The 72,089-nt window shown below is 35.4% G+C and overlaps 2 protein-coding genes across 2 annotated transcripts in view; one reads left to right on the plus strand and one right to left on the minus strand.

Moving 5' to 3' along the window:
- TTC14 (tetratricopeptide repeat domain 14) overlaps positions 1-112 on the plus strand; it is a 10,058-nt gene extending 9,946 nt beyond the window's left edge. Inside the window, exon 12 of the mRNA XM_032875421.1 lies at positions 1-112. This exon is cut by the window's left edge and continues 1,152 nt beyond it. The gene's annotated coding sequence lies outside the window, so the exon portion shown is untranslated.
- Positions 113-2,292: 2,180 nt separating this feature from the next.
- On the minus strand, positions 2,293-54,702 carry CCDC39 (coiled-coil domain containing 39). The gene is made up of 20 exons (XM_032875420.1): positions 54,548-54,702; positions 47,519-47,638; positions 45,813-45,959; positions 44,157-44,315; positions 43,302-43,394; positions 43,049-43,177; positions 39,793-39,984; positions 30,137-30,240; positions 29,464-29,596; positions 26,868-27,062; positions 25,756-25,920; positions 23,020-23,157; positions 20,658-20,866; positions 11,283-11,406; positions 6,822-6,981; positions 6,302-6,408; positions 5,437-5,577; positions 5,121-5,300; positions 4,891-4,976; positions 2,293-3,485 (listed from the first exon to the last, which is right to left on the minus strand). Exons 1-20 carry the CDS (start codon positions 54,635-54,637, stop codon positions 3,332-3,334), a joined length of 2,826 nt encoding a protein of 941 aa, XP_032731311.1. The 5' UTR covers positions 54,638-54,702; the 3' UTR covers positions 2,293-3,331.
- Between the last annotated feature and the right edge of the window lie 17,387 nt (positions 54,703-72,089).

Consider the following 72,089-nt stretch of genomic DNA (forward strand, 5'->3'; position numbering starts at 1 on the left):
AATAATTCTCAAAGTATTGCTTCCTCTCTGTATTATAGTGTATGAGAATTCCTTGGGTCTACCTTATCCTGCTGCTTGAGAAAAAATTAAATTTGTTCATTGAACACTTGGATTGTTTTCTTCAAAAATTATTTCATTGTCTTTTCTGTTAAATTTTCTTTTCCCTCAGCTTTTGAAAGAGATACGCAGTATTTGATTGTTCCTTAAGTACCATTTTATTATTGATCATTTATTTAAATATCAAACTTTTTGTATAACTTCCAAGATTCTATACAGATTACCTGCTTGCCTAATTGACCTCTAAAGCTTGATTTAATTAAAAATGATTTTTGTGCCAGCTTAACAAGTACTTTAGGAATAAAGCCATGAAAGTTGAATAGGGGCTCATTTTGCTTTTCTCTCTCTTTTTAAACCTTATTGTTAGCAGTATAGCCCTAAGAAATTTCTTAACTTTAAATATTGGCAAGACTTAGGGACTGTATACCAGGCAAGATTAGATCAGAATAAAAAAAGAATCCTTTCATCAAAAACAGCAGTGGCAAGAGAAACACTATAAATCTGGTTTTCCCCTAAGGGAAAGAAAATTGGGAAACTGTCCTAGTATTGCATATGTCCAGTTGGGAAGGCACTGGGCATGTTTATAATTAGCCTACAGCTGGCTTGCATTTCCTCTTTTCTTAATACCTCTTTCCTGACACTTCCCTTGATACCTCCTTTTTTAGGGTCTGGATAAAATGACAAGGCCAAAAAAGCCTGGTTTTACTCAAATTCCAGCAACTAGAGCTGAAAAAGAGTATGAAAAATCCTCCCAAATTTGAAAACAGAGATTTAGAGATAGAGATAGGAGTCATGGTTGTTGATTTATAATGGCCTTTAGAATCTTTCCAATTTCAAATTCTAGTATAATTGACAAGAGGCCTTTAATGCTACCTCTTTAAGTCATGCTGACCAGTTGTGTCCTGTTTGTGGACTTCAGACTTAAGCATTGGCAGCCTAATGGAAAACTAAAGTTTGTTTTACAGTGGAACAGAGAAACTGGTCAAAAACTATGGGTAATAGCAGTAGAAAAGTCACTCACTCATCTTTGTACAAGAAACTCATCTTAAAAGAGTCCCTGGTTCTTTCTGTATTAATAGCTCCTGTATCATTCCTACATAGTCCTACATATAGATAGTGGTTTTTGTAAAGAGTGAACAGTATCTCAACATGGTCTTTGACCTTTAGGAATTGCTAGTACATCTTCAGTATTTTATGTACACATTTACTAAAATCTCTGAGCATCACTATCAATCAGCACTACAGTTTTCTAAGGTGTCTTTGTGGCTTAATGTTACATTCATATACCAGACAACTAGAATAGTACCTAATACAGGCCTGCCCGAATTTAGGAATTCCATCTTCCCCAGAGTTTCTTTCCTGAAACATAACTAAACTTCAGAGTATACAAGCCAGTTTCTAAGGATGTGTTCAGGAAACCCATACAGCAAAAGAATATGGAGGACTGACTTACCAAGAATTGTTAGTAATTATCTTTAGCGGTTTTTTTCTTATCATTATGTCTATAGTTTGTACACACCCAGACTGTGTCTGGACTCCCACAAATAATTTTCTAACATAATAGGTGAATGTTAAGATAACTCCACATTTGGAGAAAATGGGTTTGATGCCTGTGTCACCAAGTTTAGCATTATTACACATACAAGATTGGAACTGTTTGTTTAAGAGTGTTAAATAGATTTGTATGCTGGCCCAGAACCAAAAGAACCATTTCACAAATACTGTGCTAGCCTTTGGGTGGTGACTCAGTAATAGAAGTTACTGCGCAGTTCTTATGCCAGGACCTATACATTTTGTATGTATTTGATCATTTCAGTAAACTTGTGTAGGTAATTCTTACTGTCTCAGTATGACAAATAAGGAAAAAAGCATAGAGAAGCAACTTTGCCAAGGTCATAGAGCTAGTAAGACAATCCCTGCCTCCGTAAAACACAGTGTTTAATATTGAATTGCAAGTTCCAAGTAATTTACAAAGTAATACAGGGCAGAGAGAATAAGAACTTGAGCAAACACACAAAATGACCATAAAATTAATCAGTTTTTCGATCTTCTAAATCTTACGTATTTAGAACCATATTTTACAAAAATATTATTTATCTTGTTGGATTTGGCTATAGCATTTGCTGGCTATTTCTAAAAACAATAAGATACTTAAATAATCAGGAAAAACAGGTTTATTGCAACTTCTGCCTTTCAGAAAGAACTGTAAATGACACTTCTAAATAACAATTGTGACAAATTCTTTCGAGGGTTGAAGGAGAAATAGTTAAGTATATATTTTCTAAGTATATATAGCTAAGGATTTATTTAAAAGCCAGTTTTATAATCATACTCCACACTCTCCAAGAGTTGAAAATATTGGGCTCATGTTTTATAGTATATTAAATGAAGTAACATTCTAACTCTAGTGGTCTACCTCCACTGTAAATTTATGGGATTCCTGTTGCAAATCAAATTACACCCAGTTCTTTGTCTACTACAAGAACGTCTTGGGGAAGGAAGGTTGAAAGTACATTCTTACTCTTTATGCTTGGCTGTATCTTAACAAAATAATATGTTTGACTTCTTTCAAGATCAGAGTTAAGTAATTCCTAGAAATTTAAGCTGCATTTTTATTAATATGCAGTGCTCTTTCCTATTGTTTTTTGGGGGGAGGGAATAAATGCTATTTTTGGGTTAAAAACTTTAGAATCCTACCAAAAGAAGAAACAAAAAGACTTCTCCCCCAAAAGCCCAAGAAACATGTTTCTCTGACTAAAGCAAACCTAATTTTAGGATTTTCTAGGGTAAATGAGAATTTTAGTATTACAAACTATTCACAGGACAGCAAATCTTCAGAAATTTCCAGAAACACTGTGTCACATTAGAACTGAAGTTGTTTCATGGCTAGCGTGAAATAACTGAAGCAAAGTGTTTTCTAATCTAACAAACATCAAAATAACAGTGAAAAACATCATTTTCTCTGCTTATAAAACGTAGCCTTGTTAAAGAATCTGCGATTACTGCTTTCCTTTTCTGTAAAGAAAACAGTATGGCAAAGGCTAAGGAAATTAAGCATTTCTTTGTCTTATATGAACCTAAATTGCTTGACTTTTTTAACTGTTTCACATTTTCCACTAAGTAAACTTTCATCTAGTTATTGCATATTTCTAACACGATCTCCGTGGGCGCCTCATCACTACACAGCACCCAAAAGTGTAGGGTGGAATTCACTATCTTAAAAGTAAGATTTTTGCTTTTGTGTTTACAACTTATACAAAAGAGGTTGAAATGTTTATTTGCTGCCCTTTTTGTTTTTATCATTATTGGAGCTACTGGTTGCACTTGGTGGCCTAGAAATGTTGCCAGTCACTGAAGAGGCAGGGAAGTTCAGCTCTAATACTTTAATTGAAGTCTGAGAGGCAGTACTTGTGGTACTTCTCGATGACCTACAGGAAAAGAAAAACAGCACTATTTTAAATTTAATGCAAAATCTGTATTACTAAAGACCCCCTCACTAATGGCAAAAGATACCATAATCCCACAAGGAATTAGATCAAAAAATATATACTAGTAATACTACTAAATTTTGAAAGCATAACCATTAATGTCAAAAAATTAGTTCAAAAGAAAAAGTAATGGACATAGCTTCAAACTAGCTCAACAAATGTCTATGAAAAAATATTTTCAGCTATAATCAATTTAGAGGTGGAATCATTAAACATTAAAAAGGTTTTGTAAAAATCATTAAGCATAAAAAGGCCATGGGAATTTGGGTGCTGGCAAGAGTGACTATAATAATAGGTTATGTAATCTAAGCTAAAGATAAGAAAATGAGGCCTATTGACAGGATAAAGTCATGGGGTCATTTGAAAAACATAACTAGCTATACAATTCTGAAATGCTAAGATTTAAAAATATGGAAATACAGTGATGATCAGGTGATTGCTTACCATGTTTATATAGAGAGAGTTTGTTCTACTTTAATACTATCTTTTAGGGATATCCCTTTTATATTCTGAAAGCTCTCTGTGGACAAGTGAAAAGTAAATAGCTACTAAACATAGGAGGTTGGGAATTTTAAACATAGGAGGTTGGGAATTTTAAAATTAGGATCATAATTAATAATTTTTATTTTGTCAGCAAAGCACAAGAGTTGATTAGACATCAATCTACCTGATAGAATTCTGGGTAAATAAATATAAACTGTAGAAGTAAAGAATAATTTCCTTTCTAGCCAAGCAGCAAAAATGAAATAAAATTCTGACTACTTAAAAACTTCATAATGTGGTTTTAATCATAAAAATCATACTCCATATGTCTGTACATCTAAGTTGCCTTTTTATGGTTTAAAAAATTCTCTCCAGAGGTGCCTGGGTGGCTCAGTCAGTTAAGCAGCTGCCTTCAGCTTGGGTCATGATCCTGGAGTCCCTAGATTGAGCCCCACATCCCACATAGGGCTCCCCACTCAGCAGGAAGTCTGCTTGTCCCTCTCTGTCTGCCCCTCACCCTGCTCATGCTCCCCCCCCCCCGTTTTCAAATAAATAAAAAAAATCTTAAAAAAAAAATTCTCCCCATACTCAGGGTTAATCATGCAAGATGTAACCTCCAAAATTTTAACCTGCTGTACCCTACTGAAATAGCTAGAAGTCACAAAACACTCCATGTTCTCACAGAAAGTGTGACATCAGACAGAAACCAGAAGGAAAGAGTCTTGCTCTGCTGGCTGTTATCTGCATACATGATACTAACAGAAAGGTGGGTAAGGGTAAGAAGAACACTGACAGATCCAGTGGCTGTGGTGGTATTTGCATAGGACAGAGTTAATGAGATGATTTTTAAACTTAGACTTACCTTGTTGATAACAGTGAAGTCTGTGAAGGAGATCTAGAACTCTGGCGACTGCCTTTTGGACCAGCTGTAGGTAGTTCTAAACCATTCTGGAATAATATTCAATAGCGATCATTAGTACCACTGCATTTTCGAAAGAATTATTTTTAATTAGACTTCACTTTATGATAAGTGCCAATATTTATTTCATTAAATGTTTAGAAAATATTTTAGCTAGAAAGTACTATTATTACCTGTTGAAAGTATGTTTGAAGGATAATACGGATCTCAGCATTTTCTTCCATGACATCAACTAGCATTTCATCAATGATCTTGTGGAAATGTTTTACTTCACGAAGTCTGATGTCTTGTTCTTCTAGTGTTTCATCTTTTGTGTCTTTCAGAAGTCGGATTTCCTTGGTGAGTTTTGCACACTGTTGTTAGTCGATAGTAGTCAATTATTATTTAAAACTATTTCCCAGAACTTAATATTTTTTAATGGATGAAGGAGGATTTGGAACTCCAAAATATATAAATATGACAGGTTAGTTTTTAAAAAGACAGCAATACCTGTTTAGTTACTCTCTCTAATTTTGGCTTCTGTTCCTCAGTTTCTCTATTTAGTTGAGATGAATAAGCCTGCTTCTCTGATAATTTTTCTTTGACACTATTTGTTAAATGTTCTATAACTTCTAAAGTATTTTCCATGCTCTGGAGAAAATAAAGTGTTAACATACTTATTGGTTAGAATCAATAACATACAACTTGCCATTTTTCAAGTATTCATTTAATTTTAATTCATTTGCTTTTGTATATAAATACATTATGTTGGTAGATAATAAGTATAGTGGTCTTTGGATTAAGTTTTATATAGAATTCCACTAGAAAGTACTTTTTCGGTACTTGGGGAAAATAAGTCAAACAATGGCTATTAAAAGTATGCAATTTTCAAAGATTCAAAATTCATACCATTGGTTCCTTCACATATTAGGGAAAAAAATTTTAATTTTTATATAGAGCTTGCTTACCAAGCACATTGTTTTCTCTTTCAATGATGTAGTTTAGTAACTACTTTCTACTAGACTATTTTTATCTTTCAAATTTTATTATAAGGGGGAATCTTTAAGATAATCTTTAAGGAATTAAATGAAATAAAAGTTCATTAAATAAGTTAGTAGATATATCATAATTAGCTGGCTATGATTCATCATCTAATTAGTCATTATCTGCTGTCCATCCTATGCTTAATACTGTGATTTTGTGATTTTAACTATTTAATAGTTTGGTCACTTATTTTTTTTTCTCATTTTAATTAAAATGAAACTTTTACTATCTACTTTTAAAAATTATCTTCTTTGTACATGATAACAAGACAGTGGACATAATGATAGTTAACTTTTACTAAGAGCTTATTTCTAAAGCCCATAGAATTTACCTGGATATCTTCCTGTAGTTCCCTGATTTGTCTTTGTTTATATCTGTATTTTTCATCAATAGCTCTTTTTTGTTCTTCTAGTTGGATTTTTTGTTCATACTCATCACCTAAAATTAGAGAATTCTTTAAATTTTTAACATGTTATGTAGAAAGCAAGCTTCAAGTCTTACATATATTAAACTTACAACATCTTTGTTATAGGTTAAAATCCTCATACCTCCTTGTTGAAAAACAGTGTGAGCATGTAATGTAATAGCCATTCTTTTGTCAACACACAGCAGCCAATAGGCCGCCATATTCTTCACATTTGAAATTAATTCCCAGAGAAGGGATATGCAATACTGCTAAACTAATAATGGAAATAACTTAGCCCTTGTTTTAAAGGGAGGGGGGAGGGGATTTTTCTGACTCAATCAAACATGGTACATTTTTGTTTCCCATGTCTCACAATGTTCCTCTTTAAAAATAATTATCCTTTAATTGCCACATTCATAAAAAAATTTTAAAAACTCCTACATACTGGATGGAGTGACTTTTTTAAAAGATTGTTTGTAATTGTTGTTGCAGTTTCTCAGCACTTGCAAGGTGTTTTCTAAAGCATAGATTTCTTTTTCAGCTTTGTTGATCTTAGCGTCCAAACTGTCACCTTCCCTTTGAAGTTCTTCTTTTTCTTGAGCGGCCTGTGAAATACAGAATAGAAGTGACTGCACAAAATTATCATGGGAGAGAATATCTGCTTCCAGGGCAGGAAATAGTTTACTCCCAACAATACCAATTTACCTTGGGGCCTACATGCAGCCTTAAGCATTCATTTCTTGCACTTGATTGAGAGTAGAAGACTAAATCCCCAAGATCTTCAAAACCGAGTACACAGGATATAAACTGATAGAAGTGTAGCAGCTAACCAAAGCTTACATTGAAACTTTCCAACAAAAATTACCAGAAAGCTAAGCAGATCTAAACTTTACTGGAAAGAGATAGGGTTAACTGGGACGTGGCTTCAAACTAGATCTATTTAGTAAGGAGAATGCATGTTTCTGGCCTGAAAGAGGCTTAGAACACTTTCTCATTTTAAGTCTTAGGAATATAAGAAGTGAGCAAGGTTCATGTAGAAAAGTAAATGCATATTATTTCCAACACAGTTAAATTGTTATTAGAACTAGGATTTCAACATTTTTGAACAGTTAAATAATATTAAAATTGGAGTACTCAACTTCAGTTGCACATACTAAAGTTGGAAAAAATAAAATTAGTGTGACACCTGCACAATAATAACATGCAAATTTGTGAAGCACTCTATATTTTCAAAGGAGAACACTGCATGATTCCACTCACATGAGGTGCCTATAATAGTCAAATTCACAGACGGAAAGTAGCATGATGGTTGCCTGGGGTTGAGGAGAGGGGAAAATGGGGTCTCTGTTTAATGGGTAGAGTGTTTCAGTTTTGGAAGATGAAAAAGTTCTGGAGATGGAGGTTGGTATTAGTTGCACAACAGTGGAGATGTACTTCATACCACAGAACTGTACACTTAAAAATTGATAAATGGCCAATTTTATGTGTATTTTGCCATATTTTAAAATGTTTAAAAATTAGAGAAAAATAATTGATAAATGTGGCTGGGAAAAAATGCAGTCTAAAAATTGTTGAAAACCAAAAATTCTCAGTAGTGGGCATACTCAGTGACTTTTTTCAGCTTAAATGTCACTGGGCTAAACTCTCTAGAGTTGTATCAAAAAAGTTCCAAAGGACTTCCACAATTAAATGTTGACAGGGATAACATGCCAAAAGTGCCAAAACCCATTTTTAATCAAAATTAAATAATTTCATTTGTTAATTTACCCAATCCCAAGAATGTATATTTAATACACATCAGAATGTGGCCATTTGGACAGTTTTTTGGTAATTCTTTATCTCTTAACATTTTCACTGGTATTTATTATACTTCAAAATATATTAACATATTTTTACAGTAAATAGTACATAATAAAAAAAGAGTTAACAAAAAAATTTCTTAGATAAATTATAATCTAATTCCAGTAAGTTTAGTCTAAAATTGGCAACCTTTTCATTCAAAAATATACTGTAGTGGAAGAGACCTAGTATGAATCAAAACAACTAGATTTTAGTTGTGGATTTCTTATGAATGAGGTGAGTAACATTAAATTAATACATCCTCCTCCAAGTTCAGTTTCTTTATTTGCCAAACAAAGGGGCTGACGTTGTATATTTATATATATTTCTTGATCTAATTCCATATATACCTTAAACTTCTAAAAACTCTTATGATTCTATCTGGTTTTAAATCAGATTATAAAATGTACACCTTTTATCCTAGATTTGAAAGCTTATATTAGAAACAAATTTTTATACTTTTCTGTCAGCATTTTAAAACATTTTCTAGTAATTTCATTTTCTAATAGTTTCACTAAATTGTGGTCAGAATTGGACTGTATCCTTATGAAGACCACATAAGACACATTGAGTCTAGCTACAAATAAAGTTTCATTTTCACAAATCTGGCACATGTGAAGTATTAAGAGTAAAACATTTAAATATGCTGTATATTGGGGCGCCTGGGTGGTTCAGTTGTTAGGCGTCTGCCATTGGCTCAGGTCATGATCCCAGAGTCCTGGGATGGAGCACTGCATCAGGCTCTCTGCTCAACAGGGAGTCTGCTTTTCCCTCTCCCACTCCCCAGCTTATGTTCCCTCTCTCACTGTGTCTCTGTCAGATAAATAAAATCTTAATAAATAAATAAATATATAAAGCTGTATAAAAATAAATTAAATAAATATGCTGTATAATGTGAAATGGAATAATGTGGCAAGCTGCAGACCCTAGAAAGGATGGAAAGTGAAGAGTGGCATTAGGAAATTGGGAAGGTAACTGATTGCCTTGGTTCATCTTACATATGCCTTATGCTGACTTTTATCCAGCAACTTTGCTGTGAACAGAAGAAACACACACTTCGTCATAAAATTTGCCTGTTTTCCTGAGAAGTGGATGCATCATCATCAATCATCATCATCCCAGCAATAACAATAATGACAGCTAACATTTACTGAGGGCTCATATCATTCCAGACACGGCTTAAGGGTTTATGTGTATTTCTTCACATATTCACTTCTCACAACAAAAGTAATAATATCCTCATTTTGCAAGTGAGGAAATTAAGCCCCCAAAATGATTAAATAACTTAATCAAAGTAACCTACTTGGTCAGTGATAGAACCAAGATATGGACAAAGGCACTCTAACACCAGAGCTTTTAGGTAACATCACAGACCTTGTTGAAAGAGAAACTTAAGTGGAATTGTAATATATATATTCTTCCCAACACTGAACAAGCTAGAACCCACCCTTCACCCCTCAACCTTTAAAATCTGAGAGGAGGAAATTCTTGTTAGTATCAGGTCGAAGCCTGAGGTACTACAGACCGATGAGTTACAAGAACGGTTTGAGAACTGGGATTCATTTCTCATGTAAGTTAGGTGGAATTTCCTGAGGCAAAGTGGCAGGCATATCACACTCAGTGTGTGTGTTGGGGCACACTCAAAGAAGGGCTAAGAAGGAAACTTGGAAGACTCAGTACAAGTCAAAGGAAAGGGAACATCTCTCTAAAAGGGCCATCCCCCTAAGGGTGTGAATTGGGAGATCTTTCTACTCCCATCAGTGTATGATAGAGGAAAAATGAATTAAAATTAAAATTTCCACTCCTTTCTGGTGTTTTAAGTTCCCAGAACTCTGTGTAAAGGAAATTACACCTGTTCAGTTTCTACATGGGAAAAATGAGTATGGCAGTACTCAGGAAGGGAAATGCATCCAGTTCTTGATCACTTCTCTATTTCCCCTTATGGGTTACTAGGTAAAGATAACCATGAAATGGCAGACAAATCTCAAACACCAGAAGACAGCACATTCACCACCTGACCTGTCTCTTTCCCATCTAATATAAAGACAAAGAACAGGTCTCTTCCTCTCTGGACATCTGCCATACCAGAGCTGCACTGGTAAATTAGAGAATAAGATTACAAAGGTGGTACAGCTCCAGGTGATGATATGGTCTAGGATGTAGCCATATGAGTGGATGGCTATAGTGACATAAGGCCTTGACCCTGAGATGTTAAACAGGTTAACACATGAATAAACACATGAATAGTAAAGATATGAAAGTGACAGCAGGTTGCAGGGCAAAACAGATTATGAATCTTGAATAAATGGGGGGAAATGACATGACACAAATGATAGCCCTCCCCCCCAAAAAAAAGATTAAAGAGCAGTCCAGTCCAGACCTCTTTATGATGTCATGGACTTGAGGTATATAAAAATAATAACTTCAGGGTACCTGGGTGGCACAGGCAGTAAAGCATCCAACTCTTGGTTTTGGCTCAGGTCATGATCTCAGGATTATGAGATTGAGCCCCATGTCAGGCTCTGCACCGAGCATGGAGTCTGCTTGAGATTCTCTATCCCTCCCCCTCTGCCCACCCCTCTAAAGCAAATAAATAAATCATATATATGATTTATTTATATATTTATAAATTTATATTTATTTATATTTATAAATTATATGTATAATATATAATAGGCTTCAGGGAGCGCCTGAGTGGTTCAGTCAGTTAAGCCTCTGACTCTTGGTTTTGGATCAGGTCATGACCTCAGGGCTGTGAGATCAAGCCAGTGTCAGCTCTGCACTCAGTAGAGTCTGCCTGAGATTCTCTCCCTCTCCCTCTGCCCCTCCCCCTACTCATGCACTGTTGAGCACACCTGCACTCTCATTCAAATAAATAAATCTTTAAAAAATAATAGCTTCAGTACCTCCATTTAACAACTAATGTTTTATGGCCCTAATCAAGTGCAATAGCTACAAAACTGCTATGAAATTTAAAGTTGCAAGGCAAAACAACAACAACAGCAAGCCATTTGGTTTACAGACTACAGACAAAGATACTTCACAATTATGAAATCATTAAGATTACCTTTATCACATAATAGGCCTGTGTTTTCTCCTCTTCTCCTTCAGGAGGCAGCATAACAACAGTAAGAATTTCATATCTGTTCTTCAGCTTATCAATTTTACTTAGCCTCTCATGAAACTCAGCACTAACATGGAAAGAAAAAGAAAACACTGAAAAACAAATAACATACTCTCTTTTAAAGGGCTATTTTCTTATATAAGATATTTTCATTAATACTGAAGTTAGACGCGCCTGGGTGACTCAGTGGGTTAAAGCCTCTGACTTCGGCTCAGGTCACGATCCCAGAAACTTGGGATCAAGCCCTGCATCGAGCCCTGCATTGGGTTCTCTGCTGGGCAGGAAGCCTGCTTCTCCTCCTCTCTCTCTGCCTGTCTCTCTGCCTACTTGTAATCTCTGTCAAATAAATAAATAAAATCTCTAAAATAAAATAACGAAGTCAAACAGGTTAAATATGTTCTCACTTTTCAATTTTTTAATTAGTGGGAAGCATCTCAGGTTTCACCCTATTTGAAAGCTAAGAAGTTAGGCTGCCATAGTTTCATGGATGTTGGCAGAAGACACAAGATTCCTAGGTCAGAGAAAAAGGACTTTGCCATTCATGGTACACCAAGTAGCATGCACCTCCTGCTTGCAGAGCTCAAAGTCCCATGCAAGTGAGGAGGAGCTCAAGTGGATGTTATATACACTGAAGGTTTATACCAGAGCTGAGGAACCTCAAGCTTACATAGTCCAAATATCTTGTAATAGGAACTAAGCTAATACATCCAATCTTTACTCCAGCAAGAGGATACCACCTTTAACTTCTAAGGCTATTTACTATCTAAACATCTTTTAAAAGATAGTTTGATGCAAATTAAAACCACAATACATTATTACCTCACAGTCTTTGGGTAGCTAAGGAAAAAAAAAGAAAACAAAAAGAAGAGAAAAAAAGGAAAGTATTGGCATGGTGCCTCGGTGGCTCAGTTGGTTAAGCTGCCCATTCTTGATTTCAACTCAGGTCATGATCTCAGAGTCCTGGGGGCTCTCAGTGGGGAGTCTGCTTGAGATTCTCTCCCTCCTCCTCTGCCCCTCCCACTACTAGTGTACTCTCTTGATCTCTAAAATAAAAATATAAGTAAATCTTAAAAAGAAAAGTACTGACAATAATGTGGAGAAATTTGAAATCTTGTGCACTATTGGTGGAACTATAAAACGATGCAACCACTATGGAAAACAGTATTGCAGTTCCTCAAAAAATTCCAAATAAAACTACATATGATACAGCAATCACACTTCCAGTTACAAAGCCAAAAAAATCAGAAGTAGGTACTTGAAGAAATCTCTGCACCACAGTGTTCATAGCAGCATTATTTATAAGAGCCAAGAGGTGAAGCAACCCAAATATTCATGGACAGATGAATGATACACTAAATGTGGTATATACATGCAATGGAATATTATTCAGCCTTAAAAGGAAATTGCATCACCTGCTGCATGGACGAACCTGAGGACATTATGCTAAGTGGAATAAATCAGTCACAAAAGACAAATACTGCATGATTCCATTTACATGAAGTATCTAAAGCAGTCAAATTCATACAGACAGAGAAAAAATGGTAGTAACCAAAAGCTAGGGGAAGGAGGAAATGATTAATGTTTAGAAGGTATGGAGTTTCAGTTTCAGAAAATGAAAGAGTTCTGGAGATCTATTGCACTACAATGTGAATATACTTAGTAACATTACTGAACTGTACACTTAATAATGTTTAGTATATTTTATGTTTTGTGTTTTTTTTGCAAAAATTTTTAACAAGATAGTCCAGAACAGGAATGTTAGTACATTTCCTTGCAAGACACACAGAAGTATGAGAAACTATAAAGAAGTGCCTCCCAAGATTTAGACTTTTTTTACTCTGCTGATTATTTTTTTCCTTTTATTCTGGCAGATTCATATTTTATGAACTTTTAAAAAATTCATTTGCCTACTACAATCTTGTGAAAGTGTACTACCCAAGTATGGTGAGAAGAAATCTTCAACCTACCAGTTTTCCTACTCCTAAAGAAAATTTGGTGGTAAAACACATTAAGAAACAGAAGTTATGGCTTTGCTTATTTTTAAGTATTACTGTTGTATCATCACAAAATATTTAGTCAACTTTTATATGATTGTAAAAGACAAGACCTGTTGGCTTCCAGCCTAAGATGGTGAACTGAGCACTAGTACATCTCTTCTCCTTCCAAAAATGGAAAAGAATAAAGGGAGGAAAAAAAAAACTGCCACAGTTCTGGGAAAGAGAAAGACACAATTTTGTCATGAACTCATGAAAAAAATGGGAAACAAATGGGATTTGATTGATGGAGGGAGAGGGAGGATAGAGATAAAAACAGAAAATTATTAATGCAGAAATAAGAGCCACGTTTCATCAAAGAAGTCTGGAGAAAATTCAAATCCAAAAATAAGAAATAAAAAGATGAAGAGTGATCTCTTAGGCTATTATTAAGGTAAGTAATGAAAGGATTGTCGACAGAAAATCTAGGCCTCTCTCCTCAACCCCTCAAAGTTTATAGAAATGTTGGCAGGAATTATTTATGCTCCAATGATAAGCCCCCAAATTAGCAGAGTTCCTAGCATTGTTTGTCGGCACTGAAGAAAAAAGTAAAAAAGAGCATGATGTAATTCCAGGCCCCCACAACAGTGGAGATTAATAAAAACCAAAGTTCCACCCATGAAGTAAATAGTCTTTATCACCCAAAATAAACTCCTTAAGGGACAAACTACTTTGGTCATTAAGGGCAAAATTAGCCCAGTGCCCATAAGCAGCCCTCCCATTTAGAGGAGAGACCAACTGGGGAAAAAGATCTATCTAACTGCAGAAGAAACCTATACCAGCTGCTATATCAATCACCATGATTATTAATTAAACATTTGTTATTAAATATAACAGAAAGCCAAGGACTATCAGACATTTTGGAAAGTTAACAGCATGAACGAAAAGAACAAAATCAGCAAACATAGGACATACACTAAGAGAAACAAAAATAATGCATGGGATAGAAGAGAACTTCCAAAGTATTCCAGTATCTCTAAAAGATGAGAGGATATTGATTCGAAACTATCCATAAACAAGAATGGACTGCTTTAAAAAGAAATGACCAGTGAAGGAACAAGAATCCTTGCAAATAGTTCCCCCGTCTCAACTTAACAGTAGTAAGAAAGATTAATCAATGATCTAGAGAAAGAGAGAAAGGGGGACAGAGAATGGAGAGTAGGCCGAAAGAAAGAGACTAGGGAGGGAAAGAATGAGAATATCTTAAAAAGGGGAATAAAAAGAACAGAAATTTTAAAATGAGAGTAAAGTTAAGAAATCCAGAAGACAGACCAACAACCACTAAAAATAAGCAACAAATGCAGAACACAGAGAGTGGTGTGAGAAAAAAAATTAAAGAACTAATAGAAAAATATTTCCCTGACCTAAAGAAAAACTTGATGAAATAATTGAGAGTTCACCAAGGTTCAAACAATAAAAATGAAAGCCAAAAAAAAAAAAAAACAAACTCACCCGACACATAGAGAAATTCTGAAACCCGAAGGATGAGAAAAGTGTTCCAAAGCTTTTCAGACAGAAAAAAAAAAAAACCAAGTTCCTTACAAAACAAAATGAATTAGTCTGAGTAAGACCTCTCATAAAAACACTGTCATCTAAAAGAATATGAAACAATGCTTTCAAAGTCCAACTGTAATTCAAATATGAACAGAGTAAGTATGCTTTAAACATGCAAGAACTCAAAAATTTCAGAAAACATCAATTCTGGAAAAAAAATTCAAAACATACTCCAGAGAAATGACATGGGAATCCAAGAAAATAAGATGACAAAGGATACACAAAACAGTATTAAACCAAAAACATGTAAAACATATAGCTAGGTGGAATTATTGCTGGAAATTGACTGTATAGTTTATGCAAGTTATAAGAAAGGAGTTCTTTAAAAATAGAAACATAATATTAAAAACAAAAAATAACAACCTGAAACTATAATTGGTGGTTTCAACAACACAGGAAAGAAGGAGAGAGGAAATGCAGCAGTAAAAGATGCTAGAAGTCTTATCTCTTTTATGAAGGAAAAAAAATCGTAAGCTAATTAATCCTCAGTATTCAGAGAGAAATAGGAAGGTTGAAGTTTCTCTTGAATTTAAGAATAACCAACAAGGGGTGCCTGGGTGGTTCAGTGGGTTAAGCCGCTGCCTTCAGCTGAGGTCATGATCTCAGGGTCCTGGGATCGAGTCCTGCATTGGGCTCTCTGCTCAGCAGGGAGCCTGCTTCCCCCTCTCTCTTTGCCTACTTCTCTGCCTACTTGTGATCGCTATCAAATAAATAAATAAAATCTTAAAATAAAAAAGAATAACCAACAAAATAATAAAAATTACAATGCATATATTCCAAACAAAAAAGAGGAAAGAAGGGAAAAACAAAATTAGTAAAACCAATGAAAGACAGAAAAGACAAAAACAATACCTATCATATAATAGGTATTTATCCAAGAGAAAAGAAAGCATATGCTCATACCAAGCACATATATGTTCAGAACAACTTTATCTGTAATAGTTAAAACCCAGAAACAATAAATGTATACACAAATTGGGGTAGATGTATGCAATGCAATATTACTACTCAGTGATACAAATCTGGAGTCAACAAATCATCCTGCCTGTTACCTGTTTTTGTACAGCCCATGAGGAAAAAAATGCCATTTACATTTTTTAAATGTATAATTAAAGAAAAAATCAAGAGGAACATTATATTTAATGAAAAATAAAAATTCTATGAAATTCAAATTTCAGTGTCTGTAAAGTTTTATTGGAATACAGGCATGCTCATTTATTTCCATACTATCTATGGCTGCTTCTGCTCTACAATGGCAGAGTTGGGTTGTTGCAACAGAAACCACATGACCCACAAAACCTGTAATACTTACTATTTAGCCCTTATAGAAAATTGTGTAAGACACTGCTAAACTAATGTTTAACCTTCGAAGTTGAAATTTAACTCTCACTCTCTGCAGATGATATGATACTTTCTGTGGAAAACCCAAAACACTCCACTCCAAAACTGCTAAAACTTTTACAGGAATTCAGTAAAGTGTCAGGATATAAAATCAATCCACAGAAATCAGTTGCATTTCTGTACACCAACAGCAAGACAGAAGAAAGACAAATTAAGGAGTTGATTCCATTTACAATTGCCCCAAAACCATAAGATACCTAGGAATAAACCTAGCCAAAGAAACAAAGAATCTGTACTCCGAAAACGATAAAGTACTTATGAAAGAAATTGAGGAAGACACAAAGAAATGGAAAAGCATTCCATGCTCATGGAAGAACAAATATTATGAAAATATCTATGCTACCTAAAGCAATCTACATATTGATTGCAATCACTATCAAAATACCATCAACTTTTTCAAAGAAATGGAACAAATAATCCTAAAATTTATATGGAACCAGAAAAGACCCTAAATAACCAGAGGAATGTTGAAAAAGAAAACCAAAGTTGGTGGCATCACAATTCCAGACTTCAAGCTCTATTACAAAGCTGTGATCATCAAGACAATATGGTACTGGCACAAAAACAGACACATAGATCAGTGGAACAGAATAGAGAGCCCAGAAATCGACCCTCAACTCTATGGTCAACTAATCTTTGACAAAGCAGGAAGGAAATATCCAATGGATAAGAGTCTCTTCAACAAATGGTGTTGGGAAAATTGGACAGCCACATGCAGAAGAATGAAACTGGACCATTTCCTTACACCACACACGAAAATATACTCAAATGGATGAAAGACCTCAATGTGAGACAGGAATCCATCAAAATCCTTGAGGAGAATACAGGCAACAGCCTCTTTGCCTCCGCTGCAGCAACTTTTTCTTCCTAGAAACATTGCCAAAAGCAAGAGAAGCAAGGGCAAAAATGAACTACTGGGATTCATCAAGATCAAAAGCTTTTGCACAGCAAAGGAAACAGCCAACAAAACCAAAAGACAACTGACAGAATGGGAGAAGATATATGCAAACAGCATATCAGATAAAGGGCTAGTATCCAAAATCTATAAAGGACTTACCAAACTCAACACCCAAAGGACATATAATCCAATCAAGAAATGGGCAGAGGACATGAAAAGACATTTCTGCAAAGAAGACATCCAGATGGGTCAATAGACACATGAAAAAAATGCTCCGCATCACTCGGCATCAGGGAAATACAAATTAAAACCACAATGAGATACCACCTCGCACCAGTCAGAATGGCTAAAGTTAACAAGTCAGGAAACAACAGATGTTGGCGAGGATGCGGGAAAAAGGGAAGCCTCCTACACTGTTGGTGGGAATGCAAGCTGGTGCAGCCTTTCTGGAAAACAGTATGGAGATTCCTCAAAAAGTTGAAAATAGAGCTACCCTACAATGCAGCAATTGAACTACTGGGTATTTACCCTAAAGATACAAATGTAGTGATCCGAAGGGGCATGTGCACCCAAATGTTTCTAGCAGGAATGTCCACAATAGCCAAACTATGGAAAGAATCTCTATGGAAAGATGTCCATTAACAGATGAATGGATAAAGAAGTGGCATATATATATACAATGGAATACTATACATCAAAAGAAATGAAATCTTGCCATTTGCAATGATGTGGATGGAACTAGAGAGTATTATGCTGAACAAAATAAGTCCATCAGAAAAAGACAATTATCATATGATCTCTCTGATATGAGGAATTTGAGAGGCAGAGTCGGGGGTTGCGGGGTGGGGAAGGAAAAAATGAAACAAGATGGGATCAGGAAGGAGACAAACCATAAGAGACTCTTAATCTCACAAAACAAAGAGGGTTGCTGGGGGAAGGGGGTGTATGGAGAGGGTGGTTGGGTTATGGACATTGGGGAGGGTATATGTTATGGTGAGTGCTGTGAAGTGTGTAAACCTGACAATTCACAGACCTGTACCCTTGGGGCAAATAATACATTATATGTTAATAAAAATAATTAATAAAAATTTCACAAAGTTGAAATTTATAATTAGCTAAGCATCTATCTCAAAAAGTTAAGCACATCAAAATAAACCCACAAAAATAGAAGGAAAAAATAGTAAATGTGAGAGCAGCAATTAATAAAATAGAAAAGTGGTGACCTGGGTGGCTCAGTCAGTTAAGCATCCAACTCTTGGTTTCAGTTTAGGTCAGGATCTCAGGGCCATGAGATCAAGCCCTGCATGAGGCTCTGGGCTTGACTTGGGGCCTACTTGAGATTCTTTCTTCATCCCTCTCCCTCCCTTTCTGCTCCTCCCTGACTCATGCTTTCTTTCTCTCTCTCTAAAATAAATAAATAGAATCTTTAAAAAATAATAATAATAATAAAATAGAAAATGGATTCACAATAGAAAAAAATGAACAAGCATTGTTTCTTTTCAAGGAATAATAAAATTCATTAACCACTGCAAGACTTGTCCCACCTAAAAAAGAGAAGTCACAAATAATATCAGGAATGAAAGGCTACAAACACTGAAGCTATTAAACAAAAAATAAAATGGTATCATAAACAATTTTATGGCAATAACTCAAAATTTAGATGAAATGGAAATTTTTTCCTAGGGAAAAATATAATTTACTAAAACTTACTGAAGAAGAAATACAAAATCTATGTTGTTCTATAACCAATCAATAAATTGAACCAGTAGTTGAAAAACTTCAAAAAAGTCCAGGCATCCAATGGCTTTACTAGTAAGATCTTTGAAAATTCAAGAAAGATATAATTCTACTCTTTTACAAACTTACCCAGACTACAGAAAAATAAAAAACACACAGAATCATTCTATGAAAGCTGACATAACCTTAATTACCTGATAACTTGACAACGACAACACAGAAAGGAGAATTATAACCACAGATGTGACAACTATATACAAATATCATCAAACAAAATCTAGAATTATAGAAAATGTAATATGTGACAGAGAAGTTTTGTTTATTCCTGGATTGTAATGTTATTTTAACCTTGAAAAATCAATCACTATATTTAACTATATTAACAGACGGAAGGAGCTACATCATATCAATGAATACAGAAAAAGCAAATAACAAAAGTCAACATCCATTCCTGATGAAATGAACTAAAACAACCTCTTAGCAAAGAATGAAAATAGATGGGCACTCCCTTGATATTTAAAAATTATCTCAAAAAAGTCTATAATTCATATTAATGATAAAATGATTCCCTTCCAGATCAGGTCCAAGACTAGGGGACCTACAATCATCATTGCCAGTTGGCACTGACCTGGAGGTCAGACAACAAGGACAGTGAAGCAAAAGAAAGAAAAGTTATAAAGATTGAAAAGAGAGACACAAAACTGTTATTTGCAATGAATGTGAATGAAATACCTAGAAATTAGAATCTACAGATCAACTGTCAGAATTAATAACAGTTTAAGCAAAGTTGCTGGATTCTTAATACATAGAAATCAACCGTATTTCTATAATGCTAGCAACAAACCAAAAATGAAACGATTTAAAAGGAAATAACATTTACAGAAACATTTTAAAAAGTAGCATGTAGCAGTGCCTGCATGGCTCAGGTGATTGAGCATCTGATTCTTGATTTTGGCTCAGGCCATTATCTCAGGGCCCTGAGATAGAACCCCACATCATGCTCCACGTTGAGCATGGAGCCTGTTTAAGATTCTCTCTCTCTCTGCCCCCTGTCCTCCCCCTACTCATGCTTTCTCTCTGTCAAATAAATAATAAATTAATTACTTAATTAATTTAATCATATAAAAAGTAGCATGCAGTCAGGAATAAATCTTTTTTATAAAAGATATGCAAAACCTCTAGGGAAAAATTGTTTTAATAAATGCAGCCATAAGGAAAAGCATGTTATTGAACTCTCACCACAAAACATACTTGAAAATCAAACAAGGGAATTAGTGATCTCATTGCAAAAGGGATAATCTAGAGAATTAGAAGTTACCCAAAGGAAAGAGTGAGGAAAAAACAGGTTTTTTATTAAAATGTGTCCAATATATTAAAAGGCTTTTCAGGGCGCCTGGGTGGCTCAGTGGGTTAGGCCTCTGCCTTCAGCTCAGGTCATGATCTCAGGGTCCTAGGATCCAGCCCTGAGTCAGGCTCTCTGCTTGGCAGGGAGCCTGCTTCCTCCTCTCTCTCTGCCTGCCTCTCTGCCTGCTGGTGATCTCTGTCTGTCAAATAAATAAATAAAATCTTTAAAAAATAATAATAAAATAAAATAAAAGCCTTTCCAAATAAGAAAAAGATGATCATCCAGTCAGTTCTTCTGACACCACTTACATTTTCAAAAAAATTTTAGCAGTATTTTAAAGCACAAATTACCTTATGTTCTGCCGTTCTTGATCAACATATCTTATTTGTGATGCAAGCATTGTTTTGTGAACCTTAATTTCTTCGATTCGTTCTTCCATAGCCGTGTGTAACTGCTGTTTTCTTTTTTCCAGAGAAAGTACTTCTTCTGCCTTACTGTGAAGCATTTCTCGAGTACGTTTAACCTCAAGTTTTAAAAGATTATCTTCTATCATCAAATCCTATCAACATAACAAAATTGTCAGATACTTAAATTATTACTGTTATACACAGACCAAAATGCTTTATTTTATTGCCACAAAAGTCAAACTTGAAAATACAACTTTTTCTAATTTGACCACTGACCAAGATAACTAGGATTAAATTTAGATTGCTCTCAGTGATAACTCTTGGTTTTTCTTCATTTTTAAGAAAAGGATTTATTCCAAGTCTTATTATAATTCAATCTGAAATTTAAGTTTTACTAAAAAAAAATAAAAGGAAGATTCCCAAAATCTTACAATCCAGGAAATATATATATATTCCTATGGATGAAAATTTTTATATTCTAAACTAAATCTCACAAAATAACATGTAAATAAATTTCTATTCTAAACAATTCAGTCATGGATAGAGTACTGACAGAAGAGTACACAAATAAATCACTTTTCAGAATAGAAAGCCCAGAAACAAACACTACAGAACATAAGACTTTATTATTTCAAAACACAGCTTTTTAGTTGGAGAAAAGATTAGATCCCTACATCTCAAATGTACTAAAAAGAAATTCCAGATTAATGAAAAATTTACTGTAAGAGATAATACCAATGCAGTTACTGAAATATTAAACATTTGTTTGATTTTTAGTATGACAAAGAAGTTTCTAAGTATAAAAATTATTTAGGGAAAAAGTAATTGATGTTAAAAAAGGTTTTTAATGTCAAAAATCTGAATAAAAATTTAAAGATAAATGGAAAAAATATTGATAATATGACAGTTAATATTTTTACATATGAAGGTCTTTTGCAAAGCAATTAAAAAATATAAACCTTCTAATAGAAATATGGGCCAAGATAATAAACTAGAAATCCAAAAAAGAAAGATCATGGAATATAACATACATTTTTTTTGAGAGGAAGAGAGCACACAGAAGTGGGGGTGGGGGGGAAGGGGGACACAGAGGGAGAGGGAGAGAGAGAATCCCAAGTAGGCTCCATGCTCAGTACAGAGTCCACATCCCACAACTCTGAGATCATGACCTGAGCTGAAACCAAAAGTTAACACTTAACCCACTAAGTTAACACTTAACCCACTAAGCCACCCAGCCACACCTAAACATTTTTATTTAAACATAAATATTTTAAATTTTATGTTTAAACATCACGTTGTCACCAACTTAAAAAATATAGACTAATACAATGAAATGCCATGTTTGCTCATCAAATTGACAACACTTTTATGAATTATAATATCCACACTTACTGATGGTGAGTAAAATAGAATGCTCACACACTGCTGTGGGACTATTAGATGAACCCTCTAGAAGACAGTTTGGCTTAAAAATTAGTCTGGGGGCACCTGGGTGGCTCAATCAGTTGAGTGCCCAACTCTTAGTTTCGGCTTGGGTCATGATTTCAGGGTCATGAGATCAAGCCCTGTGTGGAGCTTCCTACTCAGTGGAGAGTCGGCTTGGGAATCTCTCTCTCTCCCTCTGCCCCTCCCCTTGTTCATGCGTGCACTCTCTCGTTCTAAAATAAAATGAAATCTTTTTTTAAAAAAATAGTTTTAAGACACTGAAAATATTCATTCTTTTTGAACTGTAATTACACAGTTAGAAATTTCTCCTAACTCATTGAACAATTATACAACAACATATATGCATACTATATGGTAGTACTATATTTTAAGTGGGCTCCATACCCAAAGTGGGGCTCAAACTCATGACCCTGAGAACAAGTTGCATTCCACTGACTGAACCAGCCAGGTCCACCTGATAGTACCACTTAGAATAACCACACATTGGAAATAAACACATATCCAAAAACTCATATCCAAAAAACAAGATACAGTTAAATAAGTTATGGAAATTCTCATGCAATAAACTGTAGGAGGACTTTAAAAATAATTTTTAAAGAATACTTAATGTTTAATATTTAACGTTTGCTGACATACATGGAAATAGATAATATATTTAAAAATTTTTTAAATAATATATATAAAGTCAATTTTCTTCAAAAGACTAGAAGGAAATACTATAACTTTAACACTTTTATCTTGTATACAGTGATTATAGTGAGTTATTTTCATCTTTATAGTTTGGTATATTTTTAAAATTTTCTATAATTAGCATTAAAATGTGTTTTTTAATATTACATACACATACTATTTACTGCACCTGTTTCAAAGCTCTGGTTTTATTAAGTTCTTTCTCTGATCTGTCATTGAAAAGGTTTAGTTCATTTATTTTGGTCATGAGGAACTGTTTTTCATCACAATTTTTACTATTTGACTTCTTGATAAAGTAAAGATCATTCTATAAAAAGGGAAAAGAGGTACATAAATATATATTTTAAAATAACATTAAATAAACATATCTTACATTAAATTATGTTCCATTGAATATTTATAATAATTGGATTTTTAAATCTCACACTTCATGCTCTAATGTTTCTAATATAACACACGTGGATATTCACATAGAAACATATTCCTTTTTATCACCTATTGATTTTTTGGATTTGGTTTTGGTTCAATAATTCTGCAAAATATTATGTATAGTTCAACCTGAATTACTGGGTGATTGCCATTTATGGAGAGAAATATGAAGAGGAAGCCAAGCATCAGTTCAGTATACAGCTCACCTTTTGAAGTTCCTTATTTGATTGAACCCAAGTCACAGAAGGCAAAAACCTTCAGTCTAAAAAAGCATAGGGTTTTGGTTCCCAGTACAAGTTCTAGAATCAGATGGCCTTAATTACACATTAGTTATCTGACCATGGTGGGCAATCTACTCTTCCTTAGTTTCCTCATTTCTAAAATGGAGATGACAGTACCTACCTGCCTGGGCTGCTGTGAGGGTTAGAGATGTTACTGTCAAAGAGTATCGACAACAGTGTTTGACACACAGAAGTGCCATGAATTTTTATTATTACTTGATTACATGTATAGTTATATATTGCTAGAGAGAAAAATGCTAGAAAAGTTCTAATTCCATCCGATGTGTAAGTGTGTCAAACATATCCATCAGATATCGGGTTCTTAGCTTTATAACAGCCTACATCTCCCTACTCACCCAGACCTCGGAACAAGGTTTATGCTCATAATCCCCTCTGGGTACCTAAAGCAAAAACTTTCTAGTTTCAAGACGTAGTTCTGTTCCTCTCTCTCCCTCTGTCTTTTACTCTCTCTTTCTCTCTGCCTCCCGCCTATTCCTCTCTCATTGCCTGTATTTCTCTTAGGTATGAAGAGAATTGCATTGCAGCAAGACTGTAAGAAGAGGAATTTTTTGTGTGTATGATTTCATAAAATCACACATAAAAAATGATTTCATAAAATTGACTTTTAGAATGAACAAAATTTTAACTTAAGGTGATTTTCAACCAGAAGGAATTAGTTTCTATTATTCAACATATGAGATGGAATAGCATGGAAGAGGTAATGCAGAATGACTTCACAATCTCATGGTACTACTGAGAAGAGCAGACCTTCATTAGAAGGTTAACTAGCTTTAATATCTTAAAAACTTCACTTGCATTTCTTGTAATTTATTTATCTCTCTATTAAAACTGAGTTGGGAGAGGCAGTAAGTACTATACAGCTGTATAATGGACAGAGCCTGAGTAGTTAAAAGGCAGAACACTAGAACTATTCCTACACAGCAAAACAGATACCATTCACACCAGAGTCAAGAAATGTGCTTGCATGCAAATGTCACCCTCCTATCATTCAGCAGCATTCATATTCTTATCATATTCTATGTAATTAAAACAATACCATTTATCAAATACCTCCTAAAAGCACTGTGTTAAGATACACATTGCTTCTAATTCTCCCAAATACCCTAAAATAATACCAAATATTTTCTTTCATTTAATAGATGAGTTAACTAGGGCTCAGTTAACTGGGGCTCAGAAAAGTTGAAATAGAAGTACAAAATAAACTTTATATTCACAATCACTTGTTTTTGATTCCAAAATACATGTTCTTTTCCACGAAGTTAAGGAAACAGTTTTTAAACATTTCATCAGGCCACAAACTACTCCAAACCAAAATTTTATCATCTTAAAATTTAAAAAAAAAATTATTTTAAAAAGTAAGAACTTCCTTTCACCTTTGCAGTCCTGAAGGAATTCAGGGCAATCCTTCTTATAACCACTAGAGGACACCGATCACAAGCCTTTCAAACTGTAAATGACACTCCTATCTTTTGGGGTTATTCCATTCAGGTCCGTGAGCAACTTTACTTACTCTCAGTTAAACTTTAAAATACGATTTATATTACATAGGCTCCCCTAACATAGGCTTTATATGACTATAAACAGTAATATACCGGAAGATGAAGAACATTTTTATCTTATTAACAAAATAGAACCATTCAAAAAATTGTAACCAAGTAAAAATATGAATAACAATAGATGACCCATAAAGGTCATTTCAAAGATAAAGGGCAATCAAGATATTCTGGCAAAAACATAATAGAAAAATGAAATTCATCAATGTTTTAAACCATGTACTATTTAAGAGTATTTTGAAGTCCAGTGGGCTAAGCATCAAATCCTAGCACTCCATGTACTAGCTGTGTACAGCTTGGTTACATGTGTAACCATGGACAAGTTACTTAATTTGTGACATGAGTATTAATATCTCTCTTATAAGACACTGATAAAGATTAAATGAGATAAAATACTAAAAGCATGTAATATATTTAACATATAGTAAATGCATAATCAATGGTAATGTTATATTCTCGTAGTCAGTATAGAAACATGAACATTAGTTCATACATTTGTTATATATGCAAGTAGCTTGGCAATCATCCTATCCAAACATGGTCTTAGGACCATGTTGACTTAAAACAGAATAACTAATGACTGGGATATTTGAAGCATCAAAAGTATTTTGGCTAAGTTACATGAAGTTTCTTGATCTGTGTTTCCAAAAGGCCAAATGTAGATTTTTTCTCTTCCAACATCTTTTTAAGCTCAACAATTTTTGTTTCAAGGGCTTGTTTTTCTTCTGAATTAATTTCTCCTTTTAACCGTGACATTCGGCGTTCCACTTGTTGAATGTAAAAATCCTGTTGCATTTTTTAAAAAACAGATAATGAGAAATAAACAGTTAAAACCATTTCTATAAATGTAAAAACACAATAAACACTTTCTTAAAGTTTAGTCCTAAGTATCTTCATTTACTAAAGTCACTTTAATTCATCAGTAATTTATAGTATAAAATCCTTCTTAGCTCTAAGCAAAGAAATAGCAAACCATTCCTCAATGATCTAGTGCATGATAATGACATAAAAGTAAGTAATCTTCTGAAAATATAAGAAGTCAGCTAGGAGGATATTCACCATACTACTAGGATGAAACCTCAGTAAAACCACTGGATTTATACGGACATGGATTTTTGAGGGCCCATTTTCTAAGGGATACAAAAAAAAGTCATAAATTGTTAGCTGTGGATGGCTCAAATATGGTGAACTTCCAGTGAATTATTTTTAAAAGAATACTTCAGCATCCGTAATTTTGAGAAACTAAGACTACATTAGATAAGGAAATTGAGATGTAGAGAGGGATGATATTAAAGAATTAACATGAGACAGAATATATAAATGGAACATATAAGTGAAAACGTCCAAAGTGCTTTTAAACTATTAGTTTATGGGTAGGGGTAGGGAAGCCCATGTTTGCATGACTAAGACTCAACATACAGTTTTTCCAGGTTTCAGATATCCCACTCCTTGTTTTGTTTTACTCCAGGCCCAATTGCCCCAGGTTCCTCTAAGGCGTGATTGTCTCTCACTAGAGTAGTCTATCCTCTCACCAGTTCATTTCAGATCAAGAAAAAAAATAGCTTTTAAGGCTCCCTTACCTTACTACTGACCAAACGTGATATCCCATTTCAACATTTGTCTATCCTCCAAGAATGCTTTAAAAATCTTTGCTTTTTCAGGACACTGTGGTATCTTAACCTTCACAACTATAACAAATCAATAAGGAAGACATTCATAAGATTAACATCTACCTGACTGTACATAATTTCTTGCTGCTTCAAGGTTTCAAAATCCAGTTTATGTAACTGATGGTTGAGGTGCTTTAGAGAGGACCGAGTTCCTTCGATTTCTGATACAACAGCTTTTTCTTTCATTGTCTCAGTCTGTAATTCCTGAACTTTCTTAAATAGTACCTCTTTCACTATGTTCAGCTGAACTTCCACTTCCTGGTGATAAGAATAATAGTGATCAATGAAATTATAGTAGCTTAAAATGTTTTATTTTATGAACATTATAATTTCGGGGGTCATAAATTAACCACCCCCAACATTTTAGCCTTTAAGAATATAAGAATGCCCTTCCCACAATTTCAACAAATCTTCAACATTTCTTATAGTCTACTCTATTCCAGTACCTTGATCTGTCATCTCAATTCTGTACCATGTCACCCTGATCTTAGAACTTTGCCATTCCACTGGTTTCCTTAGAAAATAAAATATACCAGAGACACACAACTTTCAAGTTCACAGAATTTGCTGAAGTCTTGAGGTTGTTACAGGAAAGAAATCATATCATGCAATCTCCCACCTTCTTCTGGGCACTATCCAGTGGTGAGCAGGTAAATGTTTATCCACCAGCTTTCCAAAGGATGGGAGGTTAGGGGGAAGAAGCTGATTTTTCATTGTATAAATATTCCCACTATGGCCAATTTCAAGCCACTAACATGATTCCATTAAATGCAGAGTTGGGAAGAGATAGGCAGTAGCAAACCATTACATAGCATTTCCACTATACAGATATAATAAATGTAAGGAATCTTAAGAGCATAAATAGATAATAGTAAAATCTAGTAAAATAATTTTGAAGTGATGAGTGTTGAGTACTTATTTTACTTCATTTTGAATGTTATATATTTAATTATAAGTCTATATAACCTAATTTTTAATAGTAGCTATGTTAGCAGCTGACTTGCAAAATTCCAGGAAATTCAACTATCATTTGTTTTGAGCTGGTAAGTGCTGGCCCCAACATGCTAATGGCACTACCCTTTATTCACAGCTTGTCTCCAGTTGGCCTCCCTACATGTGCAGCCTTCCAGGAAACAGAAACCAGTCCCCCATTCCCACTCCTCATTTCTTAAGAGGCAGATCTGTCTTGACCTCAAGGTTTCATGACCATGTGTTCTAGACTTCTCCCATGCCAAGCAAGATCTGTTGAAAGTTATCATTTTAAATGTTGAAATAATTTCCCTGTGTTCTTACACCCAGATAAGCATATTTCCTTTTGGCAACAAATGAACCTCAATATGAAAAAAAAAAAATCTGTGACTGGCAGATTTAAATTTTGACAAATTAAAAAACAGAATATAATCTTAAGAATGCTTTTTTATATAATAGACCATTTTCATTTGTTTTAAGACCTCAAAGATTGTCTGGCAGTTTTAAAGTCAGTGCTTGGTGGTATAACACAGTACACTTCCAAAACATATAGGTTAGGATTTTTCCAAACAAAAACCAACAGCTACAAAAACCAATATTATGAATAAAATGCTGCTATACATGCTGCCATAATAAACTGTAGGACACATGCTGCCAATCCCATTTTTCCTAATTAAGCTAATTTCTTCAAAAATGTCACCAGTTTTTAATGTCATCATCAAAAGGTCTACTTTATATGGATTTCAGTCTTTATAGATTTCTAATAAGTTCTAATACTGTCCTATTTCATGTGCTACAAAAAGTCATGCTTTAGGGGGAAAAAAACAACTTTTTAAAAATAATGTGATTTATACTCATATACCACTCAAGTCGTGACTTCATTATTCAGGGATTTTAAACATTGAACAGCACACCGAAGAAGCTTGATTCCATCCAACTATAAGTGAAACCATACTTGATATTACCAAATGGAGGATATTGCCATGATATTACTCAGAAAAAGAGTAAAAGCAAGAAGTAGTATAAATAGTGTCAGATCACAGAAGTCACTTCAAACTTTTCAAAGAGGAAATGATGAACCAGCCTTTTCCAGTTCCTCAAAAATCGGCCTAAATGTTACCAAGATGCCAAAGACATTCCAACAGAGTTAACAGAGTAGAACACTTAAGAGTCCATTTACCTATAAATGGTGCCAGACCATCAGAGATAACAAATGATAAAGAAATACAGGGAAGGAATGTAGACCATTGGGGGAAATTTGATCACAAAGAAAGGAAAGAAGAAAAAAAAAAAAGAAAACCAACAGTCAGGGTAGAAATCAATTTTAAAATATGGGCATTTTTCAATGTACCTCCGCAATATAAGAGCATATATATGAATGGCAAGCAGAGACACACCAGGCATTGGGAAGGCACAAGATTAAAGGTAGAGGGCTACTTCTGAAAGAAGACATCCACATCAAATGTCGAAAGTGAAGCAAAAGGAGAAAGAGAAGCTTTAAGATAAAAGGCCAGAAAAATCCTTGGAAGCCACACACAAAGAAGGGCCCAACAACTCAAAATTCTGATTACAAATGTGATCACACCAGAAAGCAGAGCCTCTTCAAAGACCGCCTACTCCCTGACTGCAAGAGCCTAATTCACTATTGCAAGATTCACTGTGACTGTTAAGAACTAAAACTAAACTTTACCTTTACATTTTTTTCCTCCTCCTTTAGCATATCTTCCAAATTGGTAGCTTTCTCTTCTACAGACATTGTTTTCTCAGTTATCTGCTTTAATTTTTTTCTCACAATCTGATTATGATTTTTAATTTTCTGTAACCTAGAGAGAGTTTATGAGGAAAGACAGAAAACATGTCTAAAAAGTAATACAAACAAGAAACAGTTTATCCTAAGATTTCTTCTTTATAACGTGAAGGTTTCTTTTGCCATAAACCTATTCATTACTTTTTTGTTACCTTTCTGTAAACCTTATATATTTATTAAACATGTATTTAATAGATCATAAAAATATTGTTCCTAAGCCTTTACAAAGAAAAACCCAGAAAAAACTTTTTTTCAAGTTTAAATCATTTAGCAGCTATCAGTTTACAATTATTAACAAGAGCTTAAATATTTAATAATTTTTCTAGAGGTAGTCAAGAACTGGGGTGCCTGGGTGGTTCAGTCATTTAATGTCCAACTCTTGATTTCAGATCCAGATGTGATGTGAGGGTCATGAGATTGAGCCCTGCATCTTGTCCCTCTCCCTCTGCTCCTCCCTCTACTTGTTCTCTCTCTTTCTCTCCAATAAATAAATAAAATCTTAAAAAAATAGAAGTAGTCAAGAACTATAAACATATATAAATATCTTTTTTCTTACCTTGCTGTTTCTTCATGAATGTCCTTCTTTACTTTGGAAATATTTCTCCTTATAGCTTCTAAATCACTGGAACTTCTATTCACAGTGGCTTTTAAAGAATCCAGCTATTCATTAGTTAACAGACAGAAATTAAATTTTTATTCTACATCTTATAAATTAATTTCATTTTTGAGAAGTTCTATTCTGAACATGTTAGTTTTTAACCTACATCACAACCATAAATACAGTGGCCATGTTGCTGTAAAACATATTAACAGCTTTTCTTTTTGATTTGATATTATATTCTGAATGGCTTATTGCATGATACTGGCAAATTACAGACTTTACATAGATGTATTAAAGGTACATAGAGCAAAAGCATCACAGTATTGGATTTTGGCAATGATTTCTTGGATATGATAGGCAACAAAAGAAAAAAAGACAAACTGGACTTCATCAAAATTTAAAACTTCTGTGCCTCAAAAGACAGTGTCAACATAGTTAAAAGGCAGTCCAAAAATGTAGAAAACACTTGCAAATCATATACCTGACAAGGGATTAATATCTAGAATATGTAGATAATTTCTAAAACTCACCACCACCACCACCAAAACAAAAACAAAAACAAAAACAAAACAAACAAACCAACTGATCCAAAAAATGAGCAAAGGACTCAAATAGACATTTCTCCAAAGAAGATATACTAATAGCCAATAAACTCCTTAAAAAAAAAATGCTCAACAGCATCAATCCTTAGGGAAATGCAAATCAAAACCATAATGAAATACCACCTCACACCCTTCCATGAGAATGGCTGCTACCAAAAAAAGAAAAGAACAAGTATAGGTGATAATGTGAAGAAATGAATGTTTGTGCACTCTTGGTGAAAATATAAAATGGTACAGCCACTATAATAGTATGTTGGTCCCTCAAAAAATTAAAAACATAATTACCATAATTATCATCCAGGAATTCTGAGATAATTGTACACCATGTTCATAGCAGCATTATTCACAATAGCTAAAACATGGCAGCAACCCAAGTGTCCACTGACAGATAAACAGAGAAGCAAAACGTGATATATATATATACATATATATATTATATATACATATAATGGAATAGTATTTAGCCTTAAAAAGTAGCAAAAATTTGACATCTGCAACAACATAGATAAACCTTGAGAACATTATGCTAAGTGAAAAAAGTTAAATAAGCCAGTCAAAAAGATAAATACTGTCTGATTTCATGCATATGAAGTACTTAGAGTAGTCTCATAGAGAAAGTAGAAAGGTAGTTACTAGGAGCTGGGAGAAGGGGTAGAATGGGGAGTTACAGTTTAATTAGTATGTGGTTTCAGTTTTACAAGAAGAAAAGAGTTACAGAGATTAATGGTGGTGATGGTTGCATAACACTAGGAATGTATTTAATCTCACTGAACTGTACACTTGAAAATGATTCAGATGGTAAACTGTATGCTATGTGTACTTTATCTCAAAATTTTAAAAAGATTTTATTGATTTATTTGGGAGACAGAGTGAGAAAGAAAGAACATGAGCAGGCAGAAGGGCAGAGGGAGAAGCAGATTCCACACTGAGCAGGGAGCTCAATGCAGGGCTCGATCCCAATACTCTGGGATCATGATCTGAGCTGAAGGCATACGTTTAACTGACTGAACCACCCAGCTGCCCCTACTTCATCTCAATTTTAAAATTTAGAGGAAAGAAATGAAGTACTGATGCATGCTACAACATGGATAAACCTTGAAAACATCATGTAAATAAAAGAATTTATAAGAAATGTCCAAAATAGGCAAATCCATAGAGACAGAAAGTATATTAGCAATTGCCAGGGCTGGGCAGGAGGAGGGAAGTAGAATGATTTTTAATGGGTAAGTGTTTTGTTTTTTTGGTTTTTTTTTTGGAAAGACAAAGATAGTCTAAAATTAGATAGTGGTGATGGTTGCATATTCTATGTAATATTAAAAACCAGTGAATTATAAATTTTAATTTTTAATATTTTTTTAATAAACATAATGTATTACTACCCCAGGGGTACAGGTCTATGAATAGCCAGGTTTACACACTTCACAGCACTCACCATAGCACATGCCCTCCCCAATGTCCATAACCCCATCACACTCTCCCTACCCGCTGGCCAGCCTCAGTTTGTTTTGTGACATTAAGAGTCTCTGATGGTTTGTCTCCCTCCCGATCCCATCTTGTTTCATTTATTCTTTTCCAACCCCCCCCAAACCCCCCACGTTGCACATCCACTTCCTCATATCAGAGAGATCATATGATAGCTGTCTTTCTCTGATTGACTTATTTTGCTAACCATAATACCCTCTAGTTCCATCCATGTCATCGAAAATGGCAAGATTTCATTTCTTTTGATGGCTGCATAGTATTCCATTGTATATATATACCACATCTTCTTTATCCATTCATCTGTTGATGGACATCTAGATTCTTCCCATAGTTTGGCTACTGTGGACATTGCTACTATAAACATTCAGGTGCACGTGCCCCTTCAGATCACTACGTTTGTATCTTTAGGGTAAATACCCAGTAGTGCAATTGCTGGGTCGTAGGGTAGCCCTATTTTCAACTTTTTGAGGAACCTCCATGCTGTTTTCCAGAGTGGTTGCACCAGCTTGCTTTCCCACCAACAGTGTAGGAGGCTTCCCCTTTCTCCACATCCTTGCCAGCATCTGTCATTTCCTGGCTTGTTAATCTTGGCAATTCTGACTGGTGTGAGGTGATATCTCATTGTGGTTTTGATTTGTATTTCCCTGATGCCAAGTGATGTGGAGCACTTTTTCATGTGTCTGTTGGCCATCTGGATGTCTTCTTTGCAGAAATGTCTGTTCATGTCCTCTGCCCACTTCTTGATTGGATTATTTGTCCTTTGGGTGTTGAGTTTGCTAAGCTCTTCATAGATTTTGGATACTAGGCCTTTATCTGATATGTCGTTTGCAAATATCTTCTCCCATTCTGTCAGTTGTCTTTTGGTTTTGTTAACTGTTTCCTTGCTGTGCAAAACTTCATCTTGATGAAGTCCCAGTAGTTCATTTTTGCCCTTGCTTGCCTTGCCTTTGGCAATATTCCTAGGAAGAAGTTGCTGCAGCTGAGGTTGAAGAGGTTGCTGCCTGTGTTCTCCTCAAGGATTTTGATGGATTCCTGTCTCACACTGAGGTCTTTCATCCATTTTGAGTCTATTTTCGTGTGTGGTGTAAGGAAATGGTCCACTTTCATTTTTCTGCATGTGGCTGTCCAATTTTCCCAATACCATTTGTTGAAGAGACTGTCTTTTTTCCATTGGACATTCTTTCCTGCTTTGTCGAAGATTAGTTGACCGTAGAGTTGAGGGTCGATTTCTGGGCTCTCTATTCTGTTCCACTGATCTATGTGTCTGTTTTTGTGCCAGTACCATACTGTCTTGATGATCACAGCTTTGTAATAGAGCTTGAAGTCCAGAATTGTGATGCCACCAACTTTGGGTTTCTTTTTCAATATTCCTCTGGCCATCTGAGGTCTTTTCTGGTTCCATATAAATGTTAGGATTATTTGTTCCATTTCTTTGAAAAAAATGGATGGGATTTTGATAGGGATTGCATTAAATGTGTAGATTGCTTTAGGTAGCATAGACACTTTCACAATATTTTTTCTTCCAATCCATGAGCATGGAATGTTTTTCCATTTCTTTGTGTCTTCCTCAATTTCTTTCATGAGTACTTTATAGTTTTCTGAGTACAGATTCTTTGCCTCTTTGATTAGGTTTATTCCTAGGTATCTTATGGTTTTGGGTGCAATTGTAAATGGGATCAACTCCTAAATTTCTCTTTCTTCTGTCTTGCTGCTGGTGTATAGAAATGCTACTGATTTCTGTAGATTGATTTTATATCCTGACACTTTACTGAATTCCTGTACAAGTTCTAGCAGTTGTGGAGTGGAGTCTTTTGGGTTTTCCACATATAGTATCATATCATCTGCAAAGAGTGAGAGTTTGACTTCTTCTTTGTCTCTTGGATGTCTTTAGCTTCTTTTTGTTGTCTGATTGCTGAGGCTAGGACTTCTATACAATGTTGAATAGCAGTGGTGATAGTGGACATCTCTGCCATGTTCCTGACCTTAGCGGAAAAGCTCTCAGTTTTTCTCCATTGAGAATGATATTTGCGGTGGGTTTTCATAGATGGCTTTGATAATATTGAGGTATGTGCCCTCTATCCTCACACTTTGAAGAGTTTTGATCAGGAAGGGATGCTGTACTTTGTCAAATGCTTTTTCAGCATCTATTGAGAGTATCATATGTTTCTTGTTCTTTCTTTTATTAATGTCTTGTATCACATTGATTGATATGCGGATGTTGAACCAACCTTGAAGCCCTAGAATAAATCCCACTTGGTCGTGGTGAATAATCCTTTTAATGTACTGTTGGATCCTATTGGCTAGTATTTTGGTGAGAATTTTTGCATCTGTGTTCAAGGATATTATTGGTCTATAATTCTCTTTTTTGATGGGATCCTTGTCTGGTTTTGGGATCAAGGTGATGCTGGCCTCATAAAATTAGTTTGGAAGTTTTCCTTCCATTTCTATTTTTTTGGAACAGTTTCAGGAGAATAGGAATTAATTATTCTTTAAATGTTTGGTAGAATTCCCCTGGGAAGCCGTCTGGCCCTGGGCTTTTGTTTGTTTGGAGATTTTTGATGACTGTTTCAATCTCCTTACTGGTTATGGGTCTGTTCAGGTTTTCTATTTCTTCCTGGTTCAGTTGTGGTAGTTTACATGTCTCTAGGAATGCATCCATTTCTTCCAGATTGTCAAATTTGTTGGTGTAGAGTTGCTCATAATATGTTCTTGTAATTGTTTATATTTTTTTGGTGTTGGTTGTGATCTATCCTCTTTCATTCATGATTCTCTTTATTTGGGTCTTTCTCTTTTCTTTTTGATAAGTCTGGCCAGGGGTTTATCAATCTTATTAATTCTTTCAAAGAAGCAGCTCCTAGTTTCATTGATTTTTTCTATTGGTTTTTTGTTTTTTTTTGTTTTTTTTTTGGTTTCTATTTCATTGATTTCTGCTCTGAAATTTATGATTTCTCTTCTTCTGCTGGATTTAGGCTTTCTTTGTTGTTTGTTCTCCAGCTCCTTTAGGTATAGGGTTAGGTTGTGTACCTGAGACCTTTCTTGTTTTTTGAGAAAGGTTTCTATTGCTATATATATTACTCTCAGGACTGCCTTTGCTGTGTCCCACAGATTTTGAACTGTTGGCATTTTCATTATCATTTGTTTCCATGAATTTTTTGAATTCTTCTTTAATTTCCTGGTTGACCCATTCATTCTTCCGAAGGATGCTCTTTAGCCTCCATATATTTGGGTCCTTTCCAAATTTCCTCTTGTGATTGAGTTCTAGCTTCAGAGCATTGTTGTCTGAAAATATGCAGGGAATGATCCCAATCTTTTGATACTGGTTGAGACCTGATTTGTGACCCAGGATGTGATCTATTCTGGAGAATGTTCCATGTGCACTAGAGAAGAATGTGTATTATGTTGCTTTGGGATGGAATGTTCTGAATATACCTGTGATATCCATCTGGTCCAGTGTGTCATTTAAGGCCTTTATTTCCTTGTTGATCTTTTGCTTGGATGATCTGTCCATTTCAGTGAGGGGAGTGTTAAAGTCCCCTACTATTATTGTATTATTGTCGATGTGTTTCTTTGATTTTGTTATTAATTGGTTTATATAGTTGGCTGCTCCCACGTTAGGGGCATAGATATTTAAAATTGTTAGATCTTCTTGTTGGACAGACCCTTTGAGTATGATATAGTGTCCTTCCTCCACTCTTATTATAGTCTTTGGCTTAAAATCTAATTGATCTGATCTAAGGATTGCCACCCCAGCTTTCTTTTGATGTCCATTAGCATGGTAAATTGTTTTCCATCCCCTCACTTTAAATCTGGAGGTGTCTTTGGGTCTAAAATGAGTTTCTTATAGACAGCATACTGGTGGGTTTTGTTTTTTTTTAACCCATTCTGATACCCTGTGTCTTTTGATTGGAGCATTTAGCCCATTTACATTCAGGGTAACTATTGAGAGATATGAATTTAGTGCCATTGTATTGCCTATAAGGTGACTGTTACTGCATATTGTGTCTGTTCCTTTCTGATCTACTACTTTTAGGCTCTCTCTTTGCTTAGAGGACCCCTTTCAATATTTCCTGGAGAGCTGTTTGGTGTTTGCAAATTCTTTCAGTTTTTGTTTGTCCAGGAAGCTTTTTATCTGTCCTTCTATTTTCAATGGCAGCCTAGCTGGATATAGTATTCTTGGCTGGATGTTTTTCTCGTTTAGTGCTCTGAATATATCATGCCAGTTCTTCTTGGCCTGCCAGGTCTCTGTGGATAACTCCGCTGCCAATCTAATATATTTACCATTGTATGTTACAGACTTCTTGTCCCGGGCTGCTTTCAGGATTTTCTCTTTGTCACTAAGACTTATAAATTTTACTATTAGATGATGGTGTGTGGACCTATTCTTATTGATTTTGAGGGAGGGTTCTCTGCATCTCCTAGATTTTGATGCTCGTTCCCTTTGCCATATTAGGGAAATTCTCTACAATAATTCTTTCCAATATACCTTCTGCTCCGCTCTCTCTTTTTTCTTCTTCTGGTATCCCAATTATTCTAATGTTGTTTCATATTATGGTATCACTTATCTCTCAAATACTCCCCTCGTGGTCCAGTAGTTGTTTGTCTCTCTTTTGATCAGCTTCTTTGTTCTCTGTCATTTGGTCTTCTATATCACTAATTCTCTGTTCTGCCTCATTTATCCTAGCAGTAAGAGCCTCCATTTTTTTACTGCACCTCATTAATAGCTTTTTTGATTTCAACTTGGTTAGATTTTAGGTTTTTTATTTCTCCAGAATGGGCTTTTATTTCTCTAGACAGGGTTTCTCTTATATCTTACATGCCTTTTTCGAACCCAGCTAGAACCTTGAAAATCATCATTCTGAAATCTAGATCTGACATATTACCAACGTCCATATTGATTAGGTCTCTAGCCTTCAGTACTGCCTCTTTCTCTTTTTTTTTTTTTTTTTTTTTTTTTTTGTGGTGAGTTTTTCTGCCTTGTCATTTTCTCCAGATGAGAATATATGAAGGAGCAAATAAAATACTCAAAGGGTGTCAAAGACCCCAGGAAAATGTGCTTTAACCAAATCAGAAGAGACCCCAAATCATGGGGGGAAGAAAGGAAGTAAAAAGAAGTTCAGAAAAAAAAAATTAAAAAAAGAAAACAAATAAAGAAAAAAATATAAAAAAGAAATATATGTGTGTGTGTGTGTGTGTGTGTGTGTGTGTGTGTGTATTAGACTGGTGACTAGAACAGGGTCACCCACTTAACTTCGGGAGTATTTTGGTCTCTTAGAAGAAACTACCTCCCCAAAGTTTAGAACAGGGTCTAGAACAGGGTCACCCACTTAATTTGGGAAGTATTTTGGTCTCTTAGAAGAAACTACCTCTCAAAATTTTAAAAAATGAAAAACATATATAAGGGTAAACACAATGAGGGGATGGGATATGACTATAAAGATGAAAAAAAATTTTTTTAATTTCTAAAAAAAGGAGTTGATAAGATAAGTTGGTTGGGAGAATAAAGAAAAAGAAAGTGTAGAGAAATTGCTCGGACCAGAGACAAGCCCAGTGCTAGATTTAGGGTGTATTTTGATCTATTAGAAGAAGTTGTATCCCAAATTTTTTAGAAGAAAAAACCCTATGTGTATACAAAAAATAAAGTTAGATACAATGAAGGATAAAATATGACTATAATAATAAAGGTTCAAAAAAGATCATTTTTTATTAAAGGTATTGTTAAGATAAACTAGTTAAAAAACATTTAAAGAGGAAAGGATAAAAGTTAAAAAAATTAAGCAGAAGAAAAAAAATTAAATAAAAAAATTAACTTTGCAAGACTAAAGAATCATGGGGAGAAAGCCATGAATTCCATGCTTTGCTTTTCCTCCTCTGGAATTCTGCTGTTCTCCTTCTTAAGTGAACTTGGTCTTGGTTGGATTTCTTGTTGATCTTCTGGAGGAGGGGCCTGTTGTAGCAATTCTCAAGTGTCTTTGCCAGAGGCAGAATTGCATCGCCCTTACCAAGGGCCAGGCTAAGTAATCCACTAGGGTTCAATTTCGGGAACTTTTGTTCCCTGAATGCTTTGCGTACAGTTCCAGAGGACGGGAATGAAAATGGCAACCTCCCAATCTCCGGCCCAGAGGAGCCAAGAGCTCAGGGCCCCACTCCTCAGTGCGCCCTTAGAGAAAAGCACTCAATCACTCCCATTTCCCTGGCCTCCAGCTGTGCTCCCAGCTCACCTAGCCTGTGACCAAGCATCTCCGTCTCTGGCACACACCCCTGCCTGGAGTCTCCAAACCCTGCAGATCCCTGGGCTCTTCCAGGAAGGGTCTCCCTGGATCTTGTGGGGACCCCACCCACAGAGCAGTGGCCTGTACCACAGATTATGGTTCAAGGTAACCCCAAATTGAGAGCTCACTCCTCAGCTCGGTCTCTGTAGCCGGGTTCCCTGCTCTAATACCTGTGAGCTCTGCAACACTCAGTCACCCCTGATACTTCTGTGACCCCACGGGACCTGAGGCCACACTGTCTCCACAGGGGCTTCACCCCGGTTTAGCCTCTGGAGCAATGTCCCTCAGTGGAGCAGACTTTTAAAAGTTCTGATTTTGTGCTCTGGTGCTCCGGTGCTTGCAGGGAGCCAGCCCCTCCCCCCACGGATTCACTTCTCCACTGGTCCTACCTTTCAGAAAATGGTCGATTTTCTGTTTCTAGAATTGCTGCTCTTCTTCTCTTTGATCTCCTGTTGGGTTTGTAGGTATTTGGAATGGTTTGATAAGCTATCTAGCTGATCTCTGCTACCTGATGTTGTCTCAGCCTGCTAATTCTCCGCCATCTTGACTCCTCCCCCAAATTATATACTTTAAAAGGGTAAATTATTATATGTGAATTATATCTCAATAAACAAGTTATGAGTGAATGAATCCTGACATTTTTTAATACAATTGATTTAAACTTAAAAAATTTTAAGAATAAACTATTATCAGTGACATTTAATTTAGGCAAGAAATATGCTTATTTTACTTCTTTAGAATCATATGTAATTACTCTTCTTGGACAGAAAAAAAAATCTTTCCTTCTTTATCAGAAATAAAAAGTGTAGGGGTGCCTGGGTGGCTCAGTGGGTTAAAGCCTCTGCCTTCAGCTCAGGTCATAATCCCAGGGTCCTGGTATCAGGTCCCACATCAGGCTCTCAGCTCATTGGGGAGCCTGCTTCCCTTCCTCTCTCTCTGCCTGCTTGTGATCTCTGTCTGTCAAATAAATAAATAAAATCTTTTTTAAAAATAAATAAATAAAAAGTGTAACAAGTTGTACAATGAAATGCTCTACAATATTCCAATTTCCAATCCCTTCACACCACCTGTGATATGCCTGGCACCCCTCTTGCCTTCACCAAGCAGGGCTAAAATTCAGTACCCTAAAATTCCACAACATGAAGGGACATAAGAAAAAGAAACTAGAAGACAGTTCCTTAATCAAAAGAGAGCTTTTACGCTTATTTTTATAGTAATTTTTCATAAATACACAAGCCAGTCTTTTTAGTTGACATACCTCATCTTTCAGCTGACTTCTGTTTGCTTCATGACGCTGATACTCCATTCTACATTTTAAAAGTTTACGATCAGCAACAGAAATTCTTTTCTCATATTCTGTGTTATTCCCAATCTCACTTTCCAAAAACTTGATCTTTTCTTTAACCAAATTTTCTTTTTCTCGTATTTCCTGCTTTATCCTCGTTAATGCCTAAGGTTTAAAAATATGTTAAATATATGTTTAATACAATGAACAAAACAAAAAGGAATTTAGTTTTTATTTTTCTATATTCAACATTTTATCAAAACTCCTTAAGACAGTACTTTCTTTAAAGAGAGCCTACTTTGGGGGCACCTGGGTGGCCCAGTTAATTAAGCATGCAACTCTTGATCTCAGCTGAGGTCTTGATCCCAGGATCTTGAGTTTGACTCCTGCATTATGCTCCATGCTGGGCATGGAGCCTACTTTAAAAAAAAAAAAAAAAAGTCTATTTTTATATGAATAAAAACAAAGTATTAATATGTTACAGAGTTACACATCAGTATCAATAAGGTCTTTTTTTTAAAAGATCTTGTTTTCTTAACTGGTACTTTGCTAAAGAGAAGAGAAAAATGTCAAGCTTTCATAAACAAAAGGTAATATTCTAAAAATATAACACTGTTGAATATTTTTACATAGAAAGTTGAATTTCAATTATTTTATTATAATAATATTTCACAGGACCAGTTTTTTTTTTTTCATCTTTTGAGAATAATATTTTAGTTATTTGTTTCAATAAGAATGTCTTCACTGAGGGGTTTTGCTGGTCCTGGAGATACAAAATAAATAGAATATACAAGGTAGTAACAGAGACATGGACAAAGCACCATGGGAAAAAGAGATGGTGAAGTCTGCCAATGAGGAATTATTAAAAGTCATTACTTCAAAAGCTTCTTTTAAGTTAGGCCTAAAAAGATCAATGGAGATGCATAAATAATGTGGTGAAAGTGTAGGGAGGGCAGTGATGGAATGGGGATGTATTAGGAAGGGGTGGGTACATATGAAAGGAATGAGGCTGGAAAGGTAGAATCAGGGTCCAATTGTGAAAAAATTCATTTTTTTTAACTGCCATGTTTAAGAGGTTCAATTTTTAAGCAGTGTGGAACAAAGAAGATTCTAGAGCTGAGGAATAAAAAGCTCACATGGTTTTTACAAGTGATGTTGATGGCAACATGTTAAAGGAATTGGAGGAAGAAGGAAAATTTACCCTAAAATGTAATTCCAAAATGAGGTCCTACCAAACATTTAATCCCAGAAAATTGGGTTAAGGGAGGGTGTATGTTCTAAAATTAGTAACTTTTAGGAATGCTGCCTGTAGGGCACCACGGTGGCTCAGTCAGTTAAGCATCTGCCTTCAGCTGGGGTCATGATCCTGGGGTCCTGGGATTGAGTTCCCTAGAGGGCTCCCTGCTCAGTGGGGAGTCTACTTCTCCCTCTCCCTCTGCTGCTGCTGCTCTCTCTCTCTGTATCAAATAAATAAATAAAATCTTTAAAAAAAAAAAAAAAAGAAATGCTGCACGTAATACTGTACATATTGGCATATTAAATGGATATATATGTCTGTAATGTACTACATTTTTTAAAAGATTTTATTTGCAAGAAAGAGAGCATGAGCAGGGGAGTGGGGTAGGGCAGAGGGAGAAGAAATGGGGAATGGGGTATGGCATTGGGGGAGTAGAATAGGGCAAAGGTCAGAGGGAAAGGGAAAAGCAGGCTCCCCCCTGAGCAGGGAGTCCAACTTGGCGCTTGATCCCAGGCCCCTGAGATCATGACCTGAACTGAAGGCAGAAGCTTAACTGATTGGGCCACCCAGGCGCCCCTGAAAAGCATTACATTTAAAAAAGCATTGAGAAACAAACTGAGGGTTTTGGAAGGGAGCGGGGTGGGGGGAATGAGTGAGCCTAGTGATGGGTATTAAGGAGGGCACGTATTGCATGAAGCACTGGTGTGGTGCATAAACAATGAATCTTGGAACACTGAAAAAGTAAAATAAAATTTAAAAAATAAAAGAAGCAACATTTAGACTGCTGAATTTTCTAGACAACACAATCTATAAAAAATAAAAATATGTGTAATAGTGTTTAAAAAAGGTATCGTAAATTTATTTAATCTCACATTTTCTCTGTAACAATCAACACTCTAGGGCACCTGGGTGGCTCAGTGGGTTAAACCTCTGCCTTCGGCTCAGGTCATGATCTCAGGGTCCTGGGATCGAGGCCCGCATCGGGCTCTCTGCTCAGTGGGGAGCCTGCTTCCACCTCTCTCTCTCTGCCTGCCTCTCTGCCTACTTGTGATCTCTGTCAAATAAATAAATAAAATCTTTTAAAAAAATCAACACTCTATAATGTAGCATTCTATATATATATATATATATATATATATATATATATATACAATATATATTATAATATAAACTTACTTAAGATGTTTTGACCTGTCTTTGGTTGTATACATAGTGTTCATTCAACCAAAGACAAGTCAAAACATCTTAAGTTTATAAATGTAAAATGATCATTCTAGAACTTTCTGCCTTATATTTACTTTACTAGCACTTAAACAGATACTTTAATACCTACTTCAACATTCACATTTTTAACAATGTTACACAATTATAACAATTAACACTCTATAAAGTAGCATTCTATATATATATACTTAAGTATAATATAATACAATATATACTTAACTTACTTAAGATGTTACCTCTGAAACTAGCAAAAGATAACACTAAATCTGTGTTTAATCAGTGTGGTACTCCTTTGCTTCCAAGCTTCTTCCCTACTATGGGTGCCTCAGTTTCAAAAGTGAAACTTTATCACAGTCTACATTTCTTTCCTGACTCTCCCTTTTTGTTTCTTGGCCAACTATGAGATTCATTTCTCTATACCAGTGATTACTCCAAATAGCACATATATTAAATCCAAAGCAACTTGGACAACCATGTGTAAGTCAGAGCATTGATTTACTGCTCTAAAATTATCCACTGACTTTCTCTTGTTTCACATTTCAAAGGGGCAGAATCTAGTCTTCAGAATTATAATGCCATGAGTAAATAATCTTCATAAAATCACATATCTAAGTGGAAAGAGTCAGCTTTGAAAAACATTTACCAAAACTATTGAACCCTACTACAAAAGTGATTTTTAAATAATGTGAGTTACATTTGAAATGAATAAGTTAAATACAAAAGAGAATAACACAGTTGAACATTGCAAGGACAAAACAACTATTTTACCAAGGCACCGTTATCAATGTCTCGATCTCTCTTCTGCATCTGCTCTATTGTGTTCTCCCACTGTTTAATGAGTTCTTGTCTTTCATTATGAATCTTACGAAAATCTTGTGCCGCTTTATCCAATTCTAACTGTCAGAGAGCAAATAACATTTTTGTGAATTTAAGTGCTTTAGCATATATCCCTTCAACAATTAAGAAATAAAATATTTCTTAATTATCTTATTTCTTAATTCTTAATTAGAAATAAACTAACCTGTGCACTTAGAGTCTCTGTAAGTTCGTTGTCAAGTACCTTTCTTCTCTGATGACATTCCAAAGTCAGTCTTTCTAATTGCAGGGTCAATACCTATAATGTAGTTGCATGTAAAAATATTCATAATTATCATTTAACTTAAAAGCTATTAGTATATCTCACATTAAGTACTATTATATTATAGACACACACTTATTTGCTATCTAAAACAACTATACATTGTCTTTTCACCCCAAAGGGCGCAATGAAAACTCAATTATTTCTAAAAAGACTTTTAATACTTTTTAAAGTTAGAAAAAAATAAACAATAATTTGCCATTTGAAATAATGTATTTGGTATTAAATCTATTAGAAAATAGCATGTTTCAGAATATTAACATATAACACATTGAATTACAAGTAGATTTTAAGTAATGTTTTAATAATATATTAAATAATACTATAGCCTCAAATCAGCAAACACTGTATATTACATTCAAACTATTATTTAGACAAAAAAAGTTAAATTATTTATACATAATTCTAATATAAAACTTTCTTCTCTGAAATGTTTTCATTTCAAAATGCTTTTGAAAACTCTTCTCAATCAGGATTCTTAAGCTGGAGTCTGTGGACCCCTAAATGGGTAGAGGATTTCAGAGGATCTATAAAACTTTCAGCAAAATTTTATGAGTATTTGAGTATAGTCACTTTTCTAAAGAGAGGATCCTTGGCTTTATGAGACTGTCAAAGGAGTCTCTGACCCAAAAAAAGTTTAAGAACTATGGCATTCAAATTACAAACCTAATTTAGGTAAAAAGGTTCACATACTACAGATTTAGAGAAAACCTAAGATTACAATTTATAATTTCTCACCCTAATTTTATTATCATCTTGTTGTGCATACTTCTGAAGAGTGAGGGCATCACTATCTTTATGAGCTGATTCTTCTAACCAGGCTTCCAATGCTTGCTGGTCCCAGTTCATCTGACATTTCAAACCATCCAATTTTTGAGTAGTTTTAAATATGTTGTTCTAATTTCCAAATAAAGGGGGCAGGGAGAGATTACAAAATATTATTTACTATACAAACTAAACTAAAACATAATATTATATATTACAGAACATATTAAAAAGGAAGAAGTAATCCTATCCCTTTCCCAACTTCCAGATACACATAATGCACATCTTATTATATAACTATCATACTTGTATTTAATTCTTCAGTTGTAAAATAGAGGGGAAATGATTATACAAAATTGAGAATAATAGTTGAGTCAAAGACGGCTTAAGAAGGCTTTAGGGAAAGTCTCCCAGAGCAATCTCTAATATTAGCCACTCTGCCAAATCCACCCCATGTGGATATATGATCTTAGTAAAAATAATGTGCTTGATATGCTAACTCAAGCCCAAGTCAAGTCCCCTTCAGCTCCATTTCCAATCAGATTCTTGCCTCTAAGAGACGTTTCCTATGGAAGTTTTGGATACTTCTAATTGAAATAAATATAGTTGTTAAGAAGATAAAAATATTTCCGTAAATGAATCAGTCAGTCAGAGAAAGACAAATACCATATGATTTCACTCATATGAGGAATTTAAGAAACAAAACAGATGAACATAGGGGATGGGAAGGAAAAATAAAATAAGATGGAAACTGAGAGGGAGGCAAACCATAAGAGACACTGAACTTTAGGAAACAAACTAAGTTTGCTGGAGGGGAGGTGGGTAGAGGGAAAGGATAATTGGATGATAGACATTAAGTAGAGCACTTGATGTAATGAGTCCTGGATGTTTTATGCAACTGATGAATCACTAAATTCTACCTCTAAAACTAATAAAAAAAATTTCTGGAAATGTATTCATTTAACAAATCTATAGTCATAAAAGAAAACAATCAATATGCAAATAAATACAAATTAATATAATAAAATATGTATGTATATGTGTACATATGCATACACATGTACATTTCTACATGTATATGCACATGTAAAGAGAATTGAATTTGTTTTGTTTTGTTTTGTTTTTTGAGAATTGAATTTGGATAGATCTCCCGAATCAGGCAACTAAAACAAAGGAAAAGAGAAAAAGAGGTTACAGTAGTTTATTGTTAGAGTTACAGGCTAATAAATTAATATAAAAGGTAAAAATTTTGAATGAAAAATGAAACTCGATATTAAAAATAATTTTTTAATGTGGCCTTTTAAAAATATATGAATGAATTATGCCTAGTAACATATGATACTTATGAATAAATTATGCCTAGTATCACACAATAGACAGCCAGTATGGTATTCTGCACATGGTGGCTCAATAACTGTTTGGTAAATGAATAGTGGGAAAATAAATATAACATTCTATCATTTCATTCAAATGACAATGCCACATGCCTTTCATTGTCCAAAAAACAATGTAAGTAAATGTCGGCAAACTAAAGAATGCCTTTACCATACAGAAAAAAAAATCAGGGTTTGATTGGTAAGGGAAGAAAGAACAATAGCACAAAATTTTAAGTAACATTTCAATACACACTTCCTTATCACTTTTCTTTTCCCGTATTGAAGCCATTTCATTTTCCAGTCGTTGGATTTCATCCTTCACTCGTCCCAGTTCTCTTTCAGCAATGATCTTAAAATGCTCTTCACTTTCAATCTCATGCTCCCTAGCTTTACAAAGAGACTACAAAATAATTTACAAGATAGAAAGACTTTTTAATTTTTAATTATAGAATATTTATAAAAATCCATTAGCCCCCCAAAAAAGTTCACACAAAATACTTAGATTAAGTATTATTAATTCCACTTCTCTGAAACCTAAATAATGTTAGACTTTATGATTCAATGTAGTTTGTGTTGCGTACTAGCTGTAAGAAAGTCAGTTCATGGAATGACCTAGGAGAAAATATTGTTGTCAGCAATTTTCAGATATTATGTTGGTCTAGGGAAATTGAAGAAAACCAAAGTTTATAATGGTAAGACTTAAAAATACTTGGGAAATGGGATGTTTCCATAGACTGATTACATATTCTAATTAATAGATAATTTATAAATGACTATGTAAACACTGATGGTTATAAATATTTCCCAGAACATATTAATAAACCATCAATGCCTTTGTGTTGCTTTACTAAACAAAATAGTATTTGTTGACTGTTGAGTTTGGAGTGCTTTGAAGTTATCACCATCAGTATTATTTTTAATTATTAGAGCTGTTAGTGCTATAGGAAGTTTATTGTCCTTTGTGTCTATTATCTGATTTAATTAAGGTTTGACTATAATGAAGTATACCTACAGAGAGTCTCTGACTTTCAAATCCCCAACTCAGTGATTTAATAACTTTAAGAAAAGATGTTCCAGTTTAATTACTCAATCGTATTAGGATTCAAAAATTTGAAGTGTTGCTTTTAAAAGTTCATTAAATTTGTAGTTTCCTAATAAGACTTATACACAATAAAATGGTTACTTATCTGTATTAATTATAAATTGGTATTAAAAGCATCTTTGTTTAATTTAAAGAATTACATATCTTTCAAAGAAAGGTAGAATGCATTTTTTAAAAAATAGCTTGAAATGGAAGTTAGTAAACTCATCAGTGCTGATTTGCTGAGCTGATTTGCTGGGCATCATCAGGGAATGATGTTCTACACATGAACAGACTATCCATAAAACAGAAGCTTACTTAACTAATCATCTTAAGTTTTAAGTTTATTATTGTAACAATATTTCTAAAATGGATTATACTTTTGCTGGTTATCTTAAATAATACCCTAAATACAACTTAACTCTTCCATTATCACAAAATCCTAAAATACTGTGGTGCCCTAAGGGCTACTGAAGTGTGTGAACTATTTGCCTCTACTCAAAATGGCCCAGTGGGTTCCACTGAAAAAGTGCAAAGGAGGTGGAAATTCTATCACATGTTATATTAGGTCTATTTTGGCTTAAAATCACTGATCACTAAACCCTTCTCATATAATCTGGTGCCTAAATATTACATTATACTGTTTGAATTATTTCTTCTTTCAAATAAATTAGTTATTCCTGAACTTGGTAGTAGCAGTGAGTTCCTCAATGCCTTTTTTTCCTACCTACTTTTAGGTTCAAGGTTATGTTGACAATAGTTTAGCTATGCTAAAGTTTCCTGTTAGATCCCTAAAATAAAATCACAGGTGTAAATGCAACGTGAAATGTTCCATGACTACACATGGCACAATCAACATTATGTTGGGATAATTGTACCTGTGTAAATGAAAACTCTTGCTTAACATTTTTCAAGTGAGAAGTCATAGCATTAATTCGATCTTCATAGTCACGTAGCTGGTCTTGCAAGCTCGACCTTTCCTCTTGCAGCTTTGACAACTGTAAATAATATGTGCAGTAATTTAGAGATTACTATGGGAAAATTAGCATTATATTAAGACAATAGAAATCTCTCAGATTTCTCAGAAATCTCTCAGGGACCATTGCTAAGATGCAATTTTCACACAGCAGTACTTAAAGGAAAAAAATGAGATTTTATTCTGTAATTAAACCGCAAGATCTCTAGAAAAACAAGAGCATAATAACAGACATAACAATAACACAAAACATGAACCATAAATTTGAAAAGTAGTGGGACACCAGGTATAATAGCTCCTCCTGAACTCCTACGCAAAACCAACAGATTTAGAGCAAGCCAGATAGAACAGAACTCTCATGTCCTTAAACCCTATTTCATTTTTTTTTTAAGATTTTATTTATTTGACAGAGAGAGAGATCACAAGTAGGCAGGCAGAAAGAGAAGGGGAACCAGGCTCCCCACTGAGCAGAGAGCCCGATGTGGGGCTCAATCCCAGGACCCTGAGACCATGACCTGAGCCTAAGGCAGAGGCTTAACCCACTGAGCCCCCCATGCGCCCCAGACTCTATTTCTTTTTTTTTTCTTTTTTTTAAAGATTTTATTTATTTATTTGGCAGACAGAGATCACAAGTAGGCAGAGAAGCAGGCAGAGAGAGAGGAGGAAGCAGACTCCCTGCCGAGCAGAGAGCCCGATGCGGGGCTCGATCCCAGGATCCCGGGATCGTGACCTGAGCTGAAGGCAGAGGCTTTAACCCACTGAGCCACCCAGGCGCCCCCCAGACTCTATTTCTTAATGTATTTTATGTGTCATTGAATTAGAACACTGAGTAGAAACAAAACAATGCAAATTCATAACAAACCAACAACAACAAAAAAAAACCCTTTAATTACAAGATAAATTCTCAGGACAATTAGAATATATCAACCCTCAAAGCAATATAAAAGCTCAACAAAACAAAAATATCCTTTCCTATACTCTTGATCTGCGGTTCCCAAAGTTGGGGCTACAACGCAGGAGGTATACAACAAAATCCACTAAAGTACAAATGACAATATTTAAATTTTTAAATAAGGAAGAAAGAAAATAAATACTAATGTACTCTATGTTATATCCTGTATTTTATTGAACATACTAAGTAATATTAAATGTATTTTTTATTTTTTATTTCATTAATTTGTTTTACTTTTAATTCTACTTTGTTGTTGTTTCTTGTTTTTAAGATTTTATTTATTTGACAGAGATAGATCACAAGTAGCACAGAGAGGCAGGCGGAGAGAGGGGGAAGCAGGCTCCCTATTGAGCAGAGAGCCTGATGTGAGGCTCCATCCCAGGACCCTGAGATCATGACCTGAGCTGAAGGCAGAGGCTTAAGCCACTGAGCCACCCAGGCAACCCTGTTGTTCTTTTTTAAATTTATTAAGAATAGTCCTTTATTTACTTTCTTTTTGTCACATCAATTACTATGGACTAAATGTTTATGTCACCCACAACTTCATATGTTGAGGTCTTTACCCACATGTGATGGTCTCTGGAGGTGGGTTTGAGAGGTAAATAGGTTTAAATTAGGACCTGAAGGTAGGAACCTCATGATGGAATTAATGTCCTTATAAGAAGACGAAAAACCAGAGAGCTTCCTTTCTCTCTGCCATGTGAACAAAGTGAGAAGGCAGTTATGTGCAAACCAAGAAGAGGGCTCTCACTAGACCCCAACCACGCTGCGATCCTGATCTCAACTTAGAGTCTTTCAGAATCTTGAAAAATAAATGTCTGTTTTTTAAGTGACTCAGTCTATGGTATTTTGTTATAGCAATCCAAGCCAACTAAGGCACTGATTTAAAAATGAAGGCATTTATCGGCTCGATCCTGGGATTGAGCCCCACATCGGGCTCCCTGCTCAGTGGAGAGTCTGCTTCTCCATCTGCCTCTGCTTGCTGCTCTACTTGTGCCCACTCGCTCGCTCTCTCTGTCAAATAAATAAATAAAATCTTTTTTAAAAATAAAATAAAAACAAAGTCATTTAAGCCTGTAAATTTTCTCTCAGTAAGATTTTTCCTATTTCTAATGAACATAGGTGTTAATCACTCTTTTTATTGTTTTCTAAAAGCTGACTTTTCCCTATCAATTTCTCTATTATAGAAGTGCTATCCAGGAATATATATCTGAGAAATTGGCCTAATGATTTAAGATGGATGTTTTAGTCAGCTCAGACTGCCATAATAAAATACCATAGACTGAGTGGCTTAAAGATCAGAAATTTATTTCCCACAGTTTTGGGGGCTGGAAGTCCAGGACTGAGGTGATAGCTAGCCAATTTGGTTCTGTTGAAATCTCTCTTCCTGACTTATAGACAGTGCCTTCTAGCTGCATACTCAAATGGTGGAGACAGAGTGTGTTCTGGTCTCTCTTCTGCTTCATATAAAGATACTAATCGCATCATGGGAGCCACATTCTTATGACCTCATCTAAGTCTAATTACCTCCCAAAGACCCCACTCCAAATAACATTACATTGGAGATTAGGGCTTCAATATATGAAGTGGGGGAAAATCAGTCCATAAAAATGGAGGATAATTTTTAAAATTATATATTATAAATGCTGCTGGCTTATGATTAGAGGATGTGGCCTATAAAATTCCTACCACTCAGGCATCTGGGTGGCTCAGTTGGTTATATGACTGCCTTCAGCTCAGGTCTGATCCTGGAGGCCCCAGATCAAGTCCCACATTGCACTGGGCTCCCTGCTCAGCAGGGAGTCTGTTTCTCCCTCTAACCCTCCCCCACTCATGCTCATTCTCTCTCTCTCAAATAAATAAAATCTTTAAAAAAATTCCTGTCACTCATTTCTTTAATTGTGGTAAAATACTCATAACCTACTTTTTATCATTTTAACTGTTTTTCAGTGTGCCTTAAGAGTGGCATTAAGTACATTCATGTGTTGTGCAAACACTGCCACCACCCACCTGAAAATTTTCATCTTCCCAAACTGAAACTCTTTGCCCATTAAACCCTAACTCTTTATTCCCCCTCCCCACAACCCCTGGAAATCATCATTCTACTTGTTATCTTTTTGGATTTGATTACTCTAGGTATGTCACATAAGTGGAACCACACAGTATTTTACGTCCACCTTATTTCACTTCGTATAATGTCTTTAAGGTTTATCATTCACTTTTAATGTATTAAGGATTTTGTCCTGGTATAGTAAATGATCCACCTTTGTAAATGTTTTACTGACATATTCTTTAAAGTATTTATTTGGGGTGCCTGGGTGGCTCAGTCAGTAAGCGTCTGCCTTTAGCTCAGGTCATGATCCCAGGGTCCTGGGATGGAGCCCCTCATCAGGCTCCCTGCTCAAGAGGAAGCCTGCTTGTCTCTCTCACCCACTCCCACTGCTTGTGTTCCCTCTCTTGCTGTGTTTCCCTCTGTCAAATAAATAAATAAATAAATAACATCTTTTTTAAAAAATAAAGTGCTTATTTAAGGGATATAATGCTCTCTGTTTTCATTTTTATTGTATTATTCATAACTTTATATCCTTATTTTTACCTATTAGAATTGTCCAATTCTGAGGAGGTCAATATTGAAGTATCCTACTATTTTTTTGTCAAAGTCTACTTGTATTTATAACATCTTTTACTTTTATGTACTTAGTTATTATGTTGTTTGGTGCATACAGCTTTATGACTTTTTTCTTCATCAGTTTTAACTTTAATGATTGCATAATGAACCCAGAGCAAAAGCATCTGCTTTTTAAATGAAAGCATAACAATTCACTCTCCACGAGCTGATAATTCCTTTCCTACAGAGTTCCCAGACAATATTTGTTGTTTCTAAATATAAAAGGTCATGCAAGGACCACCAGATATTTATTGAAAACTTATATCATGTGAGGGATATCAAGATAAACAAAAAGATCCCAGAGGAAACATAATTCAAGGCACAAAGAAGAATTAAACACACACACATGCACACACACACACTCAGCCAGACTGTAAATGATACTGTACTTTGAAAACAAGACCACATACTACAAAAAAACAACCAGTAAATAACCTGAAAATTAAAAATATGGTTGACAGGGTTGCCAAAATAAAAACTATAATGTAAAAATGAAACAAAACCCTAAAAGTTTCCAGAGATTAAAATTGTAAACTATGAAGGAATGGGAATCATTCTAATATCAGATTACTCAACCAACATCGCTACTGGAAGATAACACTTTCCAAATTCTGTGCAAAAAAAAATTTTTAACCTAGAATATTCTATCTAGCCAAAACCATCAAATGTGAGATTAAATAAAAAACATCTTCAGATTCAGAGTTTTCCTCCTATACACCCTTCTCAGGGACACAAAAGAAAGTATTTCATTAAAAAAAAAAAAAAAAGGGAAATAACCCAAGAAAGAAGTTATGTGATCTAGGAAATAGAGTATCAACCCAGTAAAGGAATAAAGGAAATTCTCAAGTTAACGGTTGGAAAATAGGCCCATGAAAAAATAGTCCATATTACAAAACATAGTACTCTAGAAGGAAGGAGTAGAGGGAGAAAAAAGATCTGATACTATGATTTAAAGAATATAAACTTAAAACAGTCAATGCAAGAAATCAACTGGCAACCAAGGATGCAAGGAATCAAAAGCACAGTACTACAGACCCTTCTTGAAACAACTATTTGAAGATAGAACCTAACCAGTTAAAAGATGAATTAAAGTGAAAAATGCATGAAGAGGTAAACTGAATAAAACTGGCTGCATTAAGGATCATCAAATCAGTTTACATATTACACTAAGACTAAACACTTGTAGTAAATTAAGGACATTGAGCAGAATGAAAAAATAAACCTTGATAATATAAAAATAATAAAACAGCTATTTTTTAATGGGGTAAAAGATCATGGAAAGAAGTGTGAGAGCTAATTTCTTTGTTTTAAAAATGAGAAATGAAATGAAATGGTAAATTTCTCATAAAATTCTCATAATAAAAATGAGAAATGAAAATCAGGGAGTCAACCTTTACTGTCAACAAATGAAGCAAAGCATTTTTTCAAACAGTAATTTAACTGTTTCATTTATTTCCTTATATAGCTTTTCCTAATGTTAAGAAAATTTTTTACCAATTACTATTTGTTGTAATCAAGTAATATATACCTAAAATTCAACAATCCCTTTATTTTTGTCTCTTAAAACAAGTAAAATTAAATTAATATTTTTATTAAATAAAAATTGTTATGTTAAAAACAGTACACATAGTAGGATTCCATTCTTATAATATTTCTGTTTGTCTTTTCAATCCATGTATCTATAGACCACGATATCTAGAATATTTGTTTAATGTCTTAATAGTCACACTTCTATAGTCAACAGTAGGTATTTTAAAGAGGGAATACTCCATTTTTTATTTTATACACTTCTGTTATACGTGAATGGCTTAAACTTACCAGAGTTGCTTTTTTAATGCCGTTGTTTATTCAGGTGAAGCAATTATGACCCTCCCTCTTCTTCTATTTCTCTGTGATATTTTTAAAATAGCTAATATAATTACTGTGTATATAAAATCATATGAGACAAATATTATGGTAATAATACCAAAAACTAATATCTGAAAGTTTAATGTACATTAATGTCCTTAGAACTGTATTACAATCCCGTGAAACATTTATTTCCAGTTTACAGAAGAAGAAACAGGCTAGTAATTAAGGCTAGTAATTAAGATCTGAACAGGCTAGTAATTAAGATCTGAACCCATGGCTGGATACTTCTTACATTATTACTCTTCAGTACTCAGTGCTAAATCTGTTATATTCCCTAATGTTGTTCTTCATTAAAACAAACAAAAAACTGCAGCCAACTAAGTTAGACATGAGTAAAAAAGTCAGAATATTTTGAAAAAAAAAATCTTAAAAAACAGTGAATTTTCAGAGGAAAAAAAAAAACCTCTTCCATTCTATAAACTAACATAAACATCATCTGTTCTTCTTGGACCCTCTTCTACACAACACATTGCCATGTGATGGAACTTTAGGCTGACTGTTAAAGGTTTTTAAGTTTTCTGAGCTGGCTGCAATTTTTTTTTAAAAAGATTTTATTTATTTATTTGCCAGAGAGAGAGGGGGAGAGAGAACACACAAGCAGGGGGAGTGGCAGGTAGAGGGAGAAGCAGGCTCCCCGATGAGCACTTGAGCAAGGAGCCCCATGGGGGACAAAATCCCAGGACCGGGAGGGGGGGGCGGGGGCTGGGGGGGAGGTCATGACCTGGGCTGAAGGCAGATGCTTAATTGACTGAGCCCCCCAGGTGTCCCTGGATGCAATTTATTTTTAACAACTATTATGCATTGGTTGCAAGCTGGCATAAAATATTCCTTACAACGTAAAATATTTTATATCACTCTGTGACAACATTCTCAGTTTGAAAAGCTGCAAATTGTACATTTTACATTCTTACTAGACGCTCCTCTTGAAAACATTTCTCCGAGTCACTTTCAACATCCAATGTCATAGGCAGAAATTCAAAAAGAAATGTCAACCAGAACGTGTTTTGTTTATAAACATCCGTCAACAAACTGTTGCTGCAAAAACCTCAGAAGTCCCTTTGCAAGGCGTGCTTAATTCTGAGGAAGGAAAAAGTGGACTTGGGGACCAGCCTTTCCTCTCCTGCCCAGGAGGCAGGAAGTGCGTACACGGAGCAGGAGAGGGGAGAGTAACGACTTAGGCTTTATAGTCCTGAATATCAATTATTCTATCAATTTACATTTTGTAAGCTTAGCAAGTTCCGAAAAGGGCGGGCAGGTGAGAGAGAAAGATGATGCGGCTGAGAGTTAGGCAGTGAAAAGATGAAACTGGGGAAGAAGATGGGAGGAATAAAAGAGTTGGGGTATTCCTGCCAACCAGAAAACTTCCCCCTTTTATTCCGCCTTCTTCACCTGATCCTTACTTGATCTTCCAGTATCTTGTTCTCCTCATTTGCCACCGGGATAGCAAACCCATCGTCCCAGTGCAGCTCCGCCAAGAATTCGCTACTCATGGTGGCAAGCCGAAAGGGGACCTCCGACAGGCTGTGGAAGAAAGATCCGTCTTCCCGTACAGCCGAGGAGCAGCACGCCAGGCGGTCCCCGACACCAGCAAAGCTCCCAGGTAATCACCGCGGCAGCCCTAGCAACCGTCCCGCGCCCTTAGTTACCAAACAGGAAGTGCTCGCAAGGCAAAACTTCCGGTGGAGAGCTGGGTCCCTGGATCTTGAGCCGCTTTTTCTTTTTGAGCTCCCAGGGAAGCGAAGCACCTTACTCCAGAGGTTCGCTGGGGTTGCCAGGCGCCAACATAACTCTCCTTCCAACTGCGGCCTGGGGTCCTCTCCCCAGGCACTCCCGGAGGGTGTAAAGTCGGTGGCGCCTGCAGTCTCTAGGCTACACAGGGTACGGGAATGGCGTTGCGCTACGCAACTGCCGGATCGCAAGTAGAGGAGAGCTAAGGAAAACAATAAACCGGACTTCTTCTTCTTTTTTTTCCCTCCTTTATTATTTGAGAGAGAGAATGAGAGAGTGAGAGCATGTGAGGAGAGAGGTCAGCAGGAGAAGCGGACTCCCTGTCAAGCAGGGAGTGGATGTGGGACTAGATCCTAGTACCCCAGGATCATGACCTGAGCTGAAGGCAAACGCTTAACGACTGAGCCACCCAGGTGCCCCTTCATTTCTTCCTAATCTCGAAAAAGGAAACAGAGCCCGCATTATCATGAAGGCATTATTCCGCTGAAGGGGCGCCCCCATTAGACTGGCAAGCACTTCACCAATTCAGTAATTTGAATTACCAGCTTGGCACTGGTAGACATTTGAGTTTACAGCCTCTGCTTCAACAGCATCTCAGAAATGGAAAGAATAAAACAACTAATCTAATCCTTTCATTTTCCAGATTAAAAAAACTGAGGCTAAGGTGAAGCGATTAAAATCAGCAGGACCTAAACCAGGATGGAGATCTACTACAAACTATGCTGTCTGCAATGAGAGATGTTCTTGGCTGAAATACCTCTACTACGGCATCAGGAGCTTAAGTTAATTTTGCTTATCCAATAAGTAACTGTCGCCCTTTTTGCTCTTTTGAATTTTATTTTACCATTATGTTGTTACACTTTTTATTATAAAAAGTTTAAATATAAAAAAGTAAGGGGGGGGGCGACAGGCAGGAAAAAAGAATAGAGCAGGGTATAATGAATGCCCACATACTCATTATCTTGATTTAACATATTTTGCCACATTCACTTTATATTTTTTGTTGAAGCGTTTTAAAATCTCAAACATCATGACATTTCATCCCTAACTACTTGACCATGCATCACTAATGTTTAACATTCAATGTTTTCTTTTTTTTTTTTTTAAGATTTTATTTATTTATTTGACAGAGATCACAAGTAGGCAGAGAGGCAGGCAGAGAGAGAAAGAGGAGGAAGCAGGCTCCCTGCAGAGCAGAGAGCCCAATGTGGGCCGGATGTTACCTGAGCCGAAGGCAGAGGCTTTAACCCACTGAGCCACCCAGGCGCCCCTAACATTCAATGTTTTCTAACAAATACAGTATAATTATCACATCTATCAAAATTAACAATGTCAAAATTCTTGAATATCATTTAATAACCATTTCGTGTTTATATTTCTTCAGTTGTCCTGAAAGTGTCTTTTTACCATTGGTTTATTACTATATTTTTGAAATCTTATAGTTTTGTTTCCTCGTGTTTACATGGTTTTCCATATATTTAAATATGGACTATTTCTCCAGTCTAAAAGACTAGAATTAGCTTTTTGTATTTTTAAAAGCATTTACCTTTTATCTTCTCTCTTTAGAAACATTTTATACGCATGGCATACTTTACAGATGTATTAAATGCAGCATATGTGGCATGTATTATTTCACTGAATGACATTACTCAGATGCAATAAAATTTCATTATTCTTAGAAACAACTTTTATGCATTTGACCATACATAGTATATTCATGCATCAAAGTGTAACGAACACATTCCTTCACTGAAATACTGTGCTTACCTATATATACAACTATCATTTTTAGAAAGAATTTTTATATGTGTGCCTTATGGAATATATTAAATGCAGCACAGTATGGTAAACATCATTGACTGTAAACAACACTGTACTTACTCACATATACACCATTCTTAGAAATATCTTCTATAGGTAGTAGAATTAGCACAGCATTTTATTTCTCACTTCTGCAATGCCTAAATTCCCAAGGTGGTGGAAGAGAAAGGCAGCTAGTAGGGGGATTTCAACCTGTGTAGAATAATGGAAATTTAGAGTTTAAATAACCTTATAAAAGATTATCTTTAATTTTTATTAAAGATTATCTTTAATTTTTATTATAATAGTATAGTCTTCCCTACTAATGAAAATGTTAGTATTCAGCACATATTAAGATGGCATATAGTTATTTATACTGGAGATTTGTCACAGCAATAGTGCTTCCTAAAATTATGTTTGTTCTGTACATATGTTTTAAACATTCTTTTCTAATTCCTCATCCCCATTACTAATGTGAATACTGAGGCAGCTGCGTCAGCCTGTGCCAATCTGTTGATCCACCACTCTCAGTGTTAGCAGGAGCTGCCAAGTACATGACTGCAGCTGTCTTTGCTGTGTACTTCTTCTGTAGGCCTCAAGGACGTAAGAACTCTGACAGACAAATCCATGCAAAAAGTCCCATTTCCCCCCTCATGGATTCTATTTCTTGAATTTCAGGATGAAAATTCTACAATGTTGAATTCTGTACAAAATGTCCATACATTCTCCTAATTCTATATTTCTGCCTTAAAACGATATTCCTGCTTGTCTACTTCATCACCACAGCATTCCCTATCACCCAGTTCCCACTTTTATAATCCCACTATTATAATCTACTTGATTTTATTCAGATCTAGACTTGGAAACAAAACCTAAAGTTTTACAAGCCTTGTTGCTGACCATGAAATAATTTAACCCCAAAATGCTAAGGTAGATGTTACCCTTTTGCTACCTCATTCCCAAGAAGATAACTTCATCCACATGAAATTTTCAGGCAAAAATATGAGGAGATTTATGGTTTTGCAAAAATAATGTGATTATTTGTTAAAAAAAAAGGAAAAAGAAAAATACATGTACGTATAAAGGAAAAGCTATCTTTCACCTCCACACTAATCTCATTCCCAAGAGGTTGCCGCTGTTTGGCATGTATCCTACCAGTATTTTTTTAAGTAAAGCTACATTTACATAGATATATTAATTTTTCCCGTAGAAATAGAATCATAATAAAAATATTCCTTTGAAGATTTACTTTATCACTTAACAATAGTGACCATGTTTCCATATCAGTACATTAGATCTTTGGTCTCTTAATGGCAGCTTAAATTCAGTATTATCCATCAATTTCAACTTTTTAAACAATGCTACAATGAATATCTTTATAATACTGTATTTCATTAAGTGTGGGGTATACTTATTTTCATATCTGAATGTCTCTAAAATTGGGATACATATTTCAATCAGTAGTGTTTTTGATTTGATGAGTAAGAGATAACCTTGCATACATATGTGTTTCTGCATGACTTATTTTTAGAAGTAAAATTAATGGAAAACATATAAAAGCAATTTTATTTTGATAGTTACTACTAAATCCTTTGAAAACGTCTTTACATACCAACAGAATATGGCAGTAGCCTTGCATGCTCTGTATGTTATGAAGTGATTATTTTACAACCTCGAGAGAAAAATATGGTATCTTGCTTATTGACAATTTTAAGAGACTGAGCATCATATTTCTTCTGCTAAGAATTTATCATATCCTAAGACAAAGACCATATGTTTTCACTCATATGTGGAATTTAAGAAACAAATGAACAAAGAAAAAAGAGACAAATAAAAAAAGACTCTTAACTACAGAGAACAGGTGGTTACCAGAGGGGTAGTGGGTGGGAGATGGGTGAAAGAGGTCAAGAGAATGAAGAGTACACTTACCATGAGCACTGAGTAATGTTCAGAATTGGTGAATCACTATATTGTATACCTGAAACTAATATAACACTGTACATTATTTAAATTGGAATTTTAAAAAATAAAAATTAATATAGTATATACTTTGCCCATCCATACTATTATGTTGTCTCTTCTTTCTGAATTATAATAGTGCTTTCTATTTTATGCACAGTGTTCTTTGTGCATGCCTGTGTGTGACATGTGTGTATGAACAGTATTTTTCTCCCAATCTGTTTCTTGGGGTTTTTAAAACTTTATTTTTGGTATATTTTGCCATACCACATCAGAAACTGCTCTCCTTGCCATTAGTATGCTTCATGTTCCCATGGGAAGTTTAGCATCAGCTCGCCAGATCTATGGGCTGCATTCAACTCAGCTATTCCTTCCCTCTTTTTTTCTCATGGTTTTTTATGCCTATCAGTTTCCCGGTAACTTTCTCAATCTCATTTGTTGCTTTATTTTGTCCTGTTTGGCTTCTTATATTGGTATTTCTCAAGACCCAAAGCTTGCCTCTCTACTCTTCTTACAGTTGCTTCCTAGGGGATCATATCCATTTTCATGGCTAAAATACCATGGACTTCTTTAACAACTCCCCTTAGTATTTCTGTATCCCAGATCTCTCTTTTACACCAAACATATATCCAACTGCCTACGTGACAATTCCACTGAAATGTGTCCTAGATGAGATGCCTCAAATCTAATACACAGGGGCAAGACAGAATTCTTTTTCATCCCACACATACTCCAAACCTCTTTCTCAGTCTTTCCTAGCACAGTAGAACTAAAGTCATATATCCAGCTGTACAAAATCAAATCCCAGCTGTCATTACTGATTCCTTCCTTTTCTCTACCTTCCACCTCCAATACATCACTATGCCATATCACTTCTTCCCCCAAGTCTACACTGATTCTACCTCTCTCCATCTTCACTACCACCACTCTAATTTGGACTATCAACATTTCTCACTGCACTAATGCAGCTGTGTCCTCAACAATCTCCCCACTTCCACTTTTATTCCCCCCCAAATCCATTCTCCCTCAACAGTTATTTATTTCGAACAACTCATTTGAAATATTTTCCACATACACAAAAGTTGAAGTAATTTTACAGTGAGCACCAAGAGCCCCTTGATCTAGATGTTTCCTAAATTCTACCACTAATTTTTTATTATTCTTGTTATCACTTGCCTATCCATTCATCAATCTGTGTCGATGCATTTCAAAGTAAACGGCAAGAATCCATATACTCTCCCCCTAAATACTTCACCACACTTGTTTACTTTTGCATATAGGTAAAATTTATATACAAAGAAATAAACAAAACTTGTATTTTAACATATGCATACATCTGGTTAACTTAAACTCTCAAGACATAGAACATTACCACTTCTCCAAAAAGTTCCCACTTGCCTCTTTCTAGCCAATCCTGGCTATCACCTTCTCCAACCCCCACAGGCAAACTACCATCCTGATGTTTTCACTACTTTAAGTTTTTTCCTCTCTTTTAAAACTTCAAATAAATGAAAAGGTAGTATATTGTGCTAAAGGTACTATATTTTCTAATTTATTGCCTTTCAGCTCCAAATTTACCCATTTTGCCTGCTTTTTAAAAATAGATAGGGGCTCTTTGAGTATTTCTCCTTTGACCATTGGCACAAAATCAAGCTTTATCAGGGTACAGAAGAGACACTGCAGGAGGAAGAAAGTGTTTTTTCTTCCTGGTTCCAGTGTTCTCACCTGGCAGACTCCCGAAGCTTCTCCAGTATCCAGTTCCTGCCTCAAGGCAGTCTGCCTAGCATCAGGGCAGTGCTGGGGGCTTCCTCAGTTCCAGGCTCCTGTAGCAAACAGCAGCTTCCCCTGACACCTCCCCCACCCCAACTTGGGCAGTTTTGCAGCAGGGTGCCTCTAATGAGACACCTTCCCACTAACAGATTCCCCAGCACCACAAGAGAACAGATTTCCAACAAGTTCAACCAGCACCACAATGACTTCTTTGCCATTCCGCGAGCCTTGACAGGGCCTCTTCCTTGGACAATCTCTCAGCATTAAGGATGACTACTCCTTATACGTCCTATTTCTATATTCTTTAGAGTTGTTTACCTCTTAACTGCCAACCCCTTGGTACTTCAATCCTCTGTTATAGTTAATAATCCTTGATATTAGGCTTTCCCTATTAAATTACTATGTGGTTTCTCCCTTCTGATTGGATCCAGACTCATACAAGTATGTACTTTTCAATGTCAGGCTTTTTTTCACTCAGCATAATATTTTTTGATATTCATCCATACTGTGGTATCAATGGCTTATTTCTTTTCATTGCTAAGTAGTATTCCCTTACATAATATAACGCACTTTGTTTAGCCATTCTCCTAGTAATGAACACCTGGACTGCTTTTGAGTTTGAGGAAATTATGAATAAAGTTATTATAAACATACTTGTACATGCCTTTTTAAAATACCATTTTTATTTTTTAATTTTTGATTTACAGAAAAGTTACAGAGAGTTCCCATATATTCCTCATCCAGTTGCTTTCCTCCAATGTTATTACACATTACTGCAGTACATTTCACAAAACAGAGAAGCCAATATTGATACATGACTATGAACTAAAGTCCAGATTTTCCAGTCCTTTCTTTATATAGTTTATGAATTTTTATTTAAATTTATTTAAATTATAGGTAGTTAACATATCCAGTCCTTTCCTCAATGTTCTTTTTCTATTTCAGAATCCAATCCAGCATACAACATTGCATTTTGTTGTCATGTCTCCTTAGTCTCTCCTGGTCTGTGACAAGTTCTCAGTTTTTTCTTGTTTTTCATGACCTGGACAGAACTAAGAAGTACTGGTCAGGTGTTCTGTAGAATGATACTGACTTGTTCTATCTGATGGTTTTCTCATGATGAGGCCACAGTTATGGGTTTTAGGAAAGAAACCCACAAAGTGCTCTTCTCATTACATCATATCAGGGAGTACATGTTCTCATCACATCACCGGTGATTGTAATCTTAATCATTTTGTTAAGCTAGCATTTGCCAGGTTTTTCCATTTTTTTTCCTTTTTTTTTTTAAATGGAAGTATAATTAGCATACAGTGTTATATTAGTTTCAGGTATACAGTGTAATGATTCAACAGTTCTATATATTACTCAGTGCTAATCAAGATAAGCATTCTCGCCCCACATCGGGCTCTCTGCTCGGCGGGGAGTCTGCTTCCCCCTCTCTCTCTGTTTGCCTCTCTGCCTGCTTGTGATCTCTATCAAATAAATAAATCTTAAAAAAAAAAAAGATAAGCATTCTCTTGGTCCCCTTTATCTTACCCTTTATTTTTTTAAAGATTTTATTTATTTACTTGACAGAGAGAGAGATGTAGAGCACACAAGCATGGGGAGTGGCAGACAGAGGAAGGAGGAGAAGCAGGCTTTCCGCCAAGCGGAGAGCCCATTGCGGGGCTCAATCCCAGGACCCTGGGATCATGACTTGAGCCAAAGGCAGATGCTTAACCTACTAAGCCACCCAGGTACCCCATCTTACCCCATTCTAAAGCTACTATTTTCCTTTCCAGACTCTAAGTGATTTAATATTCAGCCTGTCTTCAAGGAAGGAGATTACACCTTATCTCTTAAAAGGAGAGTACCTACATATATTATTTGAAAATTCTTCAGAGTAAGATTATCTCTTCTCCATTTATTTATTCAATTATTAATTTATAGCACTATGGACTGATATATACTTCATACTTCGGATTCCAAACTATGTGTTTTCTTGCTCAATTTGCTCCAGCTTTAGCCATTGGCCCCTGTCTCTTTGACACGCCTTCATCTTTTTGAGCAATGCCTTACTTTCTGGCACTGCGAAACACCCCAGGACCATCTTGTATTTTTCCTTAACCAGCCTAAGAATTAGCCATTTCTCCAAGGAGGCCTGGTTCCTTTTGGTGGAGAACGGTATTTAGAAACCAAGTTCTGGGATCTAGGTATGTTTGCTGCTATGGGGTTGTCATTATTTCTGGGCCCTCTCAGCAGACAGAATTAGGTAACATATGTATGTACATTAACCCAAGAATTCATACATATCTGTAATTGTCTTTGTATCCATCTACCTATATAAACTAAACATTAGTACCTACCGATGTCTCTGCCTCCAATCTAGTGCCACAGAGTTCATTCTAGCCTGCCTTTCTTATTTGAAACTTCCCTTCTGACAGTAAGAAACCCTGCTCCCACTATTCATCACCCATTTACTTATTTCTTCAACCTCAATATACATTTAAACTAGTTCCATAATTATTAACATATACTCTCAGTACAAGTCTTTTTAAGGACATGTATTTTTATTTCTCCTAGATAAATACCAAGGGATATAACTGCTGACCATAGGGTAAGGTGTGTATGTTCAGTTTTATAAAAACATGCCCAACCTTTTCGATTTACTTAGAATTAAATCCAAACTCCTTAACCTATCTACAAAGTCTTATGTGATCTTGTCCCTGCCTATTTTTCCAACCTCATTTCTTGCCATCTTTCCTCTCATTCACTATGTTTCAGCTACTCTGGCTTTTTAAAATTGTTTTGCTAGAGCCTCGTAAAACAAAGGTGTCTTCCAGCCTTGGGGGCTCCATATATGCTGATCCTTCTGCCTGGAACATTTTGCCTCCCATGACTAGGTTCTATAGTATTCTTCGGGGTTCCATAGTCTTCAGTTTTTATATAACCTCTTTATAGAGATCTTCCTTGCCCATTTAATCCAACATAGCTCTTTCCTGTTATTCTTTCTTAAAGCAACCTTTTCACATTTAGTAATTTCATTCAGACAACTCACCACAATTGGCAGTTAATGTTTTTATTTGCTTGTTTACTTTTTTATTTTTAATCTTTGCCATTAGATTACAATATGCATGGCAGTAGGAACCAGATACATTTTGTTCACCCTATATTCAGAAACTGGAAAAATAACTATACATGGTAGTGCTCAATAAAAATCTGCTGAAAGAGTCAATATATTAATAAAAAGAGGAATTTTAAATGTTTGTAATTAAATCTATCCGTCTTTATCAATAACTTTTTTTTTAAACCACACTAAGGAGAGCCTTTTCCTAAAAATGATGAACACAAGTTTTTCTATTATTCTTAGAATTATATATGAAGTGGGTGCCTGGGTGGCCTAGTCAGCTGGGCATCCAACTCTTGATTTCAGCTCAGGTCATGATCTTGCCTTCCTGGAATTGAGCCCTGCATCAGGCTCTGTGGTCAGGGTAGAGTCTGCCTGGGATTCTCTTTCCCTCTGTCCCTCCCCCTTACTCGCACTCTCTAAATGAATGAATGAATGAATGAATGAATGAAAGAAATCTTTTTTAAGAAGAATTATATATTAAAATTTAATGCACACAAAATTCATGTTTGTGTATCAGAGTAAGTAGATTCATAGTTCTTTTTCAAAACAAATAGCAATTTTCTCAGCACCATTTATCAAATAAATATCTTGCTTTCTGATTTGAAATGTATCCTTCTTAAAAACAAATTCTCATATATACAAAGATATGTTCCTGGATATATGGTATTTCACTGATCTATTTATCTACCTCTATAAAAGTACCACAGTTTCTTAATATGGTAGGGCCAAACACACCAGCTAGCACCACCATCACAATTATTCTTGTCTATCCTCAACAACTTCCTTCAAATCAAGTTGTCAAGTTCCCCATCTCCCTTCCCAAAAAAAGAGGACTCAGAATCCTAGGAATTTCACTGAAATCTCTCTGAATATACATAATAATTTCAGAAAAACTGAAACTTTTATTGTCTTCCTATCTAGAAAAATGGTAAATGTCCCCATTTTCTCAGATTTTCTTTTATGCAATTCATTCTTAAATCATTGCATATGATTCAGATTCAGAGCATTTACATATAAACTCAGAATAAACTTCCAAGACTGCCTGTGGCCACAACATGCACTTAAGCAACAATGCTTCTATACTGCTACTTAGCTACTACTCACTCCCACCTGAGGAAATCCATTTATTATGAAATAGATAATGACCTGGATATTGACATAACAGTCTTATCAGAAAAATGTCAGAGGAGTCTCAAACTGTCCTGTTCCTCAATTTCCTTACCTATACAAAATGTGTTTTTAGTGGTGAATATATGGACCAGTATCTATAATATCTTACAGACTTACACATTTCACAAGGACTGTATCAGACACTTGGATGCTCTGTTGGACCCTGTTAATGAAAAAGATGGATATAAGTCTTTACAAAGGAACATTTACATCACTCCCAATATTATGCACTATTTTTGAAATCATTGTTCCTTTTTTTAATGTTTTATCATTATTTCTATAATGTCACAGTAATCACTTAATACTTACAAAATTAATGAATAGATTATTCCTAAGGATTTACTTCCCCTGGTAACAGGAGCCCATAACTATAGTTAAATAAAACATTTTCTACTATAGACAAACAGTAGAAAAAAGACCTCTCTAATTATAGACTTTCTAATATCCTTTTCTAGGAAATATATGTTCACAAAACTTATTTTGCCCACGGAAACCTCTAACTTGTAAAATAATATTATTAAGTTGGGTACTCAGAGGATATTTGTTTGTGTGTGTGTGTGTGTGTGCAGGTGTAAAATCAATTGCTGTAGATGGGTAACTTTAAATCATTGCTAACAATTGTCTGTGACTATTTACTTGCAAGGACAAAGGGAAAAAGAAGGTCCTTTATATCAAAGTATTCTCATCTACCAGAAAAACAAAGCTCAAAACCAAAGAATTGACTAAATCAATACTATAAGAAGCTCTGATATTCACGGGTTCATACTTTTGCTAGTGGAAATCCATATTTTACAGATTTTACTCATTTACTCTAATCCAGTAGATGGTGCTACATGTCTGTATATGTAAAGTACCACAAATGCACTTTTTTTCTTCTTCTTTTTTTTAATCTTTTCTCTTTTTTAGCCAGAACGCTCATCAAGGTTTACTATTATAATGAAGCTCATTATTCCTGACATCTGAGCCAAATCTCTGGGTGTAGCATTAAAAATGTACTTAAGGAGAAACCACCACTCCCCCCACCCCAAATAGCAGTGGACCAAATACCACTTTTCTTTTTCCTCAGCTCATTCTCACTCTAACATGACAAAATCTTCAGTGTCACACAGAATTCTGTATCAGCCCATTAAAAACATCCAGATGCAAAATCAGAATCCCTCCTATTCTTCTAAGTATTGCTAGTTGCTATTATTATGAAGCAGCCATAACAATGATAATTAATAATGAAAGTTTAAATTAAGAATGTAATGGGTAGATCTACCATTTAAGAAGATAACATGGCAAAAAACTTAGGTATATAAGTTTTTGTAAAGATAAAGTTTATTCATTTATTTTTTTATTAACATATAATGTATTATTAGCCCCAAGGGTACAGGTCTGTGAATCACCAGGTTTACACACTTCACAGCACTCACCATAGCACATACCCTCCCCAATGTCCATAACCCCACCACCCTCTCCCTACCCACCTCCCCTCACCAACCCTCAGTTTGTTTTGTGAGATTAAGAGTCTCTTATGGTTTGCCTCCCTCCTGATCCCATCTTGTTTCATTTATTTGTAAAGATAAAGTTTATTGTTAAATCAGCTATTAGGCTTAACCATACAAACTGTTTCTTTGTGCATCATCAAAAACTGAAAGCTTTATAAAAGTAGAGATTCTGTTTAGGTATCAACACAAATAATCCATATCAGCCAGAAACCTACAAACAGTTAATTTATGTTATTTATGTATTATAAACACAAGAACTAAACTGGGCATATAATCTGAATCAGAAGGTATGTTATTTTTTCTCTCCTTTACCATGCAGATTGTAATGCTATTAGCTCACAGATTCAAAATGCTTTGAAATCATTATATCATAAACCAAGAATAAGGGGACATCAACTACTAATTTAAGAATTAGAACATTTTCAGTACCGTAGTAGTTTATTGTATTAAATTTTGATTTAGTTAACTGTGATGTGATTTTATAATGTCCTTTTACATTCTTTAATTTTTTTTTATTATTTTCATTGTATCCAAAGAAAAATGAAAGCTGTAGTCACTAATTTTAGAGGAGTTCTATACATAATATATTTATTAATAATCTGCTGACCAAAGACTTAATAAAATGGTTTTATTCGGTGAATTAGATCATTTTAAGGACCAGATTCTAATACAAATACAGAAAAGTCAAAAGTAACCTTTCAGATGACTTTTGTCATTTATGCTTTCCTTCATTCATGTTTTCATTAATTTTTTGACCAGTCCTTGAAAAAACTCACAGAGGCAAAATTGAATTGGCTACTCCAGGTAGGCTATACAATGTGAAAAAGCCATGATCTTAATCCAAGAATGACATCTTATTGAAAAAGACAGAAAAAAATAACTATTAATATTGATAAGGTAAGGTAATATAAATCAACTTACATACCAACTGAGAACAAGGTCAGGGTGGGGTGCCACAAAATCTCCTTTGTACCTAGTTTACCTGGAAGCAATAACATTGATTCAATGATTACATGAGCCACAAGGGACACAACTTCTTAAAGGAAGTGGCTTGTTTTTTGCCTTTCTGAGGTATGATAATGGACATAAGGAGAGTTCTTCATTCATAAAAGACACATCACATTTATTAAAAGACTGACCTAGTCTTCAAGTCACAAATTTGAAAAATGGTTATCTTTCCCTCAAAGAGTTTACCATTAAGTAGAGAAACCAACCCTTAAATAGAGAAGCTGCCTCTGAACTGGTAACTGCCTTCATAATTGATCTCTATAAAACTGTCTCCACACCACAGACAAAATGATTCTTCTAAACTTCAAATCTCAGTACATCATCCCTCCCAATAAGGACTCTTCCTTGGCTCTCAGTGGCTTCCTTAGCATGGTTTATAAGGCCCTCATGAACTTGTCCTGCTTCCTCCCCAGTCAGATCTCTCACTTTCCCTCACCTCACACTGGGAATTGTAGCTCAAATTAATCTGTTTACTTTTCTTCAAGATCTCTCTCACTTCGGGGCACCTGGGTGGCTCAGTGGGTTAAAGCCTCTGCCTTAGGCTTGGGTCATGATCTCGGGGTCCTGAGATGGACCCCGCATTGGGCTCTCTGCTCAGCAGGGAGCCTGCTTCCTCCTCTCTCTCTCTGACTGCTTCTCTGCCTACTTGTGATCTCTCTCTCTCTCTCTCTCTCTTTCTGTGTCAAATAAATAAATAAATAAATCTTAAAAAAAAAAAAAAAAAGATCTCCCTCACTTCAAGACTTGGCATGCGTTTCTTCTGCCTGGGCACTCTTTCCAAATTTGTCCAGCTAGTGTCAACCTTCCTTGACCTATTCATGCTTCCCCACCATCATGGGGCACTATGTGGCACTTAAACTTTTTAATTCTAAAAAGTAAAGACTGAGTCTATCTATTCACTATTGTGGCACTTAAACTTTTTACTTCTCCACATCCCCTATTATACAGTAAACAATATAAGTCAGAGAGTATCTAGCTTATTTAACCCTGCCTTCCAAGCATTAGATACACAGTAAATATTCATTCATTCATTCATTCATTCATTTATTCATTCATTCATTGTATAGTCTCTGAGCACCTAATGTGTGACGTGCTCCCTGTAGTAAGTGATAGGGACATGTATCAGTGAATAGAACAGAGTAGGATGTTGCTTTTCAGAACTTTCATTAAATTAACTAAAGCAGATCAAGTGCTCACAGTTTGGCAAAGTTATCAGGACTCTTCAGGGAAAGAATATCTTCAGGTGGGAGGGATTTGGGGATAGATGAGTCACCCCCACTGGAATAGGGCCTTACCTGTAACTTCAAAGATGTGGCTACAAAGGTTCCTGGTGAAAAGATGAGGAAAAAAGTTGTGGAAAATCTTGAAACTGGAAGGTGAAGGGAAATGAGGAATTACAAGTAGTTCAACACTGCTGAGCGGGGATTGGAATGACTTTTGTAGTGTACCATTTGCCTAAGAGAGGAACATGAGTTGAGGCAGGGAAAGTTGAAAGGTACAAGGCCACAAAAAAATTTTCTTGTGGATAATAGGGATACATCAAATAATTGTGTTTGGGAGAGGTAAATGGAAAAGAGATCAGTAATGAGGATCTGAAATAGCAAAAGAGAAAAAAGGCAGACCATCAGGCTTTGTGACTGTTTGGAGGTAGGACTAACCATGAAAATGTTCTTATCCTGTCGGAAATACCAGGGACCAGTGGGCTTGGGATGAGAAAAGCCAGCTCCAGCATCTGCCAGCAGTACTGTGCCACAAATAGCAAACTTTTCAAAACCTCCTTAAAATTATTCCATCAAAGTGTAAATGTGTTTTCGCCTAATTTCCAAGCCTTACATATTCTCCCACGTGCTTGACAATCTCGCTGTCATCAGAGTACATAGTAACAACTACAGGTACCTCCCACATGCTTGACAATCTCCCTGTCATCAGAGTACATAGTAACAATACAGGTACCTGCATGTTTGTGTACATCATCAGCGTGTTCTTATTCTCCAGGGTCCATGATGGACACAGAAAGACAGAGACAGGAGGTAGAGATCCTGTGTCGTACACCGTCCTAGTAGTTAGTAGAGGAAATACTAGTGATGGATTGGTAATGGGCTTCTTTGCATCCAGTATTGCTCTTCAAAATAATACAAAGATTCTTTCATTTCCTTCTTTGTTCTTTTCTAAACTTTCTAATATCTTTACAATGAGCAGGAAAAATACTTTTAAACAATACTCCCCCCAAAATCCTTGGGAGGTAAAGGGGAGTAGTGGTGACAATAAACAAACAAACAAACAAAAAATATATATATATATATACCTACCATATAACTCCTACATAGAAAAAGGTAGGGTAAGATACAGGGAAATGTGTGTTTGTCTTGATGCTGTACACACCATACATGAGAGCACAGCATTAAAAACAAAGCCGGTATGGGGCTGCAGCTTGCACCTTCCATGCTGCAATATGGAAAAAGCACCCCTCCACTAGGCTAAGAAACTTGGCTTTTTTATAGTTAAGTCTTTAAGAGACACTGCAGAGAGGTGGCTTTCTCTTATTCAATGAGCTATAGCTCTCCATATAATGTATAAGTTCACTCAAAATACTTTTTATCAGCTGTCAATTTGTTTCTTAGCCTGCACTTGGCTATATTTCAGGTAGCAAAGGTTTTTGCCCTGGGAGAACTAATTGTTGCCTATTACTCTAGTGAATTGGATATGGAAGTAATTGCTATTCTTCTGTTATGTTCCATATTAGTATTCACATACAATCTACTCAGTTTAGTCCGTGTACCTAGATAGTTGGAAGTGCTTGTTTGAAACTGTCTGACAGATGTCATCAGTGTTGAGACAGCTGTGAAGATACACTCAGTCTTTCCTCTTGGAATCTGTTCAGTGTATCTGCCTGTACTCTACTGTGGATCAAGAGTTTTATGCTACCCATTGTTTTTCCTCTCTGCACACTGAATGCTGATTTGTCATTCCCATGTCATTATCTTACTCCAAACTCTTTTGTGAATGAGTTTCTTAAGTTTCAGTGAGGATTTCTGAAAATACAAACTATTCTACCGACTCTTTCTTTTAACTCTACCTCTCACTGAGGTTCATGTAAGGGTGGCTAGTAATGGTAGGAGAAAAAGGCAGAGAGAGAGATGCACACATTAACCAACAGTTTTCTTTTATGAACAAGAAAATTGGCCGTTTTCCTATTAGCATACGAGGAACCTAAGAATGTTCCTTGTTGTCAAGGCAACAGCTGTTCCTTGGGTAGCTGCAATAGAAAAGAAGCCAGAGCAATCTTTATAGGATCAAGTCTTTTTTATCATCAAATCATAGAAAGAAACCTTGAGAGTCTACCCAGCCTATTCTCTTGCCTTCAGTTAATACCCACTAAAATAATTTAAAACCAATACCAAAAAAATGTCCTATTTTAAATAATTCTGAAGAGATTACATAGCTTTGTTGGTAATCACTTGCAATGTTTTATAATTCACACTACTAATAAATTTTTCTCAATCATTCACACTTAAATCTTTCATGCTGCAGTTTGAAATCCACTTCCTATAGTTCTATGCTCACTGGAAATAAACAACTAATTGTACACTTTCCTCTCTGAGAGAGTCTCGCCTGTACTTGAAAGAATAACAAAATTGTCTGACTTAAATTCCTCAGAGTGAATAATGCTAGGTTCTTCTACCTTTCCAGCCATTTGTACTGTAGGTCTCCTTTAATGACATCCTATACTCTGCAAGACAATCTCTAATTAGGGAACCCAGTCCACCTTGTGACTTATAGAAAGCTGACCAGCAGTGCCCAAAAAGAGCAGGCTACCACCCCATCCTCAGTTTATCTACTCAAGTATCCCAGGTTAATTTAAGCTGTAGAATTATATTCGTCATAAGTATTTTTGCACAGACTGGCTAATACAACTTTTGCAGCCTGGTTTGAGCATAATCACTCATTCCCCGTTTGGTAGTCGGGCAACTGATTTTGCTTTTAAAGTAGCCATCTATCACTTTTCCTAGTAGAATCTTGTCTTTTTGGTTCTTCCTCTCAAGATAAAGTTCACTCCCTCCTGCCCTCACACTAGCAGGTTTAATGAGCATACTTTCTGGCCTCACTGTCCATGTCACTAACTAATAAATGCTGAGCACTAGTCACAGGAAGACATCCTGAAAATATGTCTTAAAAGTTATTTATACTGGTCCACCATGCACAAAAAATGTATCACCTAGAACCAGATACATCCTTTTGCATTAGATTTTCTGTGCCATTTTGACTTATTACCTTAGTGCCTCAGCTGTGGATGATATAGTTTCTGGTCCTAATTTTTCTCATCCTTATAAATGGAGAGACTGCATACATAGATTTCTGGATCTCTTTTTCTATGCTAGGCACTATACTAAGCACTTTATTTAAATTATCTCATCATAGCCTCACAATATGCCTGTGAGGTAGATATTAATTATCATTCCCATTTTACAGAAAATGAAAATGAAGCTTAGTATGGCCAAAGATATCCCAAGATATAACGGCTACTGGGTGATAAACTAGAATTTGAGATAAGGTAGCCTGGTCTCCCATACTTTTAAACACTCTGCCATGGAGGCAGGGTCCTCCACTTACATCCTGCTATTAGGACTATACATTAGTCCTTCTGGAAGGTAAATTGGTACTACATATCAGAATCCTTAAAGAAAAATGCATATCCTTTGCTCCAGTATTTATTTCTTCATTTAGCAATCACTTATATCATACTTGCTATGTGCCAGGTACTGCTCTAAGCACTTTCCATAGATTAAAAACGAACCTTTATGCCAACACTATAATGGACTAATATCTCTATTTTACAGAAAAGCAAGTTGGTGCACTCAGATATTAAGCAAGTTTTCCAAAGTTTCACAATTTATAAGATGTAAAGGG

The sequence above is a fragment of the Lontra canadensis genome, unplaced genomic scaffold, assembly GCF_010015895.1.
Source record: "Lontra canadensis isolate GAN:19392208 unplaced genomic scaffold, GSC_riverotter_1.0 scaffold56, whole genome shotgun sequence".
Classification (NCBI taxonomy): Eukaryota; Metazoa; Chordata; class Mammalia; order Carnivora; family Mustelidae; genus Lontra; species Lontra canadensis.

Excerpts from the sequence above, each read along its gene's own strand:
- CCDC39 (XM_032875420.1), bottom strand. The coding sequence starts at position 54,637 with ATGAGTAGCGAATTCTTGGCGGAGCTGCACTGGGACGATGGGTTTGCT. Across the intron at positions 47,639-54,547 it reads ACAAGATACTGGAAGATCAA|TTGTCAAAGCTGCAAGAGGA; the intron begins GTAAGGATCAGG and ends TATTATTTACAG. Across the intron at positions 45,960-47,518 it reads AAGAGTTTTCATTTACACAG|TCTCTTTGTAAAGCTAGGGA; the intron begins GTACAATTATCC and ends ATTATTTTGTAG.